The sequence below is a fragment of the Mustela lutreola genome, chromosome X (assembly GCF_030435805.1).
Source record: "Mustela lutreola isolate mMusLut2 chromosome X, mMusLut2.pri, whole genome shotgun sequence".
Taxonomy (NCBI): domain Eukaryota; kingdom Metazoa; phylum Chordata; class Mammalia; order Carnivora; family Mustelidae; genus Mustela; species Mustela lutreola.
The window spans coordinates 19,345,504-19,417,286 of NC_081308.1; the positions used below are offsets into that span (position 1 = coordinate 19,345,504).

General features: G+C 43.3%; 2 protein-coding genes across 3 annotated transcripts; one reads left to right on the forward strand and one right to left on the reverse strand.

Annotated features, from left to right (window-relative positions):
* Positions 1–1,565: 1,565 nt before the first annotated feature.
* On the reverse strand, positions 1,566–26,669 carry ACOT9 (acyl-CoA thioesterase 9). 2 transcript variants are annotated; one of them, XM_059157171.1, is made up of 16 exons: positions 26,487–26,668; positions 23,279–23,376; positions 21,532–21,558; positions 20,854–20,899; positions 18,255–18,425; positions 17,955–17,992; positions 13,831–13,914; positions 13,316–13,419; positions 7,779–7,852; positions 4,245–4,312; positions 3,598–3,709; positions 3,341–3,431; positions 3,084–3,169; positions 2,587–2,674; positions 2,289–2,439; positions 1,566–1,867 (listed from the first exon to the last, which is right to left on the reverse strand). In XM_059157171.1, the coding sequence occupies exons 1-16, from the start codon at positions 26,504–26,506 to the stop codon at positions 1,779–1,781; spliced, it is 1,347 nt and encodes a 448-aa protein (XP_059013154.1). In that variant the 5' UTR covers positions 26,507–26,668; the 3' UTR covers positions 1,566–1,778. The 2 variants fall into 2 exon arrangements, with proteins under 2 accessions (XP_059013154.1, XP_059013155.1); XM_059157172.1 differs by lacking the exon at positions 21,532–21,558 and having other exon boundaries at positions 26,487–26,669.
* A 34,589-nt stretch (positions 26,670–61,258) lies between these two features.
* Positions 61,259–64,300, forward strand: SAT1 (spermidine/spermine N1-acetyltransferase 1). Its single transcript, XM_059157827.1, has 6 exons — positions 61,259–61,519; positions 61,746–61,797; positions 61,892–61,975; positions 63,395–63,496; positions 63,596–63,636; positions 63,776–64,300. Exons 1-6 carry the CDS (start codon positions 61,454–61,456, stop codon positions 63,944–63,946), a joined length of 516 nt encoding a protein of 171 aa, XP_059013810.1. The 5' UTR covers positions 61,259–61,453; the 3' UTR covers positions 63,947–64,300.
* Positions 64,301–71,783: the final 7,483 nt, after the last annotated feature.

Sequence of the window (71,783 nt, forward strand, 5' to 3'; positions counted from 1 at the left end):
AACAAACTGAGGGTTTAGAGGGGGAGGTGGGAAATGGGTGAGCCTGGTGACAGGTATTAAGGAGGACACAGATCGCATGGAGCACTGGGGGGTATACACGAACAGTACATCATGGAACAGTAAATCAAAAACTAATGATGTACTGTATGGTGACTAACAATAAAAAAAATAATGTGAACCTTTTAAAAGATTTCTTTCTCTTAGAGAGAGAGAGAGCAGAAGCAGAGGGAGAGAGAGAATCTCCAGAAGACTCCCCACTGAGCACAGAGCTCCACACAGGGCTTAATTTCATGAACCGGAGATCATAACCTGAGTTGAAATGAAGAGTTGAGATCCTCAACCGAGCCCTCCATGCACCCCAATATTAATTTTTTTTAAAGAAAGCACTTGAGGGTGCCTGGGTGGCTCAGTGGGTTGAGCTGCTGCCTTCGGCTCGGGTCATGATCTCGGGGTCCTGGGATCGAGTCCCGCATCGGGCTCTCTGCTCAGCGGGGAGCCTGCTTCCTCCTCTCTCTATCTGCCTGCCTCTCTGCCTACTTGTGATCTCTCTGTCAAATAAATAAATAGATTCTTTAAAAAAAAATAAAATAAAATAAAGAAAGCACTTGAGCTAATTCTGTGACAGAACCAAGTTCGTGATCGCTGATCCCCAGCCCACACTGAGGACTGCTTCCTTCTTAGGAGCACTTGCTCAGGGAGGACTCTTCTGTGCGGCCTGGGCTTTGTCTCTTCCGGACTCAGCCAACCTCCTGTTCCATCCAGGAAGACACTGTCTTGGCTAGACTCATGGGAATACCTCCCTTTGGGTTCCTAGGTGACACTGTGATACTGGACACGGACTTCCTTGCTAGATTCCCAGGAAGCAGTAGATTGTTCTGGTTAAGAGTGCTCACCACCTGGCTCTTACTAGCTGTGGGGCCGTGAGCAAGTTACTTAACGTCTCTGTGCTTCAGTTTCCTGAGTGGACTGAACTGATGGGGTTCCAGAACCTACCTCTAGCGTTGGTGGGAAAATAAATGAGCAAATACATGTCAAGTGCTTCAGACAGTGCCGTAGCAAAGGGGCAAGCGTTCGGTAAGCATCTGCAGCTGTTATTATTACTGTTCTGTTTTTGAATCAGATACATCCTGGCCAGCCCCTGGCCGAGTGTGCTGAAGAGCTGCCTGGCAAACGGAAGAATGAACATGTGGGTTCTGTGTGTCGTCATGTGCGTCCTCTCTGAACACCTCTTCTTGGTACGGCTTTAGATCTAAAGCTTCCCACAGATCCTTCCAAATGCCTTACCTTTTGTTGGATCCCTTCACCAACTCTTCTTCTGCCCTCTGCTAACAACAAAAGCTGGGAAGCAGAGGGAGGCAAAACACAGAGGAATCCTGTCGGGTTGACAGGATTTAGACAACACAGGGCAACTGCAAGGCCAGGCTTAAGGAATGCCCTCCAAATACCTTGGCAGGAAAGAGCACATACGGATATTTTGTGATACATGTAAGAAAGGAATTTTTCCAACCGCGTATAAAGGCATTCTGCCCTAATTTCTTTACCACACAGGAGGCAACATGGTAGGGTCATGATTTAAACTGTCTGGAGAGTATTTATTGTTTAATAACTCCTCCTTCCTCTGCCCCACCCAGCTACCCTCTCGTGTACTTTCTGATCATCCTAAAGGCTGAATCCATTCTTCTTTCTGGAGGAGGAGAATAAACGCAGAAACACGTCATCAGGCCTCCGTGGGGCACTATGTCCGTGTGGAGAGTCGCTCTTCAACAAGTACGGTTTTCCTAGGGCTCCACAAGGTAGTTCTTCCTCAAGTTCACCGGTATGCTCATGGAATCAAAATGCCGCTTCCCATCTAAATACAACATGGACTCTGAAACACAGAAGAGAGAATCGTGAAGAAACCCGTAGAACCTTACAGAATTATTGAACAAACATGAGACTACTTGAGAACATGAGGCCAGCAACGAGCGTGCAAACGTGACACTGGGCACGCCCTGTGGGGCCAGGGCCAGGGCCGTGCAAGGCTCCTGAGGGAGCGGGCCTCCACTTGCGCCCCTCTCCTTGGGCTCCACCAGTCTCTGACCACCACCAGCGCCGACCCCTCAGACAACGGCCAGCCCGGGCAGAGCAGTGACAGCCACTGGCAGGTAGCAGCCCCTCAAAAGCACGATCTTCTAAAAATATGTTCCTGAGCTAACAGGCAAAGGTACACGTCCCACACAATTTAAAAGAAGGAAAATGTCTTTGAAAGTTCTTCCATTCATTAGGGACAAGCAGACACCGCCACTCACCTCCGTATGTTCTGGGGAAAACCAAGGGCACTTCTTTTTCGGACATGAACGTGAAATGAAAGACATTGGTGGTCATATGCTCTTTACTCTCAAGAGAGGCCACTTCACTGTGTACTCGGACTTGAATGTACTTGTCCTGAGTAAAACAAACCTAGGAGATGTAGACATGACAGTCACTCAAGTGCATTCGCGAGGCGGGGAAAGGCAGTCATAAGATAAATGGTGGCTTTAAAAAAAAAACTTCTCTTCTAGGCCTAAACAATAAAAAATTGTTTTTTGCCTGTCATCGCACACCTACCTGCGAAGACAGAAACAGCAACGATCCAACATCCACGGGTTTTTGAAACATGATATCATCCACTGCTACTACAAACGGTCGGGAGCCACTAACGGAAAAAGACAGAACTGGGGTCAACCACAAAATCCACGTGATCTCTATTTCTCCCCTAACAAGGAGCTGAAGCAAAATTTCAATGATCAAAGAATAAACCTAGGGAAGGCGGAAATAATCGTACCAGTAAGCAATGGTAAGCGAGGGTCCTGAGACCAGACCACCCCTCTACCTCTTCCCTTCTGACTGCCATCACCTCTTCTCGGGTCTTGAATGTACTAAGTGACAAAGGCAGAGCAACAGCCTTTGAAAAAGTAACACCAAAGGTAGGTGGGATCACTGTAATGTGTATCTAATAACAGAGCACGTGCCCCAACACATCCAGACTGGGCCAAAATGTTTCAATTCAAGGGGGCAGTACACATTGCTTCTCAAAGGTTACAACCACCTTCCCCCCAACTCACCCAAAGTTACAGGCAGTAGCCCATCCAAGTTCATATGCTTTCCTCATAAGGAAACCACCAAAGATCCGATTGAAAATGTTGCGCTCCTATGAGACATAAAAAAAGGCTGAACATACACAAGCTCACAGCCACCCTCAAAGACAGAAGAAAGAACAATGCTGCGGAACGGAGGTCAGTTTAAAGGTGTGTCAGATTTTACGTGAGAACCACGAATGCGAGTTATCCTATTTAAAGGATTTTTCATTAACTTACAATACCTGCGGGTGGCAAACTTCCAAGCTCTTCAGTTTTGAATTCTCCATCCACACTGCGTTGGGGGGCAAAACTCGACTTTGAAAACTTACAGTCCTGTACAAACAAACAGAGATTTGGTAAACCCTCTTGAAAGGCCAGGGTTTTACTGATGAAAAGTACAATATATGCAAACAACTCCCAGCATGCCGAGGCAGGCCTAACTGGAGAGGGCCAAAGTTTAAATGCTTTCACAACCTGCAATCTCACCATGCTAACTTACTTTGGATCCAGCGTGTTAAGAAACATCTCGTGGATGGTAGTCCTCTCCTCAGCACTGGGAGCCATTTTCAGTAATGACTTGGCACTGAAGGCGACCCTTCTCCCCTTGTTCACTGGAACACAGGACAATAAGGAGCTACGATCGGGGTGGGGGTCACACTACAGCACTGGGGTTCCTGACCTGCGCTGCGCTGGACCCTACAAAGGGAACATTTCCAGATTTTGTAAAGCCCACGGGCAATTATACACATATCCCAGAGTAGGCTGCTGAGGCTACGTAAGCTGTCCGGCGACTCTTGGCTTCCGGGAGGAAGCTGCACCGGCTCAGGTGGGGCCAATTAAAGACAAAATGGAAAGACCATCCTGGCCTAGACCCCTGCCCAGCAGTTATCTCACCGATCCATTTATTACAAAATGAGAAAGCAAATTCTTTCATTTAGTGAATATTATCTAATTGATAAAACTGTTCTAACTGAGGACTCCAGTGGGAAAAAAAAATAAGGTATTTTTAATTTCAATAAATTCCTGGCATGAGAGAGACAAGTGACCGCCATGAGGAGTCCATCCATACTCTTCCATAACCTCCTCTGCAGTATAGTTAATGGGCTTTTTAAACTGTATCTTTACATTATAAACAAATTAATATACATTCTCCTTGTCTAAAGAGCTCTTCTTCCTCTGGGCTTTCAGGGATGAGTGGATTTACAAATGCCGGCCTAAAGAGAAGAAAAGAAAAGATTACAGTTTAAGAGGTGTCATAACCCAGTAAATATGGAAGGTGACCAATTACCCATTCATTTCAAGAAGTCTTTGCTGCTGGTCTTGGGTAATGCTGCCTGACTGCTTCCCTAATAACTCTGGAACAACTGAGGAGCTTTCCGGTCATGAACTAGTCTGTACACTAGAAAGTTCACATTTATAAAAAGGATACCACCTCTCCCTGAAAAATTTCACCTGATCGCAGTAACGAGGAAACAGCCAAAAATAGGCTGTAGAACATTCTACAGGACACCTGGCCTGGACTCTTCAAAGAATGCCAGTGTCCTGGGGTGCCTGGGTGGCTCAGTGGGTTAAAGCCTCTGCCTTTGGCTTAGGTCATGATCCCAGGGTCCTGGGATCGGGCCCTGCATGGCCGGAAGCCTGCTTCCCTTCCTCTCGCTCTGCCTGTCTCTCTGCCTACTTGTGATCTCTGTCTGTCAAATAAATAAAATTTTAAAAAAAAGAATGCCAATGTCCTTAATATCCGGTGGTGGGTATTAAGGAGGGCACGGATCACACAGAGCACTGCGCGTTATACGCAAACAGTGAATCATGGAACACTACAGCAAAAACTAATGATGTGCTGTACGGTGACCATAATAAAAACCAAATAAAATAAAAAATGTCAACATCTTAAAAGACAGAAAATGGCAAGGGGGCTCTTTAAAAAAAAACAAACAAACATGTTAACCACATGCAGTACATGATCCTTGATCAGATCCTGACTCAGGGGGAAAGGCTATAAAACTAGGGACAAGTGGCAAAGTGTGAATGTGGGTCGTACATTAGATAGCGCTACTATACCATTTCAATTTCTGGCTATAATAAAGGCATCGAGGTTATGTAGCAGAATGACCTTATTATCAGGAGGTACGAGCTAAAGCATCTACAGAAGTAGTCTCAAAACTTACTTTCAAGTGATTCAGGGAGAGAGTGTCCATGTGTGTACTCAGAGTGAGAGGGCCATAGAATAAGGCTGGTGGTAAAACATTAATCGGTGACTTTAGCTGAAGCCCCATCGGTGCTCACTGCATTATCCTAGCTCTCTATAGGTGGCAAATTTCTCAAAATGGAAACAAAGATACTGAAATGGCAGCTCGGAAAATTCAAAAGCATCATCTGCAAGAGAGTTTAAATCCAGCCCTTTCCAGGGTTGGCAAGGAGGCCCAGGCCAGCGAGCAGCAGCAGGTCAGCCGGGCTGCTGGGAGGCGTGAAGAGCCGCGGGCTGCATTCTACGCTCACACCAGTCACCAGAGGACGGTTTGATCCTAACTCACTCTTCAAGTCAGCTCTCCATGCAGCAGGAAAGGTTTCTCGCTGCAGACTCCTTCAAATTTCTAACACAAATCAGACTCCCCACAGGCCCCTAGACTGTCCTGTACCCACAGCAACCCCATTCCATTCCCTCCCACCCCAGCACCAGTGTTTCTCTGTTTCAACGTCTTGGGTATGACTCCTGTTAGGAACCAAAAATACACCTTAAGAGGAAGAAAGTATAAAGCCAAAGAAGTTAAAATCTGTAAAGTTCAATCGGACTTGGAATTGATGGTATAAACTCACGACACTGGGCGTGTGTTTGTTGCTATTTAACACTCATCCTAGCTCTGTCCACTGAAAACGTGTAGAGACAATGACAAGAAACAACATACAGTTCTTATGCCTGGATTCTGGTTTCTGAATACCAGTGCTCGCTGAGAGGAAACCTTGGCCTCCGTGGAGAAATGGCTGATTCCAGGCCCGAGGCAGGAAATGTGTTAGGTGAGCCCAAATATCCCACTGTACCAGAGAACAGGAAGACTAGAGGGGAAATATGAAAAGGGCTTTTCACAGAAGCAAGCTTAAAGGGGGTCCTACTGCACAAAGATGGTACACTCTGAGCCCAGGAAGAACAAGGGCTGCAACTTACTGACGTCCATACCATTAAAATCCATGAATTCACAATGACGCTTTTTTAAAAAAGCCAAAAAGTAGACAAGCCATGTCATCACTAGCTAGTCAAGCAACCTATTACTTGGAAAATGTGTAAATAAAGGGCAAGAATGAAACATTAATCCTGACTTTCCTTTACAAATCAAACTGCCCTAGTTAACAAAGGAAGGTTCTTCTTTCCAGAACTCCAGGTAGTAAATATAGGAGGAAAGACAGGATTTACCTTAATGATTAAAGCAATGATCAGCAATGGACATTCAAAGCACTGAAAGAAGGGGCGCCTGGGTGGCTCAGTGGATTAAAGCATCTGCCTTTGGCTCAGGTCATGATCCCAGGGTCCTGGGATCGAGCCCCAAGTCAGGCTCTCTGCTTGGCAGGGAGCCTGCTTCCCCACCTTCTCTCTGCCTGTCTCTCTGCCTACTTGTGATCTCTGTCTGTCAAATAAATAATAAATAAAATCTTTATTTTAAAAAGGCACTGAAAGAAGACAGGGAGCTAGCTATTCACATGGTGACAAAGTACACTCTGGGAATATCCTGTACCCCACTAGGACCTGTAGATTATTGCTTATCACAAGAGGATCAAGTGAGCCCTCCAATGAAAAGGTCAGTTCGGTCACCACTGATCCGCCACACGCCAATCTCGGCATCACTACGTGCAGGACAACCTGTACCTGACTTGATACGTGAGATTCATTACAATTTTGAGATACATAGATCTCATCACCTACAAGATGCTCTCCTGAAACTGATCAAAACTTTAGATCTAACTTCAGTTTACAGAAAATACTAGGGATACAGAAATAAGTGGGGGAAAAAAAACACCATGAGGGAGCCACGAGACAAATCCAGAAAGCTGGACACTGTACAGAAGAACCCATCTGGCCTTTCAACAAGTTGATATGAAACACTCAGGGGGCAACAAGGACACATAACTGTTCTGGATTAAAAAGCCTTAAAAGATCATACAATTCTGTGAATACACTAAGAGTCATTAAACGGTACCCTTTCAATAGGTGAATTGTATGGTATGTGAATTATATCTCGATAAAGCTATAATAAAAATAAAAGGCTTAATAGACATAAAAATCAAATATAGTGCCTGAACTTTGTTTGGATCCTGAGTTGAACAGATCATTAAAAAGATATCTGGGGAAAACTGAATATGCATTAGCCATGAGAATATATTACAAACTTACTATTATTTTTGTTAGGCACTCTAATGGTAATGTATTTTTCTTAGGAAAATATCCTCATCTCTAAAGTGATCCCTACACAAAAGTATTCAGAGTGAAAGGTCATTATGTCTAGGATTTGCTTTAAAATATAACCAAATAATATAATTTGGAAAAACAGATGAAGCAAATATGGCAAAAAATGTTTGAAAATTCTAAGTCTAGTTGATGGGTATATGGAAATTCATTATAGTCTTCTCTCTAGTTTTAGGTCTCTTTGAAATTTTCAAAACAAAGAATTAGGAAAAAAGAGAAATTACCCTTTATTTTCAGAATCACGAGCCACCATTACAAATGTCGCATCCAGAACGGGACAAAATTCAGTGCCATGTAACTAAAGAACAATGGAAAGAAAATACAGATGTAAGAAATGCATTTACTGGAAAGACCTGCTGCAACTCTAACAGCTAGCCCGCATGCTTTGAAAAGGCTGCAATTAGAAAAAAGCGCGTTCATTAACCACTATTTGCTGAGCTGCCAGGCACAGAACTAAGCTCTGGGTGAAAGGCAGCAAGACCAAGGAGCCTGTGGTTGTGAGAGAGGAGAAAGACTTCCTAACATTCAAACAGGATCCATGCGAGAAGGGCTGGGATGACCATGACCCACAGGCTCTGGAACCACACGTGACTGAGACTCAAGGGCAAGGGTCACAGAGGGACCGGCCCCTTCAGCATCATGGGACTGTCCGGCAGCGCGCAGGATTCTGCGTTCTCTGCGCCCGCCCGTCCTCACGAAGGCACGCAGAGCCAGGTGACGGGCCCTCCGCTCCCACAGATGTCAGTGTTTTCAGTTGCCAATGACCAGCCCGTATGGCTTTCCTTAGCTGAGCCCGGGGGCTCCCAAGAAAGGGTGAGGATCAGTGACAATTCTGTGGATGAAGTGAGACATGTGAGACATGTACAATGCACAAGGCTTTGAGGTTTTAAGGCATTTCTTAGCCTCTAGGGGTCTGTACTTGCAGGAAGGTTATGCCGTGAAGTCCCATCATCAGCTGGGGGTGTGCCAGGCTCGCTCGTCAATACCCCTCACCCCTCATCCTCCTCCCTGTGCCCGTTCAGGCCCCATCACCCTCCCCCGCGACCTTCTTCCCGCATCTGCTCTAAGCCTGCGGGCACTACATATAAAGCCTTCCACAACACGGCCCAGATTCCTTTCTGGCTGTCCACCAAACACCCGCCTCACACCTGCTCCTTTTGCCCTAGCCACCACTGACAACTTGGGAGGTCCTGGAACGAACTGTGCTAGTGAACCTGTCCTGTCCATGCCCGTGCCTGATGTCTTCATCACAGCCGCCCTCCTCAGGACACTCCTCCCCAGGCTGAGGTCACCATTCCCTCCTTGCTTTGCTACAAGAATGGAAACGAAATCCTCCCCTGAAAGTGGTTCTCAACACAACAGATGGGTACCACCCCTGCTGGGAGTGTCTGGATATGTGTCGAAGAGGTTTTTGGTTGTCACATGACTTGAGGGACATCACTAACGGGGCAGGGGTAACCAAGGAGCTAAACACCTCACAACGCAGGGGACTGTCCTGCATAACTTCCTACGTGCAATGCCAAGAGCGTCCCTGTGGAGAAACACTGTACGACGCTTCACTACTACAGAGCCTCCCCGATTCACAGTGAGATTATATGCCAACAAACCCACCCTAAGACGCAAATGTCATTAAGTCGAATACACATGACCTACAGAACGTCACAGCCTAGCCTAGCCGACTGGAAGCGTGCTCAAGAACACTGACGTTCGCCTACGGCTGCGCAGAATCATCCAACACAAAGCTATTTTATAACAAAGCACTGACTACCTCAGGTCATTTATTGAATACTGTCCTGAAAGGAAACACGGAATGGCTGCCCGGGGACAGTCGCGTTGCAAGTGTACGAGTCATCTCTTCTCACCATCACGTGGCTGCAGGGGAGCGGCAGCTTGCAGTGGCTGCTATGTTGCCTATCACTCGCCCAGGAGGAGATCAAAATTCAAACTTCAAAGTACAGTTTCTACTGAACACTGTTTCACACCATCGTAAAGCTGAAAAATCAGACCATCCTAAGTTGGGGGCCGTGTATCACGGTCATTTACATACGTGGTGGAGTCCCTCGCAGCAGGCACACCCTGAGGACCAAGACCATTTTCGCTCATGTCTGCATCTCTAGCACCGAGCACAAGCACCAGCAGAGAGCAGATAATTGCTGATGTATGCATCAGGGCAGAAAATGATTGAGTATTACTAGACTGTAAACTCTAAGAGAATGAAACTTTGTTTAGCTCACCGCCGCATGCCTAGCACAGAAGAGGCCCTCCAGAAGCCATGGCTAAGGGAACAACACATGAATGGATGTCAGGAGGTGAGCTGGCCGACTCACGCCCAGATGCTGTTCTGAAGACATGTATAGCGCCTAGCAGAGGAGAAACAGATGTGTTCATATGCAGCTTGGTGGAGAAGAGGCGCCAGGAGAAAGGTTCAGAGCAGGGGTGGTGGGGAAGGAGGCATGGGGACGGGACAGGGGCTGCGACCCGGGGCATGAGGGGGTCTGGGAGCACAGGCGGAATGCGGATCTGTGGAGCCAGTGCACGAGGACGTCAGGCCAAGAAGAAAGCATAAGCAATGATACTCATCCAACCCACAGTTCAAAGTACGTGTTACCAGAAGGAACACCTGCTAGGGCCAAACATCGAGAATGCAAAAATGAACAACGCTCTACTCTTAGGAGGTTCAAAATGCCCCGCAGCAAGCTCTAGGAAGGTATATAAATGCGAAGTTGCTGCAAGTATGGTTGTGGAGCTCATTGATGGAGCGCCTTGGATCCTAACTAGTCCGAAGAGTTTAGATTGTAATGCACAGAGAACGGTCACAGAAGGTTTTTGAGAAGGAAAGCGAGGTGATTTGAGGTCGGCTCTGGAAGGTCTAACTGGTCCCTCAACAGAGGGACCACAGACTGCAGCAGGGAGGCTCACTGACCAGGCCCCTCCCTGGGCTTCATTCAAGGCCTCGCTGCCTCTTGTGGGACAAGAACGAAGTCTGGTGAGCTGTTCTGGGTGATGAATTTGTAAGACTTGCCACAAGGCTGTGGAGGTGAAGGTGAGAATCGAGGAGGATCAGGGCTGCAGAAGAAACTGAGGTGCTCAGTTTCTAACACGCTGGATTTGAGGCAGCAGGAGCACACGCAGGGGCAGAGATGTAACAGGCGCTCGGAAGATAGGTCTGAAGGTCAATCCCAGAAAAGACTTGGGACCACCTCCACAGGAGCGATAACAAATTAACATTACTGCCAACATGGCATTAGTGCTCACTGTGTGACAGGCAATTCTACCAAGTAATTAAGACAGTTGGGTTGTTTTTTTATTCATACTTACCAAACAATATAACACGGTACTGTTTCCATGCTACACTTGAGAAAACAGAAGCTCAGAGAAGGTACGTAATCTACCCACAGTCTCATGGCTAATAAGCAGCAGAGCTGGAATTTGAACCTACAGGTACCCAAACCAAAGGCAAAGCACCTACCACCAAGTTTCCTCTCTGGAACGGAAGGATCACTCAGCTCTTGAGTTATTAGCCAAAATGGCCAATGAGAAACACAAACTTAAAACAGAAGTTTGTACTTGTCTGGGCACCTGGGTGGCTCAGTGGGTTAAGCCGCTGCCTTCGACTCGGGTCATGATCTCAGGGTCCTGGGATCAAGCCCCATGGTCCTGGGATCAAGCCCCACATTGGGCTCTCTCCTCAGCGGGGAGCCTGCTTCCCTTCTTCTCTCTCTGCCTGCCTCTCTGCCTACTTGTGATCTCTGTCTCTCAAATAAATTTTTAAAAAAGTTTGTTCTTGTCTGACATTAATTTTCACTGGCTCTGTCCTCACAATAACTCCTGCTTCTCTTTTCAACCTATTTGGCCAAGATTCAAATTACCAAGAATCCTCCAAAAAGCAGAATGGACAGCAGGAATCAGAGCAGGAATCAACCATGAAAGTGGCTCAGTCAGATAAGTGTCCAACTCTTGGTTTCAGCTCAGGTCATGATCTCAGGGTCCTGGGATCAAGCCCCATGTCGGGCTCTGTGCTCAGTGTGGAGTCTGTTAAGATTCTCTGCCCCATAAATAAATAAATCTTTAAAAAAATAAACAACACTCTCTGCTCACCAGGGAGCCTGCTTCCCCCTCTCTCTCTGCCTGCCTCTGCCTGTGATCTCTCTCTGTCAAATAAATAAATAAAATCTTAAAAAAAAAAAAAACAACAGTGTGGACAAATCATAGCTATATCCCCTACGATCTGCATTTTGTTCTAAAAAATGTTAGTGTCAGTTATAGCAACATGGGAGTTAAAGAATCCAACTGCTTATATATAGCATCAAATAAAAAACTAAACTATTCTGATAAAACTTTAATTACTGCAGAGCAAGTTTCAGACTTTTCTGAAAGGTGAAATGCTTTATCATTCCAGAAGAGAAAAAATGAATCTGAATAATGGGCCTACTGAATACCTTGGCATAACTGAAGAAGCCATTCTTTTTGCCCCTTATTATTTCTTTTTGAGTAAAGTCGACACACACTGTTACATTAGCTTCAGGTGTACAACACAGTGAACAAGTTTATCCATTATGCTATGCTCACCATTCGTACTCTGAATTATCTGATTTCTGTGCTACTATCTTCTTTGAGGAACCTTTTCTGGTCAAATGTCTTTACTTCTTTATAATAACTACTCTGAATTCTGCTCATTAGAGGAGCTGTTCTTAACTGCTGTATTGGTCTAAGTGACTGTTACAGGTTGAACAGTGTTCTGGAAAAAGATATGAAGCCCTACACCTCAGTACCTGTGAACATGACTTTACTTGGATGTAGGATGAAGTCATACTAGAGTAAGGTGGGGTCTTACTCCAACATTACTGATGTTCTCGTAAGAAGAGGGGCACCTGGCTGGCTCATTCGGTAGAGCATGTGACTCTCAATATCGGGGTTGTAAGTTCGAGCCCCACGCTGGGCACAGAGATTACTTAATTAAAAAAAAAAAAAAAAGAAGAAGAGACATAGAGACACGAGAGGGAAAGAGTATAAATGGAGGCAGAGATTGAAGTGTCAGAGCTGCAAGCCAAGGAACGCCAAGCACTGCCAGCAAACCACCAGAAGCAAGGAAGGATTCTCCCCCTACAAATGTTAGAGGGATCATGGTCCTGCTGAGGCCTTGATTTTGGACTTCTAGCTGCCAAGCGGCAAGACAATTTGTTTGAAGCCACCTACTTCGTGGTATTTTGTTACCACAGCCCGAGGACACTAACAGAGTGACCACTACCATTCATGCTTAATGGAACTCAGACTTGTGTGAATTCTCTGGGGTAAATAGCTATATGTGACTTAAAAGTAATACACACTGAACATAAACACTAAATAATGTGTCAGTCTTTACACAGGAGGAGGACCGTTAATAACCCACCATCTACTGGGTGCCTGGGTGGCTCAGTCAGTTGACCGTCCGACTCTAGATTTCGGCTCAGGTCATGATCTCAGGGTCCTGGGATGGAGCCCCCAGTCGGGCTCCGGACTCAGCAGGGAGCCTGCTTGAGAGTCTCTCTCCCCCCCCCCACATTCGCTTTCTCTTTCTCTCTCACTCTCTCTAAAAATAAATAAGTAAATCTAAAAAAAAAAAAATAACCCACCATCTGCATGACATGAACTTTCAATTATTTTTTTCTAGAAGTGGTGAGCTGTATACCTGTCCATTCACAGAGAGGTAAATACGCTTTTCTTTCACTAGGCCTGGCCGGTGGTGTTGGAACAAGCAGGCAAACTTTAGATGCATACACACCTGGAACATTTGCATCTTCACTTCCATGGATGTCTTCCCAACCCAGCTAACATGGCCACTGAACTTAATGTCCTGTTCTGGGCTTAAGCTCATCTTACACATATCTGCAAAACAGAAAATCAATCTGAGTTCAAACCATACCCAAAATTTTCTCTATTACAACTGGAAAATTTCACTTGAAATTCTGGCAAATTCTACCACATTTCCTTTTTTCTTTTTTTTTTTTTTTAGTCTTCAAAACCAAAATAACTTTTTTGACATACAAAAGAAATTCATGTATCTTTTGGAAAACTGCAGACAATGCAAAGAATATAAAAAATAAAATGGAATCGTGCAAAACCCTTCCACTCAAAGAATATAATAATAAATATGTATCTTGGAATACAGCATTCTAGACATTTTCCTTTATATATACATAAAAATGCCCCCATAAAAGGAAAATATTTCCCTTAATTTCAATAACCTCTTGTAATTACTGAGAATTCAAATTATGCTCAGAAAATAGTATCGCTTACCAATCTTATCCACCAGGGCTGTAACTATTGACAAAGGAGACATCTTAGCTTCATGAATTCTGGTGTGCATGTAGCATATAAGAACTATTAGAGAAAAGAACAAAATAAAGGAAAAATAAAATTATTTCTCAACATTTACAACTGATGCCCTGAAATTATCTTGTTTTGAAGACCCAACCCCCTATATCCCACTAGTGGTCTTATCGGAGGACCAAAGACTTTTCATACATTGAAGAGATTTGGGGATTCTCTAATCTAACTGCCCACTCAATTTTAGATTTGGTGAAGAAACCAAAGCCCAAAGCCCAAGCCTACCAGGTGTCCTGTTACCGCTGCACAGACGCGGTGCCTCAATTAGAGAAAGACCCCAGCACATGAGTCTGACAGCGTCAAACATCTTCAGAAAAGAGAAACAAATCACAAGGACTCAGCTATCTATTTTCCCTCTGATTCTTTCCTAATCATAAAGCAATTAATTCACTTAAGTTTTCCCTCCTTCCCCATAACACCCCTGACTCCTACACTGTGGCTGTGTACTTTCCATGTTTCAATAAGCTTATCGTGACTCTATGCGTCTTATAAATGACAACCCACTTAAAGTTGCATTATACTTCTGTGTTTGGTGGCCTCATTGCTTCCCCATGATTCATTCAAACTTGGATCAGTTACCCTCAGGGCCCAGGGTCTGCATCCTATAAATATTAGTTAAGTGAGAATAAATCCTTCCATCCATGCGCCTGCTAACGGATGCACTGGGGGAACGAGAGGATAAGGCAGGAAAGGCCATTTAAAAGCCTCTGTGGTGCTCATAAAATAAATCGTGTGTGGCTGACCTATGGCAGTACCAATGGAAATGAAAAGATCCTAGAGTTAAGAAGAAGGTACACTTGGCAAGAATTGTAATAACCCCAGGTCTTTAGCTCGCCTGAGTGAATATGGTACACCATTCACTGAAAAAGAGAATACAAGAAGAGTAGAATGGACTATTTTCAACATGTTAAATTTGAGAAGCCTATGGCATATCCACATGGAGATGTCCAGGAGGACAAATGGGTCTAGAATTCAGAAAAGCAAGGCAAGAAACGCAGCTTCCTAAGGATTCCACATACTGAGAACAAGTAAAGCACTGGCAGTAAATGCGATCATTTATAGTGAGCGTACAGATAAGCAAGAAAGTGCAGAAGACAAAACCCTGGGCATAACCAACATTGAAAAGGTTACTAGTGAAAGAGGAACCCACAAAGGAGACTGGGAGAGAACAGCCAGAGAGGCAGGACGAAATGTCCCCAAAGCCCAAGGATGAGTTTGGCAATATTAGGAACCACAAAGGGATCAGGTAAGCCTTGGGCACCCATTAGATCATGAAATAAGGGGGCCAGTGGAGGGCTTGGCAAGAGCAGTTCATGGCAAGGACGAGCAGAAGCCAAAACATGTGAGACTGCGAAGTAAACAGAAGTCAAGACATAAAGGAAATAAGAGCAAATGACTTTTTCTAACACGTTCCAGAAAGTTAGCTCTGAAGTGGGGGAGAAAGTTCGACAGTGTTGTAAGGGAGGGCGGCTTTACATAGTCTTCCTTGTAGGATGGAAGAACCTTGAACATGTTTATGAGCTGAAGGAAATGTGAACTTGAGAAAAGGCTTGAGATACGAGAAAGCATAGGTGATAAGGCAAATTGCTGGAAGAACTAGAAAGAACAGAATCAAGTCAACAGGTGAAAGGAACGAACATCAGCAGGAGCCAGGGAGCCCGATGTGGAGCTCGATCCCAGGACCCCAGGATCATGACCTGAGCCAAACGCAGACACTTAACTGACTGAGCCATCCAGGTGCCCCTGATCGGGTTTATTTAATCTGAAGGGACAAGCAGCTGGGTGTTAAGCCTAACAATGGACTTAATGTCTATATTGTAGAAGTCATTAGAGTCTTTCTTTAAATCCTTTCCCAACAGGTCAGTCCAAAAGTCATTATTAAGAGCAAGTAAGGTAGCCCAGAGTAGGATGCTGAAGCCCAAATGGGGTCAGGAGGACATAAAGAAGGAGGCAACAAGAGCAGTGGCCCGGCATGTTGCAGGCTGCGCACAATGAGGACGGTGACCCTGCAGAAGGGGACCTAGGACGAATCCCAGTGAGATGAGGGGAGCATCCATGATGGGTCCGTGAGGGGATGGGGTGGCAGAGGTATGAAATTAGTTTCATGCAGCCGACACTGATCAAATAAGTAAATGGATTTAGAAAAATGGAGCCAGCTGGAAATGGAATTACAAATACAAAAAGGGAAGAAATCAATGAACCTGCGGTGCTGAACCAGAATTGGAACTGTCAGCATGAACCCATCATTTTCATAGATGGATAAACAGACAGAGAGAAAAGCATAGGTGTAAATGTATGTGCATGTGCATAGATTCCCCACCTCATCGACTGAAAGGGCATAGGAGCAGTGACACCCCAGCAGCGAGGACGACTCCCAGCACCGTTATCTTGGTTTCTAATTACCATTCTCCATCAAGAAGAACCAGAGCTCCTTGGAGCTTTGGCTGATTCTGGGACAAAGTCAGGCAAAATACAAATAAGCCTAGAATGTCTTCCTATGCCAGAAAGTGAGGACATGCTCAAAAGAATGACAGGGACACATCAAAAAAAAAAAAAAAAAGAAGAAGAAGAAGAAGAAGAAGAAGAAGAAGAAGAAAAGAAAGAAAGGAAAACACAAAAACACAGGCCAGTGTGAAAGGACTGGGACAGTCCCAGCCCAATCTGAGCACAAGAGATGCAAGTGACCTATCATAATCCACTCAATAAAATAGGAATCCTTGAGTCCATATAGAGTTTAAAATAATAAATTGGAGGTCTGATGAGAAATGGACTGTTTATAAGGTCTTAACTTACCTGCCTACCAGGTACGTATTCATTACAAAGGAGTATAGAGTGACTTTACAGTGAAGAAGTCTGGCTGAATAAAATTCCATCAGAAATGATGAGTACCCACCCTGTGCATCAGTGTGGACGGGACTGGAGGAGATTATGCTAAGTGAAGTAAGTCAAGCAGAGAAAGATAATTATCCTATGGTTTCATTCGGAGGACCATAGGGGAAGGGAGGGAAATCCAAAGGGGGAGAAATCAGAGAGAGATGAACCATGAGAGCCTATGGACACGGAGAAACAATGTGGGGGTTTCATGGGGGAGGGGTAACCAGGTGATGAGTATTCAGGAGGGCACGTGCTGTGATGAGCACTGGGTGTTATACTTAACTAATGAATCACTGAACACTGCATCAAGGACTAACTATGTACTATACGGTGGCTAGCTGAACATAATTAAAAAAAGAAGAAGAAGAAGAAGAAGCCTGGCAGACACCACCTTCAACAAGGAATCAGAGTTAACATCCCAGTGATGGGACAAATGAGACTATTGCACCAGTTGATGAACACACCATCGTTTCTGTGATGTTCCTGCCAAAGATGCAGGTCTCAAATCTAATCAGGGGGAAGCATCAAATAAACTGAAATTGAGAGGAATTCCACAAAAGAATTTTTGCCTACCGCCTTCAAAAGTATCAAGGTCTTTGAGATCAGAGAAACACTGAGGAGCTGTTCTTGACACAACAACTAAATGCAACATGTGATTCAGAACTAGATCCTTTCTACTACAAAGGACCACTAGTGAAAGGTGAATGGGGTCTGAGGATTACAGAATCTCAAGGAGCAGGGTTAATTTCCAGATTTTGATGGCTTTATTGTGGTTAGGAAGGAGAACGTCCTTGTTTGTAAGAAAGACTAATGAAAACCACGGGGGTGATGGGTGAAGTCGTTATCTTTCATGACTCAGAGAAGAACAATTCTTTGTCCTGTGCTAGCAACTTTCCCATAAATTTAAGACTTTTTGAAAAGTAATTAGAAAGAAGAATTAATGAGATTACAACTGTTAAACGGGAATCTACATTTTCAGGAAAAAAGTTATGACAATTCAGAGGTAACAGAGACTCTTCTTTTACTCCCCTTTTAGAATATCCTCATCTGTGCAAGTTAAAGAATTAAAAAGTCCCCTCCAGCCAAAGGATTCAATGTATATCTATAGAATTACTGAAATAGTAAATATCTATTTAGAAATACTAAAATAATACCAGTACCTCCTAAGCTGTCAAGGTCCTCAAGAATCCTGCCAAATCTGTGAAATAAAGACAACTGCGATTAAAGGAAAATCGTGATGATCATCCCTTAAAAAGGAAGAACAGTTCGGAGAGATGAAAGGTTCTCAAATTGATTGTGGTGACGGCTGCTTGACTCTCCGAATACCCTAAAAACCACAAAACTGCTCACTTTACATAACTGAATAGTATGATATGGGAATTACATCTCAAAGTCACAGTGATTAAAGGAAATAAAATAAAAACAAATAAATGACAGCAATAAAAGGAGCACTGTGTTACCTTATGGTGTTTTGAACAGTCAAATATTTCTCTCGTAATTCAGGCTGACTACCCAAAGGCAAGAGAACCTCAATATAACTGTCTCTCATTCTCCTGGGCGGCAGTCCTTTCTGTGACTCGGCCAAAAAACTCTGAAGTAATTTTCTTTCCTCCATTGCTTTCACATGGTCTCTGAGAAGAAAGGATGCAAACTTCATGAAACACAGAGGCAGGGCTAGCCCACATGCCAGTGACATGCAAGCACACCAGACACTATCAAAGGAGGAAAACAAAGGTCTGGACCTACCTCATCTGCTCTTCTTCCCTCCCTCCCCACCTGACACGTGGTGGAATTTAAAATTTTCTGTTAAAATACCTTGGGCTTGTAGATTAAAAAAAACACTTATAAGTGATAGAGATACACCCAAACCAACCATATATTCTCTTCATCAAAATGTGTATTCAAAAAACAGAACATCTGACACTGAATTTAAAATGCAGCGATGGGGGACGCCAGGGTGGCTCAGTTGGTTGAGCCACTGCCTTCGGCTTGGGTCATGATCCCAGGGTCCTGGGATCGAGTCCCGCATCGGGCTCCTTGCTCAGTGGGGAGCCTGCTTCTCTCTCTGCCTCTGCCTGCCACTCTGCCTGCTTGAGTTCTCTCTCTCTCTCTGACAAATAAATAAATAAAATCTTTTATTTTAAAAAAAATGCAGCGATGGACACAAACATGTGTATGGGCTAAAGAACACAGTGGCCATTGAACACCATATTCCCATTCCTCATCTTGACGATTCTTACATTCTCTGTGCCCCAGTTCGCTCGCTCGCTCGCTCGCTCTCTCTCTCTCTCTGCCTTCAATTTCAGAAGAGACAGAGGAAGAAAAATGGAGCATACCCAAAAGAAGTACAGAAAGCAGAGCAAAAGGTAAAGAGGAAGAGAACGTGAAAAGGAGACGGAAAGGGAAGAAAAAGAAGAGATAATTGAAGTGGGACAGGAGAGAGAGACAAGGGGATAGGAACCAAAAATGTTGACAATATCATTAGTTCAGATGTCTTTCTAAGTTTCACTTACAAGATATTATTGCCAGAAACTGTTAGCTTACCAAAAATAGAGGGGGTAAAGGAACAAGTTAAACGGCATCAGGTAAATCCTAAATACGGAACATTCTACAGGACAAATGGCTTGACCTCTTTAAAGTGAAGCTCACAGAAAAAAAAAAAAGGAGGGAGGGTAATTGTCTACTATTCCAGATTAGGGGAGACCAAAGAGCCATAACCACTAAAGGCAATATACAATCTTTTATTGGATCTTGGTATTTTTTTAAAAGCTTTAAAAGATATTTGAGGAATTACTATACATTACTATAAATTTGCATCTGTAAGAGAATATCCTGTTTGTTCAAGTTACATAATTGCTGATTTTGTTACACAAGAGTATTTATTTATTGGAGATACACGCTGAAGTGTCATACTATCATGATACCTATAATTTACTTAGAAATAGTTCAGCCAGGGGTGCCTACGTGGCTCAGCGGTTAAGCATCTCCCTTTGGCTCAGGTCATGATCCTGGGGTCTTGGGATCGAGCCCCACATCGGGCTCCCCGCTCGGTAGGAAGCCAGCTTCTCCCTCTCCCACTCCCCCCACTTGTGTTCCCTTTCTCTGCATCTCTGCATCTCTCTCTGTCAAAGAAATAAATAAAATCTTAAAAAAAAAAGAAATAGTGGAAAACCCTAAGTATCCAATCAAGATGGTAGGGACATAGGTATTCATTTTTTCTACTTTTCAGTAATTTGAAAATTTTCATATAAACAGTTAAAAAGAAGTCCTTAGGGCGCCTGGGTGGCTCAGTGAGTTAAAGCCTCTGCCTTCAGCTCAGGTCATGATCTCAGGATGCTGGGATCGGGTCCCACATCGGGCTCTCTGCTCAGCGGGAGCCTGCTTCCTCCTCTCTCTCTCTCTGCCTGCCTCTCTGCCTACTTGTGATCTCTGCCTGTCAAATAAAGAAATAAAATATTAAAAAAAAAGAAGTCCTTAGATAATTTCTACACCAACAATAGATTATTTTATGTCTAGTGACTGCTTTTTCTTTTTGTCTCATTTAGTCTCAAAATTTGGTACGCCAAAAAGGATATTATCTTATTTCACGGTGGGGAAGTACTCAGAGACCGGGTTAACTATGAACTGACAAGAAGCAATAAAAAGTCAGGATGCGTGAAAGAGAAAAACCAAGAAACTTGGGCTTAAGTCCCAAACCCTAATACTTAATCCTTCAGTCTCTCTGAGTTTCAGCTTCATCATCGGTAAAAAGGATAGGAATATATGCCATAAGCATGTCACAGGTTTTGCTGAGAACCAGTGAGGTAAAATACCGGAAAACACTGTGAAAAAGGCAGAGTGCGTATAAATCACGATATTTTATGACAACAGTACATCAAATGATGAGTATGTTGGAATGTTGGTCTTCTCCCCCCAAGTAAAAAAAAAAAAAAAAACCTCTCAACCCATTTCCGAACACGGGACCCCTTCCATCCCTACAATGAGACCACCAGCTGGGCCTAAATACAGCCTTGCCTTGCCTATAGGGATAAAGAATGAATGACCACAAAGCGTGCTTACCTCCAGTTTGTGGATGCTCCTACGATCTCCCGCAACTTATCACGAACTAAAATTAAAATCAAGAGGTCACTCCAAGAAACAAAGAAAAATTGCAACTGGATTATGGCAATGAGTTCAAAAACTATGAAAAGCAGTTAATTAAAAAAAAAAAAAGAAAAGCAGTTCATGTGCTCAAAAGCTTTAAAGAATGATTAATTTCCATTTAATGCCACAACAAACAGCTCAGGAAAGGGATCAAGCCTCTGCTTTCTAAAAACCTGAAACAACTATTGTCTACTTAGAGCAAAAAAGAATGCTCTGGTGCCAATCACTGGGATTTATTTACACAAACAAAAAAGGGTAACTCCAATCGTTCATCAGGTGGGGCAGTAACACAGTCAGTAGGAGCCCCTTTATGATGGAGATATTATGACCAAAATTGTCACCTCCTTTTAGGCAGTAATAGATCAGACTGCTTAGTGCAGGGACTAACACTGATAGCCAAGTCTCATTCTGATTTTTTATACTATCCTAAGTGTTAGAGAAGTTTAAGCCACAAAAATGAAGCAAAGACATAGATCAAGGAAAAGCAAAGAAAGCAATTTAATTTTAGTTAATGCTCAAAATGTGCAAGAGTGAATTAATGCCAAAAAGAATTAAGCACTTAAAAAAAAAGTTGATACGAATTACCACACACACCGTGATTCACATGTATAGGTGAACATGCTATATGGATAAAGAGAAAATAAATTAGATAAGCAGTGGAAATTAAAGACTAAAAAATAAATCTATTTACATGCATTTATATAGGATTCATAAAATATATATTTTAGTTACAGGAAATTATAGCAATCCTTGGTCCTTCAATAACTAACTGATCAAAACAAAATAAGGTTAGATAAACATGTACTTTAATGAAAAATAGTTGATTTTTCTGTCAAACAGTTGTTATATGCCATAAATTTGGTAAAACTCTAATTACAACTAAATCATCAGGGTGCCTGGGTGCCTCAGTCGGTTAAGTGTCTGACTCTTGGTTTTGGCTCAGGTCATGATCTCAAGAGTTGTGAGATCGAACCCCACACTGGGCTCTGAGCTCAACCTGGAGTCTGCTTGGGATTCTCTCCCTCTCACTCAGTCCCTCCCCCTATGTTCTTGCGCTTTCGCTCTAAAATAAAAGAAATAAATAAACCTTTAAAAAAACAACTAAATCATAGAGAACTGCAAAATATACAGGCATACCCCCATGTTATCGCATTTCACTTTATTGTCCCTTACAAATAGGATGTTTTTTACAAATTGAAATGTTGTGGCAACCCTGCATCAGTGCCATTTTTCCAACGGCATTTGGTCACTTCATGTCTCTGTGTCACATTTGGCAATTCTTGCAATATTTCAAACTTTTTCATAATGATTATATTTGTTATGCGGATCTGTGACCAGTGAGCTTTGATGGTACTATTTTAATTGCTTTGATATGTACACTGTTTTTTAGACATAGCACTATCGCTAACAGACTACCGTGTAGTCTCTACAGTATCGTTAACAGACTACAATATAGGGTAAGCATAACTTCTAAATGCACTGGGAAACCAACAAATTGATTTGACTCACTTTGTTGTGATCTTCACTTTATTGTGCTGGTCTGGAACTGAACCTGCAATATCTCTGAGGTATGCCTGTAACCACTAGGAGACTGGAGGGGACTGGAGGGTCAGAGGGAGAAGCAGACTCCCCACCAAGCAGGAAGCCCGATGCGGGACTCCATTCCAGGACTCCAGGATCATGACCAGAGCCAAAGGCAGTTGCCCAACCAACTGAGCCACCCAGGCGCCCCAACCAAGCAAGGATTAATAGCCTCTCTAACAAAACTATAGATTAGGAGCATTTAGTTGCTACAAATGAAGAGCCCATGACTTACTTATACAACAGGTGTCTTTTGTCCATGTTTTCCCCTTTAGTACTGATACAAGGAAGGTGGAAATCATTTACTGAAAGAGCTCCATCTCCCAGGCTCCCAGGAACAAAAGCTCCAAAATTCTGAATGTGGTTTCTACTGAAAACTATACTGATCATTTTATAAATGAGAAGTTTATGAAAGGTCTATCTTTAAGGTGGCACCTGGTGGCTCAGTTGGTTAAGCCACTACCTTCATGACTCAGGTCATGATCCCAGATATCCTGGGATAAAGTCCCATATCAGGTTTCCCCTGCTCTGCAGGGAGCCTGCTTCTCCTTCCCCTTCTGCCTGCCACTCCCCCTGTTTGTGCTCACTCTCTCTCTCTCTCCCCGTGTGTCAAATAAATAAATAAAATCTTTTTTTAAAAATCTACTTTTAGTATGTCTCATTTGTCCTAAACTACCTATCTATATGGCTCCCAAGTAAGACAGATTTGTTGTTTTTTTTTTTAACCACGTGGGCCTAAAAGGTAAACACCCATGCTTACCTTCATGCATATGGATAACTCCTTTTTTCTCTGGATTCTGGGATCCTTGAGTCAATCTTCTGCCAGGAATAAGCAGCCCCTTGTTCAAGGAACAAAACCTACAAAACAAGATAAAACACACTGGACTAGGTTCCCCAGCTTCTAGGCAACCCCAAAAACCAGCCCCTCCTCCCAGAACACTTGGCCATCCCACATCCTTAGTATATACTTTCCTGTAAGGGTCTGTACTTATTTCTCCAGTGTATGTATATTCCCATATGATGCTATTCTATAAATCATCTCTCCAAGTGGAGTAAACATTTCATGAGAGCAGAGAACAATTAGCTAACAATCTATAAAATAAATAAAAGATATCAGCCAGGTTTAATGGATCTACTCTTGCTTTTTTATTAACTTCAGAAGCCCAGAATCAATTTAGTAAACAGTTAAGTAAATTAATTATGAACGTTTATTATTAAACATGAACGTTTATTTTGTTCTTTATTCTCACACCATAAGCTAAAGCCAAATGTAAGTTAATCAATTTGAAAACAGAATTAGGGGCACCTGGGTGGCTCAGTGGGTTAAGGCCTCTCTCTGCCTTCAGCTCCGGTCATGATCCCAGGGTCCTGGAATCGAGCCCCCCATCAGGCTCTGTGCTCAGCAGGGAGCCTGCTTCCCCCTTTCTCTGTCTGCCTCTCTGCCTACTTGTGATCTCTGTCAAATAAATAAATAAAATCTTAAAAAAAAAAAAAGAGAAGAAAACAGAATTAGCCCTCTCCAGACTCAAAGAGAATATTTATTGAACTGGGGCAGAAATCTCCTAGTCCCCAAACAAAATAAAAACTATTGCCCAAATGTGCCTAGCCTAGTCTGCCAAAATAAGTTAAGTTGGTTTCAGTTCACTGTTTACGTGTTGACTCCTAATCGCTCACTATCACATCAGGAATAACACACATATAATATCAGAGATTAACAAAACAATCTCCTGAATGCACAGTTGAAGAAAGCAAGGCAGTGGAGAGGTCCAGAACCCCCAATACTGTTACTCATTCTAGTTCAAATTATTAGTAAACTCTTACTACCACATGCCAGGACAAGCAAGGACTAACACCCCACCACCCCCAAAAAAGTTTTTTCATCTGTAAAATGGGGTGGTTATAGTGCCTTATCCTATAGGACTGTCATAAGGAGAAAGAAGTTCACATACACACATGCGCGCATGAATGCATCTGCAGGAAGCTGTATTTTTCACAATCTCGGGCTACTTCTCTTTTACATATGCAGCACTGAGGTGGAGGGAGCGTAAGAATGGTTTCATCACTACCCAACACCTCAGTATCTCAGGGATATTGGTTTATCCCCTGATTAGCTCTCTGGAGTTTTACAGTGACATTCCTAGGTAGGCCTTTAGAAGAAACTGTCAAGAGCCTTTGAGACATTCAGGCCTGAGGACTCTGTGATTGAACTTTTCCAATGAAAGAAGATCAAGGAGGCCAATCTCTTCACGTCTTGCCTAGGAAGTCACCGAAGTCACCTACGGTGTGAGCAGAAGTGTCTTAGCTCTGTTCTGGGTCCCAAGCTTAGGGTAGGTGTCCAGGAAGAGTTTTCAGTACATTAACAGGCAATGCCACCACATACCCTGAACTCTGCGGAAATGCCTCAATTTAGAACCTGAACAAAGGTGACTCTTTGTTGAGTCTGGGGGGAGAAAAGAAGCTACAAAGACTGCCCACTTGTCAAATAACCTAATCATCTCAAACAGTCAGTACTCGTTGATGAACTCTTGCACTCACTGAACACTAACAGAGTACCTGCTTAAGCTTCAACAGAACTCACAAGAAAGGAACGCAGGTTTATGGGAGTTCAGGGCAAAGAAAGAGACCTCCAAGGCGGAGAGAAGATCAAACAAGGATTCCTTGGGGAAAGGCACATGGCAAGACCATGTAGCTTTTTTTTTTTTTTAATGAACACTGATTGATTGATTGATTGATTGACAGAGAGAGCACCGCATGCAAAAGCAGGAGGAGCGGGAAAAGAAGAACCAGACCCCCCACTAAAAAGGGAGCTGGATGTGGGGCTTGATCCCAGGACCTCGAGATCACACCTGAGCCGAAGGCAGGCACTTAAGTGAGCCACCCAGATGCCCCAAAACTATGTAGCTTTGTGGAAGGCCCCTCCCATCATGTCCAATGTAACCTGAAGTCAACTGTGGCCCTTCCTGTAATGTAACACTGTCTAAACAATGTTAACAAAGCTTTTATTTTTTAAGTTCTATGAAAGAGAGGGAGAGAACCTTTTTCAACCAATAGCAAGATCCATCAGGACAGTGAGAGAGAGAGAGAGAGAGAGAGAGAAATATCCACGATCCCTAAGAGAAATGATGGAGTTCAGGGTCAGCGCAAGTGTGGGCCACACTGAGTTGGTGGCACCTGTAGTGGGATGATTTCAAATGCTGTAACAGGGTAAGGCCCCTGGGGACCTTGCTAGGCACAAAGAATCTGGGGACAGCTGGAGTGCTCGGGTGCAAGGAGCTGGGGGAGAGCCAGACTTGTGCGAGAGTCTAAGCCCCTAGGCATTAAGTGGTCAAGCTGGCATGTGACACATACAAAAAAGCATCCTCCTTGTCCAAGTAGCCTAATCAAGTCCCCCACCTCGCATCCTTGCTGCTCATTAGGTAAAATTTAGATGAGCACCAAAGGCCCTAGGCACACGGTCCTAGTGAGCTCCTGACAGCCCAAGAGGTACCCCGCAATCTCTGCACATATTAATCTCTGCGCACTTTACCCAGAGTCCAAGTGGTCAAGCACTTAACCCGAAAATGCTCTCCAAAGGAGGGCAAGGAGTTGGAAAGTTAAAGTGGAAACCTAAATGCGAGCTTTCCGGCAAGGGGCTAACTCCAAACCACACCCCTGATGAACACAGAGAAAGGAATTTCAAGGAACACCCAACTTCCTCCCTTAAAGTGCCGCTTCGCTTTTAATACCAAACTGCTCCAGAAGCCTTTATGTTGGGGGTCGCAGCGCCCCACCGTAAGCCAGACGGCAGCGGTCCGGGCGCGGTGGTGGAAGCCAGGGGCCCCTTCCCACCCAGGGCCCCCTTTCTGCCCCCAAACCAGCGCATGAGTCCCTGCAGCTGGCAGCCGGTTCCCTCCGCCCAGGCCCGCTAGCAGCCCGGAGCGCGAGCGAGAGCGACCCCAGGACGGCGACACGCCGGCCCCGTTACTTACCGCAGCGCCGCCCGCCTCATCGCGCTCTGCGGCCGCGTGCACCACCGGAGACCCGGGCCACGCGAGCCGGTCGGCGGGGGGAAGTCGAGGGACTAGAGAGCGCGAGCGCGGGCCCCGCCGTCGCTCCCCACGACCGCACCCTCACGGAGCAGCCGCCCGGGGGCGGAGCCTCGCTGCTCCGGGGTGGGGGCTCGCGGCGGCCCGGGGGTGGTGCGCGGCGCCTGCAGCCTCTGTCATTGGCGGGAAGCCGGAGTCGGTCGCGGGGGAGCTTCCCACTCAGTCGGCGGCGCCGGGCGTGTTGCCGCCCGGAGGACAGACCGATCCCCGCCATTATCGATGAAAGGCACCGCGCAGCACGGACAGTGTGACGTGGAGGCCAGGGGTCGTCGGAGCTTGTCTCCGTTATGGCACCGCGCCCTACGCCGCGCCATCTTGACCCCCACGCCTCGACTCCCGAGCTGTGGTTCTTGCCCTTAGCGGCGCGCCGGAATCTTCTGGGCAGCTTTCCAGAACCCTGCTGCCTGAGCCCCACCCTCTGGTGATTCCTCTATAGCTAGGAGTCGGCTCTGGTCTTCAGGACGCCTAAAGGCACCCCGAGGTGATGCTTACGTAAGCGAAGTTCGAAACCACTGACCTAAAGGGAAACAACCGTTTCTACGCTAATCTCGGCCTGCCCCCTAGTGTTTGAAAGTTGGAGATTTTGGCTGGCCCAGAGATTTCAAGGCCAGAATGAGTATGATTTTACCCTAAGACCTGATTCTCCATTTCATTCAGCGAATGCTTATTAAGCCGTGTGCAGTGCGCCAGACGCTGTTGAAGATGCTGGGGATGCAACAAAATAGACAAAAATCCCTGCCCTTAGGGGGCTTACTTTAGAAGGAAAACAAGTCAGCAAGTTAGCAAAGAAGATAATTTCAAACGTCATAAAGCAGTCTAAGGAAGAAACAAAACAAGATGATGAGACAGGATCCTTCCAGAATATACACAAATCTTGATTTTCCCCTGAAGATGTTTATTTCCTAGGAGGCAGGGACTATACTGTTACGCTTTTTATGATACCTCGTGCTTAGTAAAAATGTGTCCATTTTAACTAATCTGAGTTTTTTTCTAATCACCTCATAAATTACAAATGGAACATGGTCTTTGCTTTTGTTTTTCCTCTCTACCTACCTTTCCCTTTTATCACATCCACATCCAGAAGGCTCTCAGCCTGCAGGGATACATAATCTTCCATTTTTGTTCACTTTGTACCTTTTCACCGATGGTTTTGATACATTTTGTGTCCCTTATACTTTTTACTACTCTACCACATCGGGGCTCCTGGCTGGCTCAGTCGTTAAGAGCCTGCCTTTGGCTCAGGTCATGATCCCAGAGTAACTGGGATGGAGCCCAGTGTTGAGCCCCATGTCGGGGTCCCTGCTTGGCTGGAAGCCTTCTCCCTCTCCCACTTCCCCTACTTGTGTTCCCTTCCTCGCTGTCAAATAAATAAAATCTTTTTTAAAAATAACAATACTCTACCACACCTAACACAGTACAATAAATATTTAATTGAATTACACTATTTTTCTTCTTTTTACTTTTGGTTAAAGCAATGTTGGAAGTAGAGAGAAAAATTAAAAGAGAATTTTTCAGCTTACAAAGATAGTATAATAATGGATACGGACAGCTCATAATTTTTTGTGCAACCAAGTCACCTCCCAACGAGACACATTCTCAGCATATAAATGGTGTGGATTTGGACAGAACAGCTGAAACCTGGGACTCAAGGCCATGATGATGCCTTCTTTCCATCACTTATCTTCGCTTCCCTTTGCACACTGGCCTCATTCTTTTTTCTCTGTATATTATCTTTCTCCACATAGCAAAAGAAGCTCCTGAACTTTACATCTTATAGCCGTAGCTATATACATAGAGACTGACTCAAATTTCTGTGTCCCAAGTACAAAAATTCCTGAAAAGAAAGGGGATTGGGAAGTATAAATTTTCCATTATAAATTAAATAAGCCAAGAAGATGAAAAGTACAACATAAGAAATAAAGTCAGTAATATTTTAATAACTTTGCATGGTGACAGATGGTGACCACACTTACACTGAGCACTGAATAATGTACAGAATTGCTGAATCAATATGTTGTATGTCTGAAACTAATATAACATCTTATGTCAATCAGACTTCAATGAAAAAAAAAAAAAAAGTCCGGCAAAGGGATTCACTGGCCCAAATGGGATCAGGTACACACCTCTGGACAGGTCAACTGTGGCAGGAATGCAAGGTCATAGGACTGGTCCATGTGACTTACCAGGAATCCCATCAGCCAGAACCATGGTCAAGTACTAGGTCACAGTCAACTAACATGGCGATTTCCAACAGTCACCACACAGATAGGGAAATGGAGCACTTCCTAGAAAAGGTGAGCTGAGCAACCAGCCACAGAGATGTCCACTACATATGTAATTTAAATGGGAAAAAAAAGATCCTATCACTTAACCCACCTAACTAAATTCTAACCTCACAGAACCCCTGTTAAACCCAGCCAGCCCAGCACTCACCCATGTGTCTACAATTTTTTCAAATGGTAGATGCATAAAATTCTTAAAATAGGGGCATCTGGGTGGCTCAGACGGCTAAGCATCTGCCTTTGGCTCAGGTCACGATCCTGGGGTCCTGGGATGGAGCCCCACGTTGTTGTCCAGCTCCCCACTCAGTGGGGAGCCTGCTTCTCTCTCTCTCCCTCTGCCCTTACACACCCCCCGAGTCGTGTGCACTCTCTCTACTGCTCTCTCAAATAAATAAATAACATCTTAAAAAATAGACAAAAATTCTTAAAATGGTTTAGCAACCCTGATTTCTGGGTGTGTGTAATGTGTGTAAAGTATATATGTTATACCAAATTCTGGGTAGCAGGGATAGAAGGCAAAGTGGCCAAAAATCAGACCAGGAAACATTCAGCAGTTGTATAGTGCTGAGAACACTGTCCTTAAATAACAGATTCTCCACCCCACCTTTTTGTTTCCTGTTCTGTTTCATTAGTTCTGTTTTGATTTGTTGTCAGGGTGACAGAGATAGTACCAAGAAAAATCATGCATTGATAGATACATAAGATATTATCAAGGTCACTATTACAAGTAGAAGAATAAAATAAAATACAAAAACTTAAAATGTTGTCTGCTCGTTCATGTAATATGAGTGAAAAGTATCTAGTAACCATCTTTCCTAGCTTGGGCTGTTGAACCATATAACTTCTGGATATCTAATTTAGGTAGAATATGTTTTTGGAAAACTATGTCATCAACTTTCAAACAAACTGGTTCTTGCTACGATTTCAATTAAGATCCAGAAATTACTTTTTTAAAAAATTAGTTTATTTCCTGGATTATAGAGATTACACAGAGGGATCCAGAATTGGGAGGTAGAGGATAAAACAATGGAAAAGTATTCTCCCCCAAACCGTAAAGAAAAAACTGGAAAGACTACTGAGCTGTTACATGAAAGCACTTAATACATACCCGCTTGCATCAAGAGAAGCAAAACTCAGGGTAGGCAATTTTACTTCTTTTTTTTAAGATTTTATTTATTCATTTGACAGACAGAGATCACAAGCAGACAGAGAGGCAGGCAGAGAGAGAGAGAAGGAGGAAGCAGGTCCCTGCTGAGCAGAGACCCTGGGATCACGACCTGAGCTGAAGGCAGAGGCTTTAACCCACTGAGCCACCCAGGCGCCCCCAAGGGTAGGCAATTTGGAAACAACAGTGATTTTTATCAATTTCCCTTCCTTTCCTCAGTTCCACTTTTATGACTGCTTATCAAATCCAAGTGTTGAAAGGTTTCTTTCTTTAATGCTCTCCTTTTCCTCTAACAATTTCCTCTTGCTTAAAAATACCAAACTTTTACAGCATGTCATATTATTACTGATATGGGATCAGAGGGCCTCCTTAGGATAGGTACATCTTCATTTCAGGGTGTCATCTCCAATAAAAATGCCTCTTTCAATAAAAGAGGGCGGAAACAGTACAATTTCAATGGTGTCTCCCCTCCCAAAGCCTAACCTGATCGTTCTTCACCCTGTCATGCCCACCCTCTCTCCCACTCAATCCACTTTCGCCAACAAATTCCATTCTCTTCCATTTATTCCTCACTCTGCATACTAATTCTCTCCACTCTCCTGCCCAGCCACTTTGCATATTTTGTCACACCACCCCGAGTTCTATCATCCCAGCTAGGAAATAGAGCCCCCCCCCCCACCGTTAGTTCCCAGAGGAGCCTGATCAGCGGGGCCAGTGTAGAAGCCAATTCTGCCATTCCTCAGGCAAGGAAAACCAACAAGTACCTCCAGTACAATTACAGCTGCATTGGGAAGCAGAACCACGAAGGGAACGAAGCTGTAAATATATTTCATTCTCTTCGTAAAAGCTCGTGCTTCAGAGTGCATGCAAGCTTTTAAAATTTACTTTACAGTAAGATTTATATATTTCATATATGCTAAGATCATGCTGGCTGTTTGAATTCATAAAACATGCTTTGGGGTATAAATCTGTATTTTGTGCTTTTTGGAGATGGGCCACTCAAAAACAGGGCAGTGCCAGTAGTATTCCTTTACTTTATCTTTAGAAACACTGATATTACTCTAGCTGGTTTCATCTCTATGTGTGATATTTATAGGATTGTTAGACTGCTTTGTTTGGCTTATAAAAGTATGTCTTGTGCACACTGCACAAGACACCACATATGGGTTCTGTTTGGCCTCGTCTGTGGAGGGAGGAAAGATCCTTATTTCACTCCTAAAAGGCTCTTCAAAGTGCCCATTTCTACCTTGACTCTAGTTCCTACTATTACCCACAATTCATCACTCCCTGTGTATTGCTTGGGTTCCTCTATCTCCCTCACCCTGGCCCTGGCTGTTCCCACGACACTTCCTGAGGAGCTAGACAGTGAGAGGGAGAGACAGAGACAGAGAGAGAAGAAAAAGAAGAAGGAGGAGGAGGAGGAAAAGGAAAAGGGGAAGAAGAGGTGAAGAGAAAGATAGAGATTACACACACACACACACACACAGCTTGAGTTTGCTAGGAGAGGACACATTCAGGGTCCGCAGCAGTACAGAGGTCTAGCGTTGGGACTAGAGAAACAGCGGCACCCGCAGGAAGCTCAAGTGAAATACCTCCGTGACTGGGGCGGCTCCATCTCTAACTGGTCTGGCTTCCCGCCTGGGACTCTAAGGCTTGAGAAGAACAATGTGGGTGGCAGGCGAGGGAGTGGAGGGGAGGGACTTTGAGCGGGGGTTCTCTGTTAATGGGGCATATCCGGGAGGCTCAAAATACTGTTGAATCATTTTTGAGCCAAGAGCCCTACCGAGACCAAGCTGCTTGGGGTGCTGCCTCTCCGAGCCCATAGCCGGCCTGCGAATTCTCTGCCTTCCATACAAGCCAGCCCACACCGGAAGAGAATGAACATCAGCCAGATTCAGTCCCCACCAGTTCTCGGGCTGTCCCTCTCTAACACTGCCACTGCCACTGCCACCATTTCGTCTCCTCCCTTCATGGCCTCCCCACTTCCTCCTTCAATACCACAGACACCCACAGAGATTCAATGACATTTGAGAGATTAAAAACACAGAGATGTATAAGGCACAGTCCTACAACAGGAGAAGCAAACAGCCTGAGAGAGAGGAACGTGGAAACAAATCAACATAATTTAATAACATTAACTCTAATAGAGGAATATGGAAAGTTCCCCTGATACCGCAGGAATGAATTACTTCTGGACAATGTGATCTGGACAGTTTTTCCTCACCCATGATACTCGTTTCCTACAGCTGCTATAACAGATTTACGACAAATTCAGTGCCTTAAGATAACACAAACTTGTCACTTTACAGTCTTGAAAGTCAGAAGTCTGACACAGGTTTCACTGGGCTACAATTAAGATATTGGCAGGGTTGTGCTTTTTCCTGGAAGCTCTAAGAGTCCATTTTCTTGCCCTTTCCAGCTTCCGGAGGCCACTTGTACCACTTGGCCCATGGCTCCTGTCCACCCTATGTGAAGCCAGCTACACTGCATCTCTGTGCCTTGCTTCCAGAGTCACATCGTCCTCTGGCGCTCTCTCTTCCACTCTCAGTGACCTGTGTGATTACATTGGACCCCCCAGGATAACCCAGGATAATCTCTCTATTTTACTGTCAGCTGATTAGCAACCTTACTTGCATCTGCAACCTTAATTCCCCTTTGTCACGTAAACTAAGATACTGACACATTCTGGGAATTAGGATGGGGACATTTTTGGGAGGCGGTGATTCTGCCTATTGCACCCACGAAAAAACAAACAAGCAAACAAACTCTATAAATATACAAATACACACACCCTAACCTGAGTTCCACACACATTCCTCCCGGGCCCATTGTAGAGCAGCACCTTTACTTCCTCCTGCTGATTAAGGGCAATCACCCCTGCCAAGACAATGACTCCTTGGCCACAGCAATTCAAAGTCCTGGCAGTAGCCATACTTGTAGCTCAATGGACCCTTGCTGTGTCCATTGGCAAGAGTATGACCTGATGTGGAACAGAACCTCAAACTCCACAGAGCCCACAGTTGCAGATTCCGAAAGCATAAAGCTCCCCTTATTGGGTCATTAAGAGTTTTAGTAATTGAGGCTACACCTGCTTCTGCCCTTTGGTTCCCAGACTTAACCTATTTTTCTTTTTTCTTTTTTTTTTTTTTTAAGATTTTATTTATTTGACAGAGAGATCACAAGTAGGCAGAGAGGCAGGCAGAGAGAGAGGAGGAAGCAGGCTCCCCGCTGAGCAGAGAGCCCGACGTGGGACTCGATCCCAGGACCTTGAGATCATGACCTGAGCCGAAGGCAGTGGCTTAACCCACTGAGCCACCCAGGCGCCCCTTAACCTATTTTTCTTAATAGAGGCATAGTGCCATTCAGAGGTCTCCCATTCAGGGATTGTGGTAGACAGAGTCCTAAGATGGCTGCCTTTATTCCCACTGCCTGATATCCACGTCCCTTTTATTCAGCGCGGGTGGAACCTGTGAATATGATAGGTGTCACGCCCATGATTGGGTTATGGTATAAAGCAAACATAAGGGGGCGCCTGGGTGGCTCTGTCAGTTAAGCCTCTGCCTTCAGCTTAGGTCGTGATCTCGGAGTCCTGGGATGGAGCCCCGCATCAGGCTTCCTGCTAAGCCCGGAGCCTGCCTCTCCCTCTCCCTCTCCCCCTCCTTGAGCCCCCCCCCCTTTGTCAAATAAATAAAATCTTAGAAAAATAAAAATAAAAATAAAGGCATTTTGCAGATGTGATTAAGGCCCCAAACGGTTTGACTCTCAGTTTAGTCAAAAAGAAGAGCAGCCTGAGTGGGCCTAACCTAATCGGGTTAGTCCTTAAAAGACTTGGGGTCTTCAGCCTTCCTTGGACATAGTCTCCTGCTGGCTTTGAAGAGGCAAGCCACCATGAGTTCTACATCTGCAAAATAATGAATTCTACCAACAACTGCTTGAGCTCAGAAGACCCAGAGCCACAGATAAGACCCTAGCCCTGCCTGACACCTTGAGTGCAGCCTTGTGAGACCCCGAACAGAGGCCCCCACTAAGCCATGACCAGACTCTTCACCACAGAAGCTATGAGATAGTAAAAGGGTGCTGGGTAGGCTGCTAAGGTTGTGGTATTTGGTTACTCAGCGATAGAACACTGTATCTTGACTCTTTGATACCAGAATTCTCCTCGGGCTTATGATCCTGTGCCTGATCTTATTGCTCAAATTTGTCTGTAATTCTCCACTTACTCTTTGAACTTTGACCCTATCCCACAAGGAGTCTGCTTCCTCCCTTGTTCCTCTTCTCTCAGCCTCTCACCAGAACCACCTGCAAATCAGTTCTGGGGATGGCATCTTACAGTCTGAGCTAGAGAAACGAAAGATAAGGAACATGAGGAATTTTTCTGATGAACTCTATCTCTGATTCTTTAAAAATTATCAATAGATGTGGGTGGCTCAGTTGGTTGAGCAACTGCCTTCAGCTCAGGTCATGATCCTGGAGTCCTGGGATCAAGTCCTGCATCTGGCTCCCTGCTCAGCAAGGTGTCTGCTTCTCCCTCTCACCTTCCCCCTCTCATGCCTGCTCTCTCTCATTCTCTCTCTCTCTCTCTATCAAATAAATAAATAAATAAAATTATAGTAGATGAATGGATGAAGAAGAAGTGGTAATGTAGATACAATGGAATATTACTCAGCTATAAAAAATAATGAAACCTTGCCATTTGCAACAATGTGGTTAGAGCTAGAGAGTATTATGCTAAGTGAAATAAGTCAGAGAAAGGCAAACACTATATGATTATTGCTCACATGTGGAACTTAAGAAACAGCAAACAAGCAAAGGGAAAAAGAGAGAGAGAATGACAAACCAAGAAACAGATTCTTAATTATAGAGAACAAACTGATGGTTACTAGAGGGGAGGTGGGTGGGGGATGGGTTAAAAAGGTGATGGAGGTGGCGGGGGAGTGTCGGGGATGAGGGAGGGCACTTGTCCTGATGAGCACCGGCTGTTATATGGAAGTTCTGAATCACTACACTGTACTCCTGAAACTTATATGTATGTTAACTAACTGGAATTTAAATAGAAACTTGGGGCACCTGGGTGGCTGGCTCTCTTGTTAGATGTCCAAATCTTGATTTGAGCTCAAGTCTTGATCTCAGGGTCCTGAGTTCAAGGCCCAGGCTGGGCTCCATGCTGGGTGTGGAGCCTACATACATACATACATACATACATTAAAAACTTGAAAAAATAATCAATAGAGCCAAAAGACTAATTTAATCCATTTACTGAACACCAATGATATACCATGTGCTATGCTGGGAGCTGAGGCTACAAAAATCAAACAGGGAGAGTTCACTGCCCAGAAAAAAAAAAAAAACAGAAATGTAATCAAATGTACTGTGATAATTGCTCCAATGAATAATGTGCCACAGGCTCTCAGAGGAAGCAGTAAATAATGCATTCTGCTGAAATGGAATACTGAAGGAGTCTTGGTGAGGTGACAGGATAGTGGCCTGGAAAGCCACAGAAAGGAAGTGACATTCGAGAGAGTTCTTCCCTTAGAAAAAAAGACACTAAATTATCCTAATTGAATTTTCCAGTTTCATAACTAAACCCTTTAGAAAAAGGCTAAGAAAGTTTTCCAAGAAATTAAAGGGGACAATGTTATTTGTCCCTCTAACTCACATTAACACACATACCTGGCTACTTAAAATATGTCATTTGAGTTAACGACACCCATGGAAGCTGGCCAGGTACCTCTGCTCATTTCCTGGCCGGAGAGTTCCCTGAGTGACCAAATCAAATAAATCTTGTGCTAGAGGCACAACAGAAGGGAAGTGCAGAAGCAAGACATCCGTTTTCACTGCGTTCTCATAGGACTTAGATCCACACCCTGGGAGAAGTACGTGCCTAAGTCAGGATCGTTCGGAGCCGGGCCCCAGCTTCCTGAAGGAAAGTCACTGTTGGCTAACATAAACTTTATCCCTGGGTAGACAAATCCCCAAACCATCTCCTCCGTATGTCATATTTGTTCAAGACCCACAGATCTAGTGCCAGTTCTACCAGAGAAACTCTGCTGCATGCTGGACCCACAGGACTGAAAACAGCAGTTGCTGCCACAGAGGAGCTCGTGTCTTCCTTCCTGTCTCATTTCACAGATGAGGAAACTGAGGCTCTGAGCTTTCTGGTTTCTTCCTCTGCTCTGCTCGTGCTCTGCCCCCTTTGCCGAGCATCTTCCTGTTTTTATGGATTGGCAGAACCTAACTGAAGTCCTGTTTCTTCTAAGAGGATTTCCTGACTCTTGTAGTCATCATTAATTTTCAATTGCTCTAAACTCCTATTTCACTAAATATGAATCTGACAACTTATCACTTAATTATACTCTGCTTTGTATTATATCTTTAATGACTTGAAGTGTCCATCATGGTACTCCAATGATATAGCAAGCTTCTTTAAGATTTTTATTTATTTGAAAGAGAGGGAGAGAGGGAACATGGAGGGGTGGGCAGAGGGAGAGTGAGAAGCTGTGGGACTCGATTCCAGAACCCTGAGATCATGACCTGGGCTGAAGGCAGATGCTTAACTGACTGAGCCATCCAGGCACCCCTATAGTAAGCTTTTTGAAGGCAGGAGTCATCTTTGGTTTTTTTGTTTGTTTATTCTGGAGTCATCTTTTAAATTTTGAGTCTGGACACATAGTTAATTCTTTTTTTTAAGATTTTATTTATTTATTTCAGGGGGGAGAGGGAGAGAGAAACTCTAAGCAGACTCCTTGCTGAGCACAGAGCCAGACACAGCTCCATCTCATGATCCTGAAATCAAGCGGAAACCAAGAGTCAGATGCTTAACTGACTGCACCTCCCAGGTGCCCTTGGACACAGTTAATTATCAGTATCTAGTTAAGATTTCATTGGTCAGAAGATGTAAACCAGCTTTTGAGGAGGTTAGTAACAGAGGGAGAGGAATTATAAGCCATGCTCCCACCTTCAAAGGCTAGTTTGGTCCTAATCCAGCCTTTAAAAACCAGCCAGGGGCGCCTGGGTGGCTCAGTGGGTTAAAGCCTCCACCTTTGGCTCGGGTCATAGTCCCCCAGTCCTGGAATCGAGCCCCACATCGGGCTCTCCTGCTCAGCAGGGAGCCTGCTTCCTCCTCTCTCTCTGCCTGCCTCTCTGTCTACTTGTGATCTCTGTCAAATAAATAAATAAAATTTTTTAAGAATGAATTAAAAATAAAAATAAAATAAAAACCAGCCAGATGGAGCTGTAAGAATCTTCCATAAGAGCACAACATAAAACCAAAAGTATCTACATTATAGTTGATATTCAGAGTCCAAATTAAAGATTGGGTCCATTACAGTAAAAAAAGGATGATTTATTGTAGGAAAGAACAATGTCATCTGTGATAAATGTCATCCTCAAAAGCTACCCTCCCCGGTACCATAAATTCAATCTATTCAATTATCCATGCTTTAATCTAAAGCCTTTGAAGATTTTTTTAAATTAAAATTAACTTTTTTTTCTTATTACTCTAAAGGGTTATTTTCTGCCCCACCCACCCACCCCCACCCCATTGCCACCCTTATTCTTGGAGCCTGGCGCCTCCTACGAAAGCTTGATTAACAGAAGAGGACATTTAATAGGGAAAGAGACAGCAACTCTTTGTAGCATTATAATGCCTGAAAGCACATGAATGTTGGCAGTGGGAAAGGTCTGATTTTTTATAGCTTATCCTCTCTGAGCGAGGACCATGATAAGGGCTTCTTTCTTTTCTTCCCTCTTCTACCAGATTCAAGCCCTAGGAAATGCTCAGTCCTTTTCTACCCCCCTAGCCTGTCTCATCCAGAAGGAACTGGATGACTGACACCCATTAAGGAGAGGAAGAAGTTCAAAAGGCTGGGTTTTCCCTACGGACTGGGAACATACAACTCCCCTACTTTCTTCTCCTCTGTTGTGGGAAGATCAGAGTGGACATTTTGGTCTGTGTTGCTTTGGGTCTATATTCTTTTCTCCTGTGACAGCAGAATTTTCCTCCTAGAACTTTTGCAGAACTTCCCGCCGCCCGCCCCCCACCCCGCCTCGGTACATTAGGTTCTTCTGGAAGGGAAAGGCAAAGCAAAGCAAAGCAAAGCAAAACAAAAGTCCCCTATCTTAAGCAGCTTATTTCCCACCTGCCTATATGGGGCAAAGGCTATTCACATTTTTATACCCTCCCTTCCATCCTATAGTCAGCCAGAACTTGGCACATTACAGAAAGACATTTGTGATCTCTTTGGAAGAAGTCCAGAGAACTCATAAGGGAGAAAAGAGACTCACTAGTAGAGCCAGAAAAACTTGTCCAGAGTCTTAAAGGTTCGGTCTTATTTACTCCTGTGGCTCCCACCCATACCTGGCACAGCACCTGATACAATGTAGTTTAATTACATAATAATATGGATTGGCCAAATAACTAAAAAGCAATATGATAGCTGCCATGTGCTGACTATTTATCTCAGTGCCTAACATATTGAAAATACATGATGAAAATCTGTTTGACTATGAGGGAACAGTAGCAGAGACAGTAGTAGTATTGAGCACTTGGGCTTGTGGCTCAGTTATTTGGTTTAATCCTTGCAACAACCATAGGAGATCAATATTCCCATTTTATAAATAAACATTTTGGTGGGGAGAGACATTAAATATCTTTCCCCCAAAATCAAAATGGCTAGCAAGTGATGGCTAGCAAGTATTTCCCCAATAGCTATTACCAGACACGCAGTAGCAGTGTCCTCCACCAGAGGGCATGGTCTTGTACCCCCGACTTGCCCAGAAAAACAGGATATGGGTAGATCTGGGGGAAGCAGTCTCATGATCCCAGCCATATATTAAATTAATTAAACAGCAATTAAATTAAATTAAGCAGCAATCACTGCTAGACTCAAGCAATTCTGCAGAGTCAGGGGACTCAAACGGGGAAATGAGAAATTATCTAGAAACTTAGAAATTATCTAGAAAGCCTCAAATCATAATCCTTGAGTTCCCCTCTCATGCATACATTCAGCATTTTCCAGGCCTTCAGCCAATATTTCTCTCTGATTAGTTTCCCCATGCGGAAAAAGGTTTTCTAGGGATGCCTGGGTGACTCAGGCAGTTAAGCATCTGCCTTAGGCTCAGGTCATGATCCCAGCGTCCTTGGATTGAGTCCTGCATTGGGCTCCTTGCTCAGCAGGGAGCCTGCTTCTCCCTCTGCCTGCAGCTCCCCCTGCTTGTCTGTGTGCACGTTCTCTCTCTCTGTCTCTGAAAAATAAGTAAAATCTTTTTTAAAATGTTCTATTTTTACTTTGGTAAATTATAAAGTAACAACACATGGTTCTAGCTTAATTGATGGGTTATCATCAAATGGCTTCCCAACATAACACAAAATGTCCTGAAATCTGTCATTTCAGAATCCTATCTCTGAATGTTAATTTTCCTAAACTGGGACTCTTTTCTATCTCAAGCCAGTAAATAAGGAACTCTATTTCTACTTCTTTCCACTGCACTTGGCAAAAATAGATTCAGAACTTATTACTATTTCACTGGATCTGAGTCTGTCTCACTTATTGGCTAGATCCTTACACACATATCATGCTAGTGCACCCCCTGGTCCTGTCCAACACGAAAGCAGTAAGTGATGAAGGGATAGAAGCAAGCATGAAATTCAAAACCAGAATGATAAGCAAATAAGCTGGTACTGGCTACAGGGACCATATTTTCTGCAACTGGGGTGGACCATTCCTACTGGTCTGTTCTCATTATGACATTAACATAATGATAAGGCAAGGTCAAAAGTCAAGATTAGGAGAAAAGTTCTATCAGACAAATACTTACAAAAGTAAAACCGTATTTGTTGTATTTGTTTCATAAAAATGGACTTTAAATTTTATTCTGTTTTTTTTTTAGAGTGGGAGAGAGAGGTAGGGGGAAGGACAGAAGAAGAAGGGGAGAAGAGTCCTAATAAGACTCCACACCCAGCAGAGCCCAGTGTGGGGCTTGAGCTCACAACCCTGAGATGCTGACCTGAGCCAAAGTCAAAAGTTGGACACTTACCCAACTGAGCCACCCAGGTGCCCCATCTGCGTGGACTTTAAATTTTAAAGGCCACTAAAGATAGGGGTGCCTAAATGGCTCAGTCAGTTAAGTATCCGACTCTTGGTTTCAGCTCAGGTCATGATCTCATGGGTCATGGGATTGAGCCCCACATTGGGCTCCATGCTCAGCAGGGAGTCTGCTTGAAGATTCTCTGCCCCTCCCCCCTCTTGCAGGCATGAGCATGCTGTCTAAGTAAATCCATCTTTTCAAAAAGCCCATTAAAGATAAAGAGCCACAAATATAAGAATAAGGAAAATTCACCATGAAAATATAGAAATTCTGAACTTCCTTGTACCCAATAACATAGTCTTATTTCAAAATGGATTGATAAATTTGACTATTATAAAATGAAAAACTGGGGCACCTGGGTGGCTCAGTGGGTTCAAGCCTCTGCCTTCAGCTCAGGTCATGGTCCCAGGGTCCTGAGATTGAACCCCACATCAGGCTCTCTGCTCAGTGTGGAGCCTGCTTCCCCCTCTCTCTCTCTGCCTGCCTCTCAGCCTTCCTGTGAGCTCTGCATGTAAAATAAATAAATAAAATCTTTAAAAAAAATAAAATGAAAAACTTCCATATAACAAAAAAAACCCAAGCTTTTTTTTTTTTTAAAAAACCAAAGACACTATTAACAAAGAAAAATACCCTAGTCACAGATTTGGTACATGTCTGGAATAAAAATAACAAAAAGGAGGGGTGAGGAGTTAAAATAATAAATTATATAAAAGAGTTACTATAAATGAATAAGAAAAAGATAAAGAAGCCATTAAATAATAGACAAAGGTCATGAATTGGCAATTCGAGTAGAATTAAGAATATACAGCCAAAAAATATGAAAAGATCAACATCATGTTAATCAAATTCAAACCATAATGAGATACCATTTCATACCCACCAGGTAGGTGAAAACCAAAGAGTCTGAAAATACCAGCTGCTGGTGAGGATGGAGGATGCCAGACAAGAATTCCTATTCACTGCTAGTAGAAGTTACGAATTGGTATAATCACTCCAGAGAGCCATTTGCCTCTATTCCATGAAATTGAACGTGTATAAGCCCTTTGACCCAGCATTCCAGTCCTAGGTAAATACCCTATAAACTATTGCTTCTGTACTCAAGGATATATACAAGAGTGTTCATAACAGCACTGTTTGAAATGGCAGGGGGAAAAAAGATACAATCTAAATGTATATCAACAGGAAATTTTTTTAAATCTTGAATCCTCTGAGGAGGAACTTTAAATCCATCAGTTCATAATACATTACACAAATCACAGAGTTTCAAGATCAGTACTCCTTTTTTTTTTCAGAGATATTTAAATGCTTAAAATTCAATATTCCCTTCTTATATCCCTTTTATACAAATTAATAAAAATAAACAGTCCAAATGGAAGAAACATGCAGTACTGGGGTATTAACTAGAGAAAACTGTGTGGCTTTCTGTCTCCCATGATGGCTCACAGGATTGAAATGCCTTATTGAATTGACCATGATTCAGGTATTGGCCCTCAGATATACAGGTCAAAAACAAGATTCGTCATTTCACTATAAATTCAACAAAAGCTGCAATCACCAAGACATAACATATTCAAATTCACAAAATACACAGACAAGGAAATAATCCTGAAAGCAGCAAGGGGAAAAAAGTCCTTAACCTACAAAGAAGACAGACCAGATTCCCAGCAGATCTGTCCACACAAATTTGACAGACCAGAAAAGAATGGGAGGATATATTCAATGTGCTGAATGGGGAAAATACAGAGCCAAGAATCTTTTATCCAGCAAGGCTGTTATTCAGAATACAAGGAGAGAGAAAGAATTTCTCAAACAAACAAAAACTAGAAGAGTTCATGACCACTAAACCAGCCCTTCAAGGAATATTAAAGGGGACTCTGGGTGGCGGGGGCGGGGGAGAGACCAAAAGCAACAAAGCCTAGAAAGGAACAGGAAACATTACCAGAAACACCAACTTTACAGGTAACACGGTGGCATTAATCCATAACTTTCAATAATCACTCTTGTTTAAATGGACTAAATATTCCAATCAAAAGATATAGGATATCGGAATGGAGGGGGGGGAAAGACCCATCAATACGCTGCCTACAAGAGACTCATTTTAGATTTAAAGACATCTGCAGATTGAAAGTGAGAGGATGGGGACACCTGGGTGGTTCAGTTGGTTGAGCAACTGCCTTCAGCTCAGGTCATGATCCTGAAAGAGCAGGATCGAGTCCCGAGTCAGGCTCCCAGCTCCACAGGGAGTCTGCTTCTCCCTCTGACCTTCTCCTCTCTCATGCTCTCTCTCACTGTCTTTCTCTCAAATAAATAAAATCTTTTTAAAAAAAAAAGTGAGGGGATGAAGAACCATCTATCATGCTAATGGATGCCAAAAGAAAGCCAAAATAGCCATACTTATATCAGACAAACTAGATTTTAAACCAAAGACCTGTAACAAGGGATGAAGAAGGGCATTATGTCATAATAAGGGATCTATCCGTCAAGAAGATCTAACATTGTACAAATATATAAATCAGTTAATAACAAACATAAAGAAACTCATTGATAATACAATAGTAGTAGAGAACTTTAACACCCCATTTACTACAATGGACAGATCATCTTACCAGAAAATCAACAAGGAAAAAATGGCTTTGAACAACACACTGGACCAGATGGACTTAACAGATATATTCAGAACCACACACCCTAAAGCAGAGGAATACACATTTTTTTTAAGTACACATGGAACACTCTCCTGAATAGATTACATACTGGGTCACAAATCAGGCCTCACTCAGTACAAAAGGATTGAAACCATACCATACAAATTTTCAGACCACAGTGCTATGAAACTTGAAGTCAACCACAAGAAAAAATTTGGAAAGGCCAAATATATGGAGGTGAAAGAACATCCTACTAAAGAATGAATGGGTGGGGCTCCTGGGTGACTCAGTTAGTTGAGCGTCCAACTCTTGGTTTGGCTCAGGTCATGATCTTAGCATTGTAATATTGAGGCCTGCACTGGGTGGGGGGTGTCTGTGTTCAGCGGGGAGTCTGCTTGAAGCTTCTCTCTCCTTCTCCTTCTGCCCCTTTCCCCTCTCTAAAATAAATAAATAAATATATCTTTTTTTTTTTTAGAGACTTTATTTATTTGACAGACAGAGATCACAAGTAGTCAGAGAGGCAGGTGGGGGGCGGGGTGAGGGGGAAGCAGGCTCCCTGCTAAGCAGAGAACCCGATGTGGAGCTCGATCCCAGGACCCTGGGATCCTGACCTGAGCCGAAAGCAGAGGCTTTAACCCACTGAGCCACCCAGGCACCCCAAATAAATAAATCTTTTTAAAAAGAATGAGCGAGTCAATCAGGAAATTAAAGAAGTAATTAAAAATACATATGGAAGCAAATGAAAATGAAAACATGAGTCCAAAACCTTTGGGACACAGCAAAGGCAGTGGGAGGGAAGTATATTGCAATACAGCCTACCTAACCTTACACCTAAAGGAGCTAGAAAAATAACAACAAATAAAGCCTAAAGCCAGGGGCGCCTGGGTGGCTCAGTGGGTTAAAGCTTCAGTCTTTGGCTCAGGTCATGATCCCAGGCTCCTGGAATCGAGCCCTGTATCAGGCTCTCTGCTCATCCAGGGAGCCTGCTTCCTCTTCTCTCTCTGCCTGTTTCTCTGCCTACTTGTGATCTCTGTATGTCAAATAAATAAATAAATAATCTTAAAAAAATAAAAATAACCAACAGAACAAGGAAAAGAATAAAAATTAGAGCAGAAATAAATGATAGAGAAACAAACAAGACCCAGAAGAAGAGATCAATAAAACTGAGAGCTGGTTCTTTGAAAGAATTAATAAAAACCGATAACCCTCTAGCAAGACTTATCAAAAAGAAAAAAGACCCAAATAAATAAAATCATGAATGAAAGAGGAGAGATCACAGCCAACACCACAGAAATATAAACAATTACAAGAGAATATTATGAAAAAGTATATGTCAACAAATTAGACAACCTAGAAGAAATGGATAAATTCCTAGAAACATATATATTACAAAAACTGGAATGGGAAGAAATTGAAAATTTGAAGAGACTCATAACCATGAAGGAAATTGAATCGGTAATCAAAAATCTCCCAACAAACAAGAGCCCAGGGCCAGATGGCTTTCCAGAGAAACTCTACCATTTATTTTTTTTAAAGATTTATTTATTTATTTGGCAGAGAGAAAGAGAGAGTGTGCAAGTAGGGGAGAGGGGCAGAGGAAGAGGGAGAGAAAGAAACTCAAGTAGGCTCCCTACTGAGCACTGAGCCTGATGTAGGGCTCACTGTCATGACCCTGAGATCAGATCTGAATAGAAACCAACAGTCAAATGCTCTAACCGACTGTGCCACCCAGCTACCCTTCTACCAGACATTTAAAGAAGAGTTAACACCTAGTTTTCTCAGACTGTTTAAAAAAATAGAAATGGAAGAAAAACTTCCAAACTTATTCTATGAGGCCAGCATTACCTTGATTCCAAAACAAGACAAAGACCCCACTATAAAGGAGTATATTCAAGCTATAATAAAAGCTATAGTAATCAAAACATTACAGTACTGGCACAGAAACAGACACAACGTCAAGGGAACAGAATAGGAAACCCAGAAATGGATCCAAAACTATGTGGTCAACTAATCTTTGACAAAGCAGGAAAAAAATCCAATGGAAAAAAGACAGTCTCTGGGAAAACTGGACAGCCACATTCAGAAGAATGAAATGACCACTTTCTGACACCCTACACAAAAATAAACTCAAAATGGACCTAAATGTAAGACAGAAAACCATCAAAATCCTAGAGGAGAACACAGGCAGCAACCTCTTTGACCTAGGACATAGCAACTTCTTACTAGACACTGCAGCAACCTCTTTGACCTAGGACATAGCAACTTCTTACTAGACACTGCTCCAGAAGCAAGGGAAACAAAAGCAAAAATGAACTACTAGGACTTCATCAAGATAAAAAGTTTTGGGGCACCTGGGTGGCTCAGTGGGTTAAGCCTCTGCCTTCGGCTCAGGTCATGATCTAGGAGTACTGTGATCGAGGCGCGCATCGGGCACTCTGCTTGTCAGGGAGCCTGCTTCCCTCTCTCTCTGTCTGCCTCTCTGCCTACTTGTTATCTCTCTCTCTCTGTCAAATAAATAAATAAAAACTTTTTTAAAAAAGATAAAAAGTTTCTGCACAGCAAAGGAAACAATCAACAAAACTAAAAGGCAGCCTATGGAATGGGAGAAAATATTTGCAAATGACATATCTGAAAAAGGGTTAGTATCCAAAATATATAAAGAACTTATCAAACTCAATACCCAAAAGACAAATAATCCAATTTAAAAATGGGCAGAAGTCATGAATAAACATTTTCCCAAAGAAGACATCCAGATGGCTAACAGACACATGAAAAGATGTTCAATATCACTCAGCATCAGAAAAGTACAAATCAAAACTATGAGGAGATATCATACTATAACTGTCAGAATGGCTAAAATTAACAATACAGGAAACAAAGATGTTAGTGAGGATGTGGAAAAGAGGAACCCTCTTACGCTACTGGTAGGAGTGCAAACTGATAGAACCACTCTACGGAACAGTTTGGAGGGTCCTCAAAAAGTTAAAAATAGGGGGCACCTGGGTGGCTCAGTGGGTTAAAGCCTCTGCTTTAGGCTCAGGTCATGATCCCAGGGTCTTGGGATTGAGCCCTGTGTCGAGCCCTGCGTCAGCCCCCCTGCTCGCTGAGGAGCCTGCTTCCCCCTCTCTCTCTGCCTGCCTCTCTGCCTATTTATGATCTCTTTCTGTCTGTCAAATAAATAAATAAAATCTGTAAAAAAAAAAAAAGTTAAAAATAAGGACACCTGGGTTAAACTTCTGCCTTCAGCTCAGGTCATGATCCCACGGTCCTGGGTTCCAGTCCCTCATCAGGTTCCTGGCTCAGCAGGGAGTCTGCTTCTCCCCCTGCCTCTGCTTGTTGCTCCCCCTGCTTGTGTGCTCTCTCTCTGACAAATAAGTAAATAAATTCTTTTTTAAAAAAAAGTTAAAACCAGAACTACCCTAAGATCCAGCAATTGTACTAGGAGATATGTACCCAAAGGATACAAAAATACAGATTTGAAGGGTTACATGCACCCCGATATTTACAGCAACATTATCAGCAATAGCGAAACTACAGAAAGAACACAAGTGTCCATCAACTGATGAATGGATAGAGAAGATGTGGTATAAATATATGTATGTGTGTGTGTGTGTGTGTGTATATGCGTATCACTCAGCTATCAGAGAATGAAATCTTGCCATTTGCAATGACATGGATGGAGCTAGAGTATATTATGTTAAGTGAACTAAGTCAGTCAAAGACAAATGTAATATGATTTTACTCATATGTGAAACTGAGGAAACAAAACAGATGAACATATGGGAAGTGGGAAAAAAGAGAAAAGCAAGCAAACCGTAAGAGTCTCGACTATAGAGAACAAACTGAAGGTTGATGGAAGGAAGTTCATGGAGAATGGGCTAAATGAGTGACTGTTAGTAAGGAGGGTACTTGCTGGCATGAATGCTGGGTGTTGTATGTAAGCAACAAATCACTAAATTCTATTCCTGAAACCAGTATCACACTATATGTAAACTAACTAGAATTTAAAATAAAATTTGGAGGGGCGCCTGGGCGGCTCAGTGGGTTAAAGCCTCTGCCTTCGGCTCAGGTCATGATCCCAGGGTCCTGGGATCGAGCCCCGCATCGGGCTCTCTGCTCCTAGGGGAGTCTGCTTCCTCCTCTCTCTGCCTGCCTCTCTGCCTACTTGTGATCTTTGTCTGTCGAATAAAGAAATAAAATCTTTAAAAATTAATTAATTAATTAATTAATTAATTAAAATTTGGAGAAAAAAATAAAGCCTCTATGACTTAAGCTACTATAAGTAGGCTCTTCCCTTAGCTGTAGTTAAAAGCACCCCTAACTGATAAAATGATCAAGTTCATTATAAGATATACCACCTCTCTCTAGGTGTGTTAATACATGCAATTAGTTTACAGTCAAATATTAACTGGTCTGGGATACAGTTTGATCTCAATTTCACTTTCAGAGGCTACCCTAACTTCACTCGTTTCTGACTCCACTACCCCAATCATGCAATCACCCCAACTGTCACAGCACTGAGTACCTCAGGTCTCCTTTCCTAGCACTCCTTTCCCTGCTCTTCCAAATCTTTCCAACTCCAGCCAGGTTGTGGGCATTTCTGAATCAAAATAGTCTCTTTTACCACGATAAACAACTCATTTCCGTGCTGAAGGATTCAGAATGTAGTTGATGTTACCATTAACAAAAGCCATAGAATTCCATTTGTGGGAGTCTGGATACCACGTTTACTTACGTATTCTTTATCTCATTCCAGTTTCAAGAGGTAAAAACAAGATGTAGTAAGCTTTCCCTTTGGGGTTTCTCACCTGATAGAGGAACAACAGTGGCCCTGTGTTTCCGTTTGTCCCATTTGTTCTTTGTTCCTTTTTCCCTCCTTCCCGGTCTTCCATTGGATTGTTTTTTATGAGTCCATCTTATCTCCTCTATTGACAAATCAACCACACCCTTTTCATTTTTTTTTTTAGTAGTTGCTCTAAGCTTTACAATATGCATCTTTAACTTAGCACCATCGCCCTTTGAATGTTATAGCATCTAACATACAATGTAAGATAATCTTTTAACAATATACTTGCATCCTATCTCCCCCATTCTTTCTGCTGCTGTGCTTCTACATTCTACCTCTATAAATGTTATAAATCCCATAATACACTGTTATTATTTGTACTTTAAGCAGTTAATTTTCTTCTAAAGATATTAAAAACAAGAAAAATGTCTCTTATATTACCCACATATTTACCGTATTTATTCTTCATTCCTTTGTGTAAATTCATGTGTCCATCTGGTATCCTTTTCCTTTAGCCTGAAGAACTTCCTTTAGCATGCTTGTAGTAGAAGTTCGCTATTGATGAATTCTCTTGGCTTTGGCTCAATTGAAATGGCTTTATTTTGCCTTCATCTTTGAAGAACATTTCCACTGGGTATAAAATTCTAGGACCATGTTTTTCTTATAATGCTTTAACGATGTTCCACCATCTTCTGGTTAGCATTATTTTTGATGACAAACCAGTAATTAATTTCATCTTTAAGATTTTCTTCTTATCACTGGTCTTCAGAAATTTAATTTTGTAGTGTCTTAGTGTGGTTTGTGTTTACATTGCTTGGGGTTCACGTGGATTCCTGGATATGCTGAAGAGACTTTGCAATAACTGGGGAATAATCTGGAAGCTGAACAACAGAATTACAAAACTGTACATTGTGTTTCACTGTTATCATGTTGCTTAACCACTATTGACAGCTCCTTAACAGCTTTTTCTTTTTAACCATGGTTTCAGAGACCAGGTACTGAAAAGAAAGTTTGGGAAATTGTTCTGTCTGCTGTCCTGCCCAGATTCTAAGCACTGTAACTGCATAATTTCCCTCCATCTATTTTATAGGTAAAATACCTGTGAAAAGGAGAAAGGAAAAAAGTTGCATGAATTAATATGTTCTGCATAATGGCCTTTTCCACATTTCCTTCTATTTTCACTAAGCTCTTCCTTTTTAAAAAAAAATCTCCAGGTATGGTTTATAGTTGAATATTAATCAGGTCATGGATGAGGTCCACTTCTAAAGTGAGACAGAGCTGTAAATAATTTATCCTGGGGATCTGTCTGGAATGAACCTTGTCTACAAGATGTCTGGCCAGGCAGATAAAATACTGCAGGCAGAGCACAATAGGGAATACAATACTAATTACCCAGCCGCTATAATAATTCCTGATTCTATGGTCACTGGGGCAGGCCTCATTGGCTGGCAAATGTTAACAGAATCATTGCACAAGTACTATTCATGAGGAAGGTCAAAGCTTCATGAAAGAAGAGAATGATCCTGCATAAAGGCAGAATAAAAAATACATTGAGAGATAAATCCTTCTCTGTCCTTATTGGACCATTCACAATTATTCTTCCTAATCCAAAACCCATTACACTTCTTATATCACCAGCTAGACAGAAAGGAATAAACATGGGGCACCTGGGTTGCTCAGTTGGTTAAGCAGCTGCCTTTGGCTCAGGTCATGATCCCAGGGTCCTGGGATGGAGACCCGCATCGGGTTCTCTTGCTCGGTGGAGAGCCTGCTTCTCCCTGTCCCTCTGCCTGCCACTTTGCCTACTTGTGTTCTCTATCTCTCTGTCAAGTAAATGAATGGAATCTTTGGGGAGAAAAAGAAAAAAGGAATAAACATTTAGAGGGTACCTACTTTATTCTAAGCACTCTATTAACGGTTTTTACTAAAACATTATTTAATATTTACAATCATAGGAGGAGGAAATATTTAACTCCATATTCCAGATAAGCAGAACTGAGATTCAAGAATCTCATCCAAGGTCACACAACAGGTAACTGGCAGCCCTGGAATTTGCCTCTAGGTCTTCCTGGCCTCAGAACTTCCTGCTTTTGCTGCCACACAGTGCATTCAGCTCTAGCTTCCAGAAAGTACTTCCTGAGGGGCGCCTGGCTGGCTCAGTGGGAGGAGCATGCTATTCCTCTGATCTCAGGCTTGTGAGTTCAAGCCCCGTGTTGGGCGCAGAGCTTACTAAAAGTAAATAAATACACCTTTAAAAAAAAAAAAAAGTACTTACAGAGCCAACTGCCCTTTGGTTTCATGTCAAAAGGTTGGCATACAGTAAGTCACTCGCCTAGATGGAAAAACCCACTCCTCCTGCCAGATGGTATGTGTGTACTCTATCTGGAAGGGAGTACTGGGTTAGCACTCATCTCGGAAAGAATGATGGGAGTGTCGTGCCCCAGATTCACCGGCGAAATGTTCAGAGGGGAATCCTCCATGAATACAAAGCCCCGTGGCCTCTAGAATTCTCCTGCAAAGAAGTCTGGACAGGGGCAGCTGCTTGCATCCTCATGGGGTGGCATGGGTCTCCTAGCAAGTTGACTATTTACTTGTCTCTGGCTGTAGGGTTCCTGATCCATACTGCAGAGTCCTACTCACCAGTCCTGTCCTTGGGACAGGGGGCAGGAGCACAAGGCAGAGGAGGAAGGCTTAGGAAAAGGAAGAAATCGAGGAGAGGAACTGTCAAGGCCAAGCATTCTTTGCTGTAATTAAAACAAGGCATGTGCCGATGAAACTTAATTTGTGAGCAGTGGACCAATGCGTGGAATGTTCACAGTTTTCTGCCTGAGCTCCAGCCTCGGGACAGTATTTAATACACTGTCTCTTAATTTTCCACTTTTGCTATAAGATCTGTGAGGTATAGTAAAAGATCTCTTGCCTTAGAATCAGGAGACCTGAGCTGTATTTCTGACTCGGCCACCTTCTAGCTGTGTGACCTTGGACAAGTGCTTTACCCTCTCTGGGCTTCAGTTTTCTTAGCTATTAGATGAGAAATTTGTACTAGAAAACAATGACCATTCTGTGCTTCTATGATGACAGAAATCTCAACAGTAGAGGTCAGAGAGCCTTAAAGAAAAAAAAAAAAACATATTATTCCAGATTACATTCATCCGGGGTAGTTTCATTTAAATGGCTGATTTTATTCCCAGTTTTCCCTGAAGCTCTGGAATGGAGATGTATAATTAACCTTTTTTTGAAGAACAACAACAAATATATTTTTAATTTAATAAAATCTAGATGACAAAACAGAACATATGTTTTAAAAAATCAGTTATAATACATAGTAAGCAAGACTAAGTGAAATCACATCCACAAAACGCCAAGCAAGGCGTGCCACTCACAATAGGCAGTAAGAAAGTCTAGTTGCAGATCTGATTTCTTCCTCTCCTATGCACTCTGCTATAATTAATCTTTTAAGGAGACCTTAAAATATATTATAATTCTTTCAATCCTATGGTCCTGGGTTCCCTTTTGATGTCCTTGTCCCCTTTCTCCTACCTCCATCATTTCTTCAAAGGGAATGACTCACCCCCTTCCCCTCTACCTCCAGAACCAGCACTCAGGTAATAATCTTTGGTGTCTCTAGCACAATATGCCCAACATCCACTCACACAAGGGCCAGAACGTGGGTCTGCTCCTTGCTCCTCAAGTCAGACAGACGCTGCTTGGGTGGAGTTCACTCCCTTGCCCTTCCTTCTTTGAAGTATCCTCTATTTTCCTGGATTCACAGTTAACACCTAATTGCCAGTTTATGAATGGTACAAAGATTGGTAAGCAGGATTCTGAACTTGCAAATCTATTGCATGTACCCAGGGGCCACAGGGAAAAGAGGGGGTGTCTTATACTTTGTGCACTAACAGGCAATTATTTCCTATGATCTTCTTCCCGGGTAACCTCCATACCCAGATTCAAAGAGGTGATACTTTGAGCGGCCTAAGGATGGCTGACTGCACTCTGCAGCTTTCCTACGTATTTATGAGGAGTTAGAGCCTCGATCCCTGAGCTGAGTGGTTGGCAGTAAGCAGTCTTCCCTTCAGACAGGACTTCAGAAGGGAAGAGAGGGAGTGTAGCCTAGAGGAGGAAGGTGACACTGAATGGGTGACACACCGTGAATCTGCCCCCTCAGTTCTGGCGGTTCCTGTCCCTTTTCTCTAGGAGGCTGGGTCCTTTTCATCCACAACTAGAACCTGTAATGTTTAACCGTGAGGCCCTGGTGAGCAGGGACTCAGCCACGTTTCTTTCATATTCCCCAAGCACAGTGCTTGGCCGGAAACAAGACCTTAATAAATGTTTGTTAAATGTTAAATAACACACGGGCTTTTGCTGACCTTTCAATGTAGACTGACCTCAAGGTGGCCTCCACGATCCAGCCTCCCATTGCTCACGGTTCTGCGCACGCCTCTCCACTGTGCCCACCGGGCAGCACCTGTGACTTGCTTTTACCCAAGAGACTATGGTAAGATGATACGGTGTCACCCCCATGATCATGTCACATTCTGTAAAACGCTCTCTTGCCAGGCAACAAAAGCAAAACTAGACAAACGGGACAACGTCAAACTTAAAAACATCTGCACCTCAAAGGAAACAATCAACAGAGTGAAACTGCAATCTAAGGAATGGGAGAAAATATTTCCCAATTGCATGTCTGATAAGAGGTTAATATCCGGAATACAGAAGGAACTCCTACAGCTCAACCATCAAGAAACAAATAACCGGTTTAAAAATGGCCAAAGAACTGACATAGACATCTCTCCAATGAAGATATACAAATGGCCAAAAAGCATACGAAAAGATGCTCAACATAATCATCAGAGAACCACACGTCAAAACCACAGTAAGCTATCACCTCACCCCTGTTAGGATGATCACTATCCCCCCAAAAATGAAAACAAAAATAAAACATATCATATGATCACACTCACATGTGGACTTTAAGAAACAAAACGAATAAGCAAAGAGGGGAGAGACAGAGAGAGAGAGAAACCCAAAAACCGACTCTTGACCATAGAGAACACACTGCCGGCTACCAGAGGAGAGGTGCGTGGGAGGAGCGAGTGAAACAGGAGACCGGGATGAAGGAGCGCACTGGTCCTGATGAGTGCCGGCTGATGTGTGGAAGTGTAGAGTCACTAGAGTGTATGCCGGAAACTAGGATTACACTGTATGTTAACTAACTGGAATTTAAATAAAGACTTAAAAAATGAAATTAGTGAAACTTACGTACACACACACACACACACACACACACACATATAATGGAATATTATTCAACTTTTAAAAAGAAGGAAGTTTGGGGCCATCTGGGTGGCTCAGTCATTAAGCATCTGCCTTCAGCGCAGGTCATGATCCCAGGGTCCAAGGGATCGAGTCTGCATCAGCCTCCTTGCTCAGCAGGGTGTCTGCTTCTCCTTCTTCCTCTGCCTCTCCCCCTGCTTATGCGCTCGCTCTCTCTTCTCTCTCTCTCTCTCTCTCTGACAAATAAAATCTTTGGAAAAAAAAAAGAAGGAAGTTTGATCATAGGCCACAACATGTATAAAACTTGAGGACAGGGCGCCTGGGTGGCTCAGTGGGTTAAGCCGCTGCCTTCGGCTCAGGTCATGATCTCAGGGTCCTGGGATCGAGTCCCGCATCGGGCTCTCTGCTCAGCAGGGAGCCTGCTTCCCTTCCTCTCTCTCTATCTGCCTCTCCGTCTACTTGTGATTTCTCTCTGTCAAATAAATAAAAATCTTAAAAAAAAAAAAAAAAACTTGAGGACATTATGCCAAGTGAAATAAGCCAGTCACAAAAAGACAGTGTATGATTCATGTATATGAGGTATCTAAAGTAGCCAGACTAAGAGTCAGAAAGCAGAATGGTTGTTACGAGGTGTCAGGCGGAGGGGGAAATGAGGAGGTATTCAATAGGTGTAAAGTTTCAGTTTTGCAAGATGAAAAATTGCTAGAGATTTGTTATACAACAATATGCATACAGTTAACACCATGGTATTATACAAATGGTTAAAATGGTTAAGATGGTAAACTTTATGTTATGTGGGAGTTTTAAGAAAAGACTATCTTGCTAACAGCCTGCTCTGTAGACTCTCCTTGTTGGCTTGATGAAGGAGCTGGCTATCTGCGTAAGCCTTATGAATAAGTTCCTTAAGTGATAAGGAACTGCAGGCAGCTTCTAGAAACCACAGGTGACCTCAACCAACAGCCAGTAAGAAGCCAGCATCCTCAGCCAAGGAAATGAATTCCACCAATGCCAACAACTTGAATTTGTAAGTGGATTCTTCTTTGGCCATATTCCCATAAGCCCAGCTGATGCCTTGAATAGAGGAACCAGCTAAGCCATGCCTGGACTCCCAGCCTATAGAAACTGCAATAATAAATCTATGCAATTTAAGCTACTATGTCTGTGGTAAGTTATTATGTGGCAAAAGATAACTACTACAAAAGGGATGGTATAAAAATACTCGCTTCCAAATAACTGCCTTGCTATTGTGGAACTCTGAAAAAAAAAGCGGGGGGGGGGGTGTTCATGGTGGAAAGTAATGGCCCTTGGGCCAACAAAAACAATCTTAAGCCATAAACATTCAGAGACTTGGAATATGTCTACATCTTGGCTTGGAAGTCACTCAGCCTCTACATCTTGTTTCCAGGAGGCAAGATTTAACACAATTGCCAAGAAAGGGGGGAAAAAAGAGTCATGATAACAGATCTTAAAGTTCAACCCCAAGGTCTCAATGGTCTCTCTCTGCCATAATTCTTTATGATCTTCAGCGAGAGCCCCATGGAATGCAACAGTACTAGCCCAGGATAGGTTAAACTAGGATGGTAAATTTATAGATCTCATCTTATAAATACATAGGGAGGCTTAGGATATCGCCTTATAACATGGGAATGTCTCTGTCTCTGTCTAATGATAATGACTTCTCATTCCTCAGTTTTTTGTAGGCATTCCTTGTGGCAAGGGTCAGAAATGAGCAGAACTTGGCACATCCACGGGATTTTAAATATGATCACTCCTATTTCTGCACATTCCTGAAGAGTATCTACCACTCCCAACCGTTCTCTTTGGCCAAGGAGATTCTTATTTCCACTTCTTTGTAAAGTAAGGGGAATGGAGACTTTCTGATCCTTTGGCTCCCTTTTTCCTTGCAAGTGTGTAAAGTGGTAGACGTGGGTATGGGGGGTTATGTGTGTGAGATGGACAAAAATAAGCAATGGGGGTAGTTGGAAACATGCAAGCCATCCCATCTGTGGCTAAGCCGAGCCAGAAACTCAAATGTGGTCAGTCTTCCCTGGCAGGTTGAAAACATTGTCTCAGATCTCCACGTCTTCCCTGATGTGCCAGCAGAAATGAAAGGACTTTCTCAGTGCCAATGAGAAAAGACACTGAATGGCATGGCTTGGATCAGAATATTGACAAAGCAAGTAGAATGCTGTGATCCGCAGCCCCCCACCACTGCCAAGGAGAACCATGTATTTGGGTGTAGGGGGAAATAATTACTCAAAAGGAGAAGATGCTTTTCTGGGAAACATGAGCCCTGATCTTTCCTCTTGTTCAGTGTATTTTAGACTGTACTATGAAGTCCTAGTTTCAGTTATACCTGTGCTCCTTGTGGTGAGCAGTGAATCTCCCTTTTGCCTAAACCAGTTAGAATCAGTTACTAACTCTTGCAAACAAGAGTCCTGATGGATATCTCACTTATTACTGACCAGCTTCTTAACTGCAGCCTAAAGTAACACAATACTTTACATTTACAAAGAGAAGTCTTATACTTTTGATGGCCCATCCCTAAAGAAGAAACAGATTTCCAGATCCTGGAACACATAATTTCTCAAATAAAGAAAAAGATTAGAAAAAGAAAAGAAAATCTTGGGCCAAAACAAGGTGTTTTCCTGGAACTAGTTGTTTTATTACCTTTATCCCAAAGGGTGTCACCCACGTGTAGCAAGAAAACTCCTTCTGGGGAAGACCCAAACTCTAGTCTATCCCAAGTATTATAACCTATGGAATACAGATGTCAGATGTTAGCAAAATTTAGATACTTTGAGCTAGAGCAAGCACATCTGGACAGTCATCTCAAATTATACTTTCATGTAATGAGGAACCCGAATTTACAGTGTTTCTCTGGCTTCAGATCAACAAAATTATATACCTGCTTACCTAGTAATTTCACTTCTAGGAATTTTCCTAAGTAAACAATCAGAAACCCAGGCCAAACTTGGATGGAAAGATGTTCATCAAAGCATTATTTATCATCAGAAAAAAAAAATCTGGGGCACCTGGGTGGCTCAATGGGTTGAGCCTCTGCCTTCGCCTCGGGTCATGGTCTCAGGGTCCTGGGATTGAGGCCCACATTGGGCTCTCTGCCTGCCTCTCTGCTTGCTTGTGATCTCTTCTGCCAAATAAATAAATAAAATCTTTAAAACAAAACAAAACCAAACCCAAAATTTTCAATAAGAGAATGGTAAAATTAATTGCAAAGAATTGACCTCTAAGAAGCTATTACATTTTTTTAAAATTTAAATATACTTAATGACATGGAAAAATACACTACAAATGTTAACAGTAATAAAGCTAACAGGCCAGGTGCTATGCTGAGAGCTTCATAATGTACTACCTCTTTTAATCCTCACAACAATTAACCATATTACAGATATTATTTACTCATTCCAGACAAAGAAAGGATGACTTAACAAGGTTAAATAAATGACACAGTCACACAGCTGGGGAATCCAAATGCGAAGCTGTAGTAGCTAAGAAGCCACTACACTACTCTGAAGGATAGATATTATAGTTATAGGATACCAATTTGTTATTATTACACACATTCACAAACAGAGGTAATTTTTAAACTACTTTAAAAGTACAGCAAAAAAGCACAGACCAGTCAGAACAGACACAACGATCAATCATAATGGAAGCCAGATGTAAACAACCAAAATGGCTATCTAGTTTCAGTGAGCCTTTGCTGTATAACAAACCACCCCAAAATTTAGTAGCTTTCAACAATAATTTTATTGGCTCATGATTCTGTGAGTTGATAATGTGGTCTGCGATCAGCTAGATGGTTATTCTGTTGGTTTTTGCCTAGGGTCACTGGTATGACCACAGTCAAACCTGACAACTCAGTTGGGATTGGATGGCCCAAGATGGCCTCACTTACATATCTTGCAGTTGGTGCTGGCTACCGGGTGGGCCCCTGTCTTCATGAGGTCTTTCCTCCTTGAGAAGGCTAGCTCAAGCTGCCTCGTATGGTGGCAGCAGTGTTCCAAGAGGGCATGAGCAGAAGGCTTTAAGATCTTTCAAGGTCTTGCTTAGTTGTCTATCACCACTCCTACTGCATTCTATTGTCGAGGAAAATCACAAAGCCAGTCCAGATTCAAGGAGTGGGGAAACAGACTCTACTTCTTGGTGAGAGGAACTGCAATGAACTTGTGGCCATGTTACATCTTCTACAACTAAGTATCTGTCCTGCGTATATATGTACACAGGAAAAAAGATGGGAAGGAAATCAACCTACCAACAGAATTATTTTTATTAACTTTTTGTATTTCTTCCACGCTCCAAGTTTCTTAATGAATATGTTTTACCTTTATAAACAGAAAAAGAAAACCCTGACACTTCCCATAATAGTTCAACAGGGCAGCTTGGACAGCTTCACTTTGGCATGGAAATCAACCTAATTCCTTCTTTCCTGGCTCTATCACTTCCTAGCATTGGCAATTTTGTAACCCTTCAGAGTCTCCAATTTTCTCAGTTGTAAAGATGGAGCTAACATCACCTATTTCACAAGACAGTTGTAGAGATCAAATGAGACAATGAATATAAAACACTACCCCCCACACCCTCCACACACACACTCCGGCCTTGGTGGTTTCCCTTCCTCCTACTCCATCCAAACTAAGACCTCCCCAGTTTTACTGAAATTCTTTCTCACAAACCTTAATTCTGTTATAGTAAACTCATACACATCTCTCAAGGTAAACTGTATACCCTGAGGGCTGGTTTCAAAACTTAATCCTCCTTTATAACTCCCAAGTACCTAGCACAAGACTCAATAAGTACTTATTGATGTGTTGACTCATTAACCAAATCAAAGTTTTCCAGTTAATCCCTTTTTATGCAGTTTAAATATAAATTCCAGTATCAAGAGTAACATTGGTCATCCATTTTATCTATTCCTGACAATGGAAAAGCCTAACTTGTTCACCACCATAAGAAAATTCAAATTTCTTATGGTTCTAAAGCTTCTACATGCACACAAATACAATCACAATGAGTTGTTTTTGTTTCGGGGGCTTTTTAAAAACCCATATGTTTTTCATAATAAGCTCTTCTTGGGGCACCTGGCTGACTCAGTTGGTGGAGCCTGAGACTCTTAGTCTTCCCCTTGTGAGTTCAAGGCCCACCTAGGATGGAGAGATTATTTAAAAAAATAAAATCTTAAAAAAAAAAAAAAGAATAGGCTCTTCTTGACATAATGGCAAAGTGGAGCATAAAAGCATGAAATTTAAACTGGAAAAACAGAATACATAGATAAAAATGAAACAAACTTTAATGAAACAATCATTCTGAAAAACTAAGCAACCCAAACTGAAAACAGCCTTGGTATTGCTTCAACCAAGGAGGCAGCTCTCATCAGTGCTGAGTCATGGAGGTCTAATTTACTGTTATCAGTAAACACAAAGGTAATGTGCTCTCTCGTAGCTCCTCCCACAAGTTAGATCCAAACAGAATAGGGAAGGGTCTGTAAATGGTCATCCATAAGTCACCGTGTCAGGAAAGACACTATCTGAGTGCCTTAGGCAGATGAGAATCAATGCTATTTTTAAAGATCCCGGAGAAAGACATTTCATAAATTCCTGGGTGAGTCACTTTGCAACATCCCCAGAGGGTGAGAAGGGTAACCAAGAGCCCACTTTTGCTTTCTTTTTTACATACAGGATATTGCTAGGAAAGACAGAGAATCACTTGTTGAATGTTTGGGTGGGGGGGTCATCTGGTGATAGCCCACCTCTTATTCTATGGACTGAGAACCCTGTGGCCCCCTTTCATGCTTTGACTTATCCTGGAGCCCAGGCAGGGGGGCCGAAGCAAGCCCTCACAGGCTGTCCGGGATGGTCGGTCGTAAAAGAAAAACTGCATCTCCCGGAGGCTTGAATACTTACTCCAGTGGGTACAATTAGGAAAGAGCTATCCTCTAATTCAACTGTTCTCAAACATTTTGCTCTTAGGACATTTAAAAATCACTGAAGAGGGGCACCTGGGTGGCTCAGTGGTTAAAGCCTCTGCCTTCAGCTCAGGTCATGATCTCAGGGTCCTGGGATCGAGCCCCACATCAGGCTCTCTGCCTCGTGGGGAACCTGCTTCCCCCCACCCCTGCCTGCCTCTCTGCCTACTTGTGATCTCTGTCAAATATATAAAATCTTTTAAAAAATAAAAAAAAAAATCACTGAAGAATCCAAAAGGCTTATCTTTGAAAATTCTATTAAACGTAAGAATACACAAAACAGGGGCGCCTGGGTGGCTCAGTGGGTTAAAGCCTCTGCCTTTGGCTCAGGTCATGATCCCAGGGTCCTGGGATTGAGCCCCACATGGAGCTCTCTGCTCAGCAGGGAGCCTGCTTCCTCCTCTCTGCCTGCCTCTCTGCCTACTTGTGATCTCTGTCAAATAAGTAAATAAAATCTTAAAAAAAAATACACAAAACACACATTCCTTTAGTCACCAGAGCAATGTCATCACACATTCCATAAATTTGTAATTATTTCAAAACAAAAAGTTAAAGGGAAAAAAGCAGCACATAGGATGGAGCAAGTAGGGATTACAACAACGTCCAACAGCAAAGGAAGCCAGAAGATAATCTGACATCATCACTAGGCTGAAAGAAAATAACTTTCAATCTCAAATTCTGTAAGCAGTGAAATAAATCCTTCAAGAATTTTAAGATGAATTGAAGACCTATTTAGACAAGCAAAGCAGAAAATTTTTCAAAAACAGATCTTTACTGAGGGAAATTGTGAAGAGTGTACGTCAGGCAGGAGAATGTTTCCACAAGGAAGGTCAGAGATTTAACAAAGAATAAGAAGAAAAAAAAGTAAGTGGTGAGGCAGGAGGCTGGCTGAGGACAAAGCAAAAGCTGGCGCCTTGCACCCCCCCCCCCTCCACCCGCTCCCCTCCATATGTGTAGCATTCCTCAGGCACCCCTGACTGCCATAAAACGATAAATAGTTAACTTGCAGAGATCACAATCCTGCAAGACAGGAGTCTCCCTGGGTTTGCAAATGTCCTTGAGATTACAACAAAGAAGTTACCTTATCAATAGCCCAATTTCCAAAGACACAGAACTCAGTTCCTCAAGCCCTAATGTCACCCTCCCCTCCATAAAAAAAACCGAAGGAGGCGGAGGTAGAAGGAAAAGTAAATAAAGTTAAATTTCTTCTAAACCTAAATCTCATTAACAAGGATGCTTGATAGCAGGAATGTAACATTCCACCAGACTTCCAATTGTCTTTACTTGGAAGCAACTAAGCCTTCAATATCCTGATAGTATTCTTTGCCCCAATAGCCCTTCTGAACACCCCTTTGTCCTCAACCTACCCAACTCCTGTGTATATAACCAACCACTCCTAACAACCCGGGGCAGCAGCAACAGTTCTTCCTGCCCACGGGTCCTGTCCCCATGCTTTAATAAACCACCATTTTGCACCAAAGATGTCTTAAGAATTCTTTCTTTAGTCGTCAGCTCCAAACCTCACCCCACCAAACCTGACTTAGGTTCTGGAACTTCATCAGTAAGAAAGAAAACAGTGTGTCAACTCTAAAATTAAAAGTATGAAAGAAAAATTATTAAGGAATCCATATAGTTTGGGCGCCTGGGTGGCTCAGTGGGTTAAGCCTCTGCCTTCAATTCGGGTCATGATCTCGGAGTCCTGGGATCGGGCCCCGCTTCCGGCTCTCCGCTCGGTGGGACGCCTGTTTCCCCCCTGTAACTCTGCCTGCTGCTCTGCCTACTTTAAGTAAAATCTTTAGAAAAAAAAAAAGGAATCAAATAGTTTTCCTTAGGGAACTTTAAAAAACACAAAAATATACAAGCACACAGTCCATTAGTCATCAGAGCAATCAATGACTTCATCACTCGCACATCAGGTCGCCTCTGGAAAATTCCAGCAAGTACGAAAAAGGCCAATGACGTCTTACTGTTATTATGAAACTAGTTTTGACACACACTGCCTGAAAGGACCTTGGGACCGAAAGGGTGCCCCGCCCCACACTTTAGAAAACCGCTGCTCTAACCCTCATGTTGCCCAAGTCTGGCTCTCCTGAGGTTCACTGCCCGGCCGGCCAAGGAATAAACAGCAAGATCACCGGCCAGCGTTCACAGGAGGAACTCCTCTTTCCCCTTTGCGAAGGTGCCTGGGTGACGCGCATATAGTCGGGTTTCCGGGAAGGCCTTAGAGGCACCGCTAGAGGGCGCCCCGAGAGAACCCCGCGACGCACCTCAGCGCCCGCGCCCCCGCCCTCACCCGCGCCCGCCGAGTTCACACGGAAGCCCGGAAGAGAAGGCGGCGCCCGGAAGAGGGGGGCGGTCGCGGCCTCATTGGACGACGTGCCTCCGCTTCACGGTCGGAGGCGGGGCTTCTTTGCGCTAAAAAGCGGGACCCAGCGGCCGCTAGAGCGCGCAGGTTTAGTCGCAATCCGGTGTAGCTTTTCTGTCCTATACCGAGGTCCGCCGGGTCATGGTGCCAGCCTGACTGAGAAGAGGACGCTCCCGGGAGACGAATGAGGAACCACCTCCTCCTGCTGTTCAAGTACAGGGGCCTGGTCCGCAAAGGGAAGAAAAGCAAAAGACGAAAATGGCTAAATTCGTGATCCGCCCGGCCACCGCCGCCGACTGCAGTGACATCCTGCGGCTGATCAAGGTAGCGAAAGGCCCGGGCTCCTCCGGGGGCGGGGGGTGGGAGGTGGAGAGCGGCTCCCGCAGGAGTCCCTCTCTCCGCTAGCCTCCCCCGGCCTCGGCTAGGCCGTCCGGGCCGGAATCTGGGGACGAATCGCCGCCCCGCGCACCCCATTCCCAGTGAGCTGGTTGCGTCCGGGCCTCACTGAGTGTTCTACTTCTCTCTTTCTTTCCCATGTGCATCGCCCCAGGAACTGGCTAAATACGAATACATGGAAGACCAAGTAGTGTTAACTGAAAAAGGTAACGCGACCGTAGCTGGGCGGGGTTAGGGTGTCGGGTCCTTGTCCTCTGCACCGAGGCCATCACTGTGTGTCCTTGCTGCCCCCTGTTGCAGATCTACTAGAGGATGGTTTTGGAGAGCACCCTTTCTACCACTGCCTGGTTGCAGAAGTGCCCAAGGAGCACCAGTCTCCGGAAGGTAACCGCCCTCCCCTTCCAGAAGCCAAACACCGAGTGTTTTAGAAAACGCGTAGTGTCCCTGGTGTAGAACCACTGACGACACAGGCCAAAGTTACTGAGAAATTGGCCAGAAACAATAGCCAGTGTTCAAACTACTGAGGAAAAAGAAAATAGATGTGCTGCACATAATAATAGGGCGGGTTGAAAGAGCTGTTTAAGTAAGTATCAGAGTGCTGTGGAGACCTGGAAGAGTTTGAGCTGTTTAAGTAAGTATCAGAGTGCTGTGGAGACCCGGAAGAGTTAGGTATAATGTCATTTGTTGTAATTCCGTTTCATAAATGGTTCTTGTTTGACCCTAACGTAACCTTTTTTGTAATTGTGTTAAATCACATTTTTTTCTTTAATTTGTCCCAATCTTCAGGTTACAGTCTCTAGCTTCGCCATGTACATGGCCCTTCCGTGTACATGGATGGGCGGGGAGGTAACTAAAAGATCCTTTACACAATAAAGTAGATGATCATGATAAATGAGGTAAGGTCCTATTATCACACACTTAAAACACGGTAGATCAGAAACTCCAGTGTACTCTCTTCCTGTGTTTCCAAAGGACTATAAAATGGCTAGAAAGTTTAATTTGAAACCTTGGCCTCCATTTGAAATTATAGACACCCTATAAGAGGGAGTCAGATTGTTTTATTTTTTGCTGGTCCCTGTTGACTGGTCAGAAGACAGAGCTAAAAGGGGAAGTTGTTTGGGTGGGTGCTTCATTTTTTTTCGAAGTCTCTTCCCCAAGCTAGAAGAAATGAACAGAAAACATAAGGGATGAGGTACTTTTTGGAGGTATGTAGATGTTATTTAACACCAGTTTCTGGGTACCTCTGCTTCTTCTGGCTTAAAACTGGGGAGAGCAAATTGAAAAGCTGTGAATTGGAAGGCAAGTTCTGAAATTAAACATTGCACTTTTGGCCTGATGTCCTGACCTTAAGGAAGCAGAGTTTCAACTACAAATATTTACTATTCTGAACTGCCGTGTAAACCCAACTTATTCCCAAGTCAACATACCAATATCAGTAGGATGTGAATAATGTGTGTGTTTAGTTTAAGACTATAGCAGTCTTGCTCTGGCAAGTAATAAAAGCATTCTCACTTCCTGAGGGTGAGATCCAGCAGGTTGCAGATCGGCCAGTCCATGATTTTAGCCTCGCTTCAGCTAGTCCTAATGTGTGCTTTTTGCAAATACATGTCCTGAGAACAGTGAGATCTTCCAACAGTAGCCTGGACTGCTCTAGCGTAAAAAATCAGTCCCGATTCAATGGCTACTTATTTCTGTAATACATGCATGTCGATTTTTTAAAACCTACAATAGGCTTCCGATTTTGCAGCTACAACTTGTATGGGTTGCCTTTCGTCCACATCTCATGTGATACTCTTATTACAGGACACAGTGTTGTGGGTTTCGCCATGTACTACTTTACCTATGACCCATGGATTGGCAAACTCTTGTACCTTGAGGACTTCTTCGTAATGAGTGATTATAGAGGTATGGCTGAGTTTAGGAGGAGGGGGGTTTGCTCTCAAGAGAAACCAGGGCTTAAAGTCCTGAAGACGGCTTTTTAAATGGTACTTCTCTTCCCTTTAGGCTTTGGCATAGGATCAGAAATCCTGAAGAATCTAAGCCAGGTATGTCTTGGTTCGGGAGAGAGCTGGTTTGGTTTCCAAATTTGTGAGTGTTACTGAGTTATGTTAATGACTGAATCAGATCGGGTCTTGGAAAGCAGGTGAAACGTCACTGAGTTTCTTTCACTCTCCGTCACAACAGGTTGCAATGAAATGTCGCTGCAGCAGCATGCACTTCTTGGTAGCAGAATGGAACGAACCATCTATCAACTTCTACAAAAGAAGAGGTGCTTCTGATCTGTCCAGCGAAGAGGGATGGAGACTCTTCAAGATCGACAAGGAGTACTTGCTCAAAATGGCAGCAGAGGAGTGAGGAGTACTGATGCAGACAGTGACAGCTTCCATTCTATTTTAGATTAAATTCTCAACTGATCTTGCTTTCTATCCTATTCGTAGTCAAATAATAGAATGAACACCCATTCCAAAGCTTTATTACCAGTGGCGTCGTTGCATGTTTGAAATGCGGTCTGATTAAGATGGCAATCTTGTATGCGGTTTGGAGTCCAATTTCTCCTTGAACATCTTTTGATAAACAAGGTGGTATGATCTTCTTGTATATGAAAAAAAACTTCATTCTTGTGAGTCATTTAAATGTGTACAATGTACACACTGGTACTTAGAGTTTCTGTTTTGATTCTTTTTTTTAATAAACTGCCCTTTGATTTAATTGGTATAAGCATTTTTACTAATCTTTCATTTCTCATGACATTTTTCTTGCTGTTGAACACGAAATAAAAATGACCAAGAAACGTAACTCGATAACCTTACAATTATTGAAAAACAGTTTTTAACCCAATTTAAAGTGGTCATGAGCTGTTCTCAAAGTCTGGAAAAAAGCCAGTTCAGTTCCCTGGTTTTATAGGTAGCAGCATGTAAAATGACTTGACGCTGGTGACACTGGACACTTCATCTGACAGAATTTTCAAGAGCTGAGAACCAGGTTAGCAAGCAAAGTCCACAACAAATAAGCCCAATGGTTACCCACGTAAAAGGCGGAGACGGGATGGAGGGGTGGCACATACCTTGCCCCGAACAACCCACCCAGAATCCCATTCCGAAGGGAAAAATGGATCGCTTTGCTAATCAGGCAGGAGTGAACCAACATTTTAACAGGAAATGTGCAAACGAAAAGGCTGGAGGTGGGTGTGGGTCCCAATCAGGGGAAGCTTAACTGGAGCACCAGTCTATGGTACTGTGTACCAGAATGAGTTTCTATTTTAAACAACAGTGCCTAAAATGGGGTGGTAAACAAAAACTTTCTCCAGAACTGAAAATGAAACTTCCAAGAAGCCTGAGGACGAGACAGCCTTAGGTAAATTTGACTTCCTCCTTTTAAAAGTTGTATCTGCCAGTAACGCTACACCCAACATGGGGCTTGAACTCAGCACCCTGAGATCAAGGGTCCTCTGCTCCTGAGCCAGCCAGGCGCCCCTGTTACCTCCTTTTATTATTCATGACACTGAGCTAAACTCCTAAACCCAGCAATTCGCATAATAAAATGGTAGTTAATAAGAACCACTGTGCTGATTTCCAAGACTAACGTTTTCCAAGTCATCAAATACCTAAAAAACCATGCTCCCCACCTTCTGTGTTCTCCAGGAAAGAAATACTAGGCTCCTCCGTGAAAGGGGGGGTTTGCCCAGCATCCCCTGCTCTGGTGTCTGTTCTGGCTTCCCAAGTTAGAAGGCAGCCATATAAACAAGTGGGATCCTGTACTGTACTGAATACAGGAGAGCTTTGGGATTTATTGGTGGCTCAGAGAGCATGCTATGAAAACAGGTTTCCAGAGTCCAGAGTCCTGCTGGGATGATAAGTAACTAGGAGAGAGAAGCTGGCAAACATCAAAAGGGTTGACTAAACACAAGAGAGCCTCCTGGGGAAAGCAGGCATTTTGAGAACTGTGTTTTGGAAAGTGGGCCTCTTTGAAGAAAACAACTACATGCTGACTGTGGTTAAATATGTGAATAAATTAGATTAACCAAGCGAGTTACAATATAACTCTTTGTTTTCTCATTCTTCTTAGAGCTTAGCCCTAAAAATCCAGGGTTGTCGCACAAAAGCTTTTATGAAGGTTGTGTCCACTCTAAAGTAGTCCCTTCCATTCAAAATTTAGAAGCTGCAACACCACAGCATCAGCCCCCTGAACGCCTAACTCGATTGTAAAGATACCTCCTGAAAAACTAAACTGTAAAATCCGTAAAGTTTGTAATCCCTAGGCAAGTAAGAAAACACATCCTGGGACATTTTATAAAAAGAAATAATAAACAATGATCAAACCAGAAAGTGGGGGAAAAGATAGCTTCATATAAAGATAACCTTAAAATTATTTTACTAAAATATCACACCTGACATAATCACTTGGGGAGAATAGGATTTCTGACCTAAGGATTTGCCAATCATTATATTACATTGGATATTTCAGGGTGTGTGTGTGTGTGTGTGTGTGTGTGTGTTTAAAACAACTGCTATTCGCTAAGTGTATTCTGCTCCTCCAAAAACTTAAAAAATCAAAAATTTCTGAAACTATTAAAATGGGAAGTAGCTGGGTTTGTCTATATCCAGGCCTATGACACCTTGCTACTGGTGCCACCACAGGGTTGACGGTTAGAGCCATTGTCTGTCACTGTCCAAACCAGAGCCCAAGACCACCAGCTGCTTGGACTCCACAGGGCAGCCTTTCTAGGGCAAGAAGTGGGCCTTCACACAGAAAGGCAGAAGCAACAAATCGGAAAAAGCCTAATGACTGATTAATGCCTTATACCCACCCTACTCCTCACTGGGTCCCCGGCAGGACCTAGAATGGATGGCACTTAACCCCTGTTCCGGAGGCAAGTGGCTGCTCTGAGATACCGGCGCCACCATCTTCTGCCAGGGGAAGTGGCTTCCTCCCTGACCCTGGCCAGCCTGGCCTCCTGTTCGGAGTCTGCAGGCGGTCTTGCCCGCTCCTGGAATTCTGTTCGCTCCACTGGCTACATCTTTGTTTTCTTGTTTCATCATCTCTTCCTGTGGACTGTCACCTCTGGGTGACCCTGTCCATTATTCTCATCCCTTTTCTTTGTGCTGCCAGGCTAGGCTTCAAGCCAGTCAGGGGTTACCCACAGCTCAGACTGAGAGTCCCACGCCCTTAACTGAACATCCCCGCCGACGTCAACGCCCTCCTGGCCCTACCTAAGGCCACCAAATGCCCTTCCTCGGGACGCTCTCCCAGCACCACATTGCCCCATCACCTCTTTCTTGTGGTTCACCTCTGCCCAACAGATGTTTTAGTAGTTTCCAGATGGCTCTCAACATAACAGTTAATAATAAGAGTTAACCTTGAGCAGGTACTCCCCAGGAACCCGGCATTGCACTTAGCCCTCTGTGATCACTGTTACCATATCTTCGCTGGTACACTACAGAGGGAACTGCTCTTACTAGCTTCTTCTTTAAATGAGAAACTAAGCCTTTGAGAGGTCAAGTTGCCTAAGGCCACACAACAAGGCCCAGGAATCAAACTCCCACACCAAATTTCTCAAATTCCTGGACGTTCACTCCCATACTCTTAAAGCACCTCATATTCTCTATAAGAATGACTGAATTTGGCGTTTCCTACATCATCAAAACCAGGAGTTCCCCGTATTGGCCGCAGGTTAGAATCCTCTAGAAAGCTTTTAAGAAATACCAAAGCCTCACCCTGAGAAACTAATTTAATTGTATTTGTACCTGCATCTCAAAGTGAAGCCAGGATGGAGAGCCACTGATCTAGATCGTGACTTTGTAACTGAATAGTTGTGAGTACAACCATTTCGGCTTGTGTTTATGCTGCTCACCTTATCACTGTGTCATTAACAAAGAGCAAGTCTCACTACACAGCATGAAGGAGAACCTTCTAGAGAGTTTTTACAGAAAAATTACCATAGAATTGTCACCCAAGTACATACAGTGCTGAAACCAAAAACGTCCACCCTAGCCATCCATACCATGTTCCTCTGCAAGCAACAACTTAACTTAAGCAAAATGTATTCCCTCGTATTAAATCAGTGTGGTTGATTTGACTTTTATTAGTTGGGTCATTTTTTTAAGATTTGATTTGTAAATGTATATACATTTTACAGTCACGTTGGAGCTATGAACATAATACATTCACATCCAGTTATATGTGTATAATAAGTAATATAATAAAAGTAATTTCAGTTATATGTGTATAATAAGTAATATAATAAAAGTAATTTCTCTGGGGATCTGTGAGAATTCTGCATTTTTGAACAGATTTTTCTCTAATTAAAAGAAATTTTTTTAGTTAACGTACAGTGCGATATTGGTTTCAGGAGTAGAATTCAGTGATTCATCACGTACGTGCAGCACACAGTGCTCATCGTAAAAAGTGCCCTCCTGAATACCTATCCCCCATCTAGCTTGCCCCTCACTCACCTCCCTCCATCAACCCTCAGTTTGTTCTTTTTTAAGTAGGCTCCATGCCCAGCGTGGAGCCCAACATGGAGTCTGTACTCATGACCCTGAAATCAAGACCTGAGCTAGATCAAGAGTCAGAAGCCTAACTGACTGAGCCACCCAGGTGCTCCTGTTCTTTGTCTTTAAGAGTCTCTTATGGTTTTTTCGCTCTCTCTTCTTTCTTTCTTCCCCCCTCCCATATGCTCATGTTCTGCTTCCCCAATTCCACATGAGTTAAATCGTATGGTGCTTCTCTTTCTCTGGCTGACTTATTTCACTTAGCATAAAACACTCTAGATCTCGGGCACCTGTGGCTCAGTGGGTTAAAGCCTCTGCCTTCAGCTCGGGTCATGATCCCAGGGTCCTGGGATTGAGCCCCGAATCGGGCTCTCTGCTCAGCAGGGAGCCTGCTTCCCTTCCTCTCTCTGCCTGCCTCTCAAATCTTGCTTATTTGCAGCGACATGGAGGAGCTAGAGTGGTTTTTTTTTTTAAGATTTTATTTATTTATTTGACAGAGATCACAAGTAGGCAGAGAGGCAGGCAGAGAGAGAGGTAGGGATCATGACCTGAGCTGGAGGCCGAGGCTTTAACCCACTGAGCTGCCCAGGTGCTCCAAGATTTTATTCTTTTTGATGGCTAAGCAATATATATATATACCACATCTTTTTAATTCGTTCATCAGTCGATGAGCATTTGGGCTCTCTCCGTAGTTTGGCTGTTGTTGATAATGGTGCCATAAACATCGGGGTACATGTACCCCTTCGAATCTGTATTTTTGTAGCCTTTGGGTAAATCCCCAGCAGTGCAACTGCTGGGTCATAGGGTAGCTCTATTTTTACCTGTATAGGGAACCTCCACACTGTTTTCCAGAGTGGCTGCACCAGCTTGCATTCCCACCAACAGTGTAAGAGGGTTCTGCTTTCTCTGCATCCTTGCCAACACCTGTTGTTTCTTGCATTGTTAATTTTAGCCAAGAATTCCTTCCTTGAAAAGGGGTCTGTGTTAAGTTGGAGATACACTGCCACAGCCATAATGCAAAACTGCTAGCTTCTGTGGGGTCAAAAAAAAAAGAGGGTGTCAGAAGTAGAACTTTACCAGTTGGGCTTCAACTTGATCAGATTCAAGTTTGATTTTTTGGTAAGAAAATTTCACACACACACACACACACACACACAAAGAAAACTTCACATATGATTCTCCCCCCATCAAGAGGCATAAAATGTCTAGTCGTCTCTTTGTGCTGCTGGCGGCTGTTAATATCAACACCTACTTGGTCCACTGATTCACCAAGAGTTGCAATATGGCGATATTCTATTTCTATCGTTTCTTCATTTATTAGCAAAAATATTTCTATAAAAAGAGTGTTCTCCCATCATATATTTCATTAACATGAAACGCACCCATCAAAGGCAGGATAAATACTTGATTTTTCCCTCTGATTTACTGGCTCTTGAAAGAGCGAATTGGCTTCCCCAGCATCTTTCAATTAGCAGCCCACACCCTACCCCATCTGCCACCAAATATCATTATTAACTCATGGACTTGAAACATTTCCTGTGCCTTAATTCATTATCCTTGTTTTTCTTACTAAAGCTCAGATGGCCCTGATTGTTCAGTGAGAGCTTCTTCCAGTGGGCTTCAGAGTCCTTTGGACACGACCCCAGAAGCTCTTGTTAGCTTCTTTGCTTTTAAGATGTCTCAGAGGCATCCTGTAAAATTTCCTGCCCTAGATGTGCCATCAAAGGCTAGGTCATTCTGGGCTTCAGAGGTTCCTAGAGAAGCAACATTTACCAGGAGCCACTGTGTTCTCCGCTGCTTTGACAATGACAGGGACACAGCCGGGAAAGCCTTTTAAAGATTTTATTTATTTGACAGAGATCACAAGTAGGCAGAGAGGCAGGCAGGGGCGAGGGAAGCGGGCTCCGCACCAAGTGGAGAGCCCAATGCGGGGCTCGATCCCAGGACCCTGAGATCATGACCTGAGCGGAAGGCAGAGGCTTAACCTACTGAGCCACCCAGGCACACGGGAAAGCCTTTTAAATGGGGGCTGAGGGTGGTGGTGTTTCACTTCTGACTTAGCTTATGGTTGCTTATGCCGCTTTCTTTCATCCAGTCTCTCAGTCGTGACGACAACGACGACGATGACGACAACAACAACGAAAGTGGTTTCAGAGGCAGTGTGGGTCTGGTGGAAAGCACACTCTGCTTGGAGTCAGAGGTAGCTGAATTAGATCCTGGTTTTTCCTCATTACAGCTGCCATTCATAAATGAGATTATGAATATGGATGTGCACAATGCACATCAATTATTAATAGAGTCTGTGATCTGCTTATCATGACCTATGCTGAGCATTTCCTATGTGCCAGATGTTGTGATTTTGTTCTTCATTAATCTTCATGACAACAGCATAGGGTATTTGAAGGGTGACAGAAGATGCCACCCCCAAATATGCTGCTTCAGCAGAAGGATTATTTTGAGCTAAGGGCACTTGAAAAACAGCAAATGCAAGAAGAGTGTTCTTATCTCCCCTTTTCTTTCTGGAAACGTCTCCCTTCCTGTGCCAGGAGAAAAGAAACACACTTCCACGGGGAGCCAATGCCAGAATTCTGTACAGAGTTTGTTAAAATAATCCTCTTTCTTTAGCCTCCCCATGTATTTTAGCTACTTTTCTACAATTGCCTCTTTGTTTGACCTAGTTTTTTAAAAAGATATTAGTTATTCATTTGACATAGAGAGAGACGAAGAAAGAGAGCACACAAGCAGGGGGAGAGGCAGAGGCAGAAGCAGATCCCCACCCATGCAGGATTCGAACCCAGGACCCCAGGATCATGAGCCAAAGGCAGATGCTTAGCCGACTGAGCCACCCACGTACCCCTGTTCAACCTAGTTTAAAAGCATTTAGGTTTTGGGGTGCCTGGGTGGCTCAGTCGGTTAAGCATCTGCCTTCAGCTCAGGTCGTGATCCTAGGGTCCTGGAATCGAGCCCTGCATCGGGCTTTCTGCTCAGCGGGAGCCTGCTTCTCCCTCTCCCTCTCCCACTCCCCTTGCTTGTGTTCCCTTTTTCACTGTATCTCTCTCTGGCAAATAAATGAAATCTTTTAAAAAATGAAAAATAAGGGGCACCTAGGGGCTCAGTGGGTTAAGCCTCTGTCTTCGGCTCAGGTCATGATCTCGGGGTCCTGAGATCGAGCCCTGCATCGGGCTCTCTGCTCAGCAGGGAGACAGTTTCCCCTCTCTCTGCCTGCTTATAATCTCCCTCTCTCTGTCAAATAAATAAAATCTTTAAAAAAATTAAAAAAATAAAAGCATTTAGGTTTTGCCACATCTTTGGAGCTTCAGTTCCTTAGGAGGGCTCCCATGTCACATAATATTTATATTAAATAAATGTGTATGCTTTTCTCCTGTTAATCTGTTTTATGTTAATTAGATTCTCAAGCCCAGCCAAAGACCCTGGAGGATGAAGTTTTGCCTTCCAGAGGTGTGCTAGTAAAGCAGCTGGAAGTGCAGGGTGGGGGCCTTGATTCCTAGAAGTTGCAGACTAACATGGTGTAAATACTTCCACGGAGGCTGATTTGAAGCTACCAATGGTTTTACCCACCGGCTTGCAAAATTCCTGAATATTTAACCAGAGGTTCTCCCAAGCCGGCAAGAGCCTGTTTCAGCACACCACTGAATCAGGCCCACTTTAAAAATGAGGAAACAGAGGCTGAGGGAGATTGA

Bases quoted from the DNA above. Each gene is read 5' to 3' on its own strand.
- SAT1 (XM_059157827.1), top strand. From the start codon at position 61,454: ATGGCTAAATTCGTGATCCGCCCGGCCACCGCCGCCGACTGCAGTGAC. The intron at 61,798-61,891 runs GTAACGCGACCG...CCCCTGTTGCAG, and splicing joins AGTAGTGTTAACTGAAAAAG to ATCTACTAGAGGATGGTTTT. The intron at 63,637-63,775 runs GTATGTCTTGGT...CCGTCACAACAG, and splicing joins TCCTGAAGAATCTAAGCCAG to GTTGCAATGAAATGTCGCTG.
- ACOT9 (XM_059157171.1), bottom strand. From the start codon at position 26,506: ATGAGGCGGGCGGCGCTGCG. The intron at 4,313-7,778 runs GTAATTTCTCTT...TCTTCTCTTTAG, and splicing joins CGTGATTCTGAAAATAAAGG to GCCGGCATTTGTAAATCCAC. The intron at 1,868-2,288 runs GTGAGTGGCGGT...TCTGTGTTTCAG, and splicing joins TTTCCCCAGAACATACGGAG to AGTCCATGTTGTATTTAGAT.